The sequence below is a fragment of the Mytilus galloprovincialis genome, chromosome 6, assembly GCF_965363235.1.
Source record: "Mytilus galloprovincialis chromosome 6, xbMytGall1.hap1.1, whole genome shotgun sequence".
In the NCBI taxonomy this organism is placed as follows: Eukaryota; Metazoa; Mollusca; class Bivalvia; order Mytilida; family Mytilidae; genus Mytilus; species Mytilus galloprovincialis.
Genome location: NC_134843.1, coordinates 47,911,914 through 47,984,002, shown reverse-complemented (window position 1 = coordinate 47,984,002; position 72,089 = coordinate 47,911,914). Strand labels below are relative to the sequence as shown.

The window sequence follows — 72,089 nt, the reverse complement described above, 5'->3', positions numbered from 1 at the left end:
GAGCGAAGCGAGGCGAAGGGTCTGGAGGCCGCTCAAGGCCCCCAGAAGCTCTGAAAAAAATGACGCAAAGTCGTGCATTCTGACCGTTTCCCGGACTCTTTCTTACTCTGAAACGCAATTAATTTTTAGCTATTTTTTCGACAATATTCTGGTCTTAAAGCAAAATATATAGATTCATTGTAAATAAAAAAAACTTTTAGGTTTAAGGGACAACATCAAAAGACCGATATGTAGGATAAAGCAAAAATCGTAATTCTCATAATCATTTTAATACCAGATCTGTCTGTTCTTGTCTTGTATTGTGTTTAGACTTTGGAGAATTTTTTTTATGACTGAATTTAGATATAGTGACAGTGCAGTATTATACTTTAAGTACCGCTTAAGTCGACATTAGGGACCATCTTGACTTTGTTTTATGGTATTAATGATTCTTTCATTGCTGAAGACCCTCAGGCCAGTGACTATCAAGATGAAGAACAGGGATAAAAACCCTGATCATAGATAATTTGTATTTTTCTATGTATTGACTTTGTGTGCGATTAAGTCCCGTGCACGTTTACTCCATATTCCTTTATTTTGTATTGAAGGGTCTGAACACGACTTAATTGCAAGCGCTTCAATGTAAAAGGTCATATATGGCAATACATTGTTGTTTTTTTCAAATGATTTGATACCGCGAGATTGGTGGTCTCACTTTAATTTAACCCATGTCAGCTATCTAGTTTTATCTACAAAAAAGAGAGCCAGTTTTGTATTCTTTAATATTAAATTCAATTCTCCATGAAGAAACGACCAATTTTTCTGTGTCCAGTAGCATCGTATCTTCTAAAAATATTTTCTCGCACAATGTCTGGACATCGGTGGACATGCAACATTGCCAAAAACCACACAACCGTTCACCCGTCATCGTAGATCTAATTTCAAATATTCTTACAATTGAATGTAGTTTTTTTCAATTAGACAAAAGGTCCTTCAGAATAAGAAAACTCAAGTTTTAAACAAAATTACTAGATTTATAAAAGAAAATCAACACTTAGATTATAGTCATAAAGTAGGACAATAAATGAACAAAAGACAAACCCGGGTACAGATAAGACACATAACTACAAACAATAGACCATCAACACTGAAAACTAAAAGTAAATTAGAAACATAGATCACGAAAAACATGCAGGGGCGACATCAGAGAGTGAAGAGAACTTGCTTCTTGCAAGACACTCGCCGTGAAAACAATTTGATATGAAGACAAGCTTTTGTTTCACTTTTTTAATTTTTTTTCAAATTTCCAACATGAGGCATTTGCCTCATTTGCCTCCGTGTAGTTACGGCCCTGACTGCTATTTCACAAGTATAATAGTTTTGTTTGTGACGTTCTAAATATACTTACATATGTATAGTGTATACATTAGAAAAATGCCTGTGCCAAGTCAGGAATATGACAGTTGTTATCCGTTCGTTTGATGTGTTTGTTTAATTGCTTTTTGCTCTGTAAAGTTTTTAATTAAATATAAAGATAATGCATACAATTAAAAAAAAGAGGTATAAACTCATTTACATTCTACACGAAGTTAATGGAGAGATGTTTCCACTAGTATTTGCAATTTTACTGGGGCATTCAGAGGACATTGATATTCTCTGTATGAATACTGCTAACACCCAACGTCAGATTTACCTGAACACAACAACTTTCTTTATTGACAACGAAGCCGCTGTTTGGAATTTTGCCAGATCAGCCTGTTCAAGAAGCACTATTACGGTTGATTTTCGAATATACTCATTGTTTTTGCAATTAACAGGACACTTTACAAACTAAAAAGAAGAATCAGACTTCCATCAAAATAAGAAGATGTGATATGATTGCCAATGAAACAACTCTCTCAAAGAGACTAAATGACCCAGAAATTAACAACTGTAGGTCACAATACGGGCTTCAACAATGAACAAATCCCATACCACATAGCTTTAAAAGTCCTAAAAATGACAAATGTAAAACAATTCAAACTAGAAAACTTATTGCAACAGTAGTAGTAGAATAGGGATTATCCCTATTCTACTACTACTGGCAATATTTTCTACAAAATAATGAACGATAAATAAATATGTTACACAGCAACAAACGACAACCATTGAATTACAGGCTACTGACTTGGGACAGGCACATAAATAATGTGGCGGGGTTAAAATTATTTGAAGGAGTCAATCCTCCCAATAGCCTGGTACAGACAGGCAAATACATCTAATATGGCGGGGTTAAACTTTTTTGAAGGCGCAAATTCCCCCTCCCAATAGCCTCGGACAGTGTTGAAACAATACAACAAAAGAATAAACTATAAAATCAGTTGAAAAAGGCTTATCTCATCAAGATTCAAGATTCAAAGTTTGATTATCCTCTGAAACAACAGTGTACAAGAGGTCAATATAATACATACATAAATAGACGAAGTATCTATACAGTAATTACAATACAATTATGATAAACATGTATATATACGACAACAGGAGCTAACACACAATAAAAAACCATGCACGTGATTCTCGTGAAACTTTCATGTGTATATACAGTCAGTCTCTATCATTTGGATTTAACACAATGTCATGAATATGTGAGTTTTACATATGTATAAAAACGTGAATAATTATAGATATATTATTTGATAATGTTTTTTAAGAATCTACAAATATAACGATATAATTTTACATTGCAATTTGACAGCATTCCAATCATTTTGATCTCTGATGGATTTGTATTGTAATAATGTGGGATAAATTTTTTGCGCAGGTCCACGATTTGTGGATATGTACAAGTAAACATGTAATGATATTCGTTACCAATATTAAAGTTACATAAATGACAAATTCTATTTTGTTTAGGGATCTTTGCCCATCTTCCTGTCTCTATAGGAAATTTTAAATTTGAGCATCTTAACTTACACATATATAATTTATCAGTCCATAAAATTCCTCCCTAGATGAGCTATTAATTTGCGAGAACCAATTTTGAATAAATTGATCAGTCAAATTCTGTTTCAGAATAGACTTGAGAATATTGTTATCCATATGCATTTGATCATTCCATATAAAACTAAGCCCTGTTTCATCAAAAATGGATTTAACATAAGCAATCCATTTAAAATGTCCTTGCTTACTCTCGTGAAGTTTAAACATACTTTATTGAAAAGCACTTTACGCCCATATGGGCCAATGGCTTAAAACATGATACATAATATACAGTTTACATATATAAAGCAATGAAAATTAACAATGCAGACACTTTGAACTATAATCCTTGTCTTTCTTTAAATCAATATAATACAAGAGATTTAAATCATGTTAAGGACTCCCCGCCCTCAGTCTTAGTGACTTTTTTAAAAAGGAGCCTAATTTGCAAGTGTCCTGTTTTGTTTCAGGATTGAGGATATGTTTTAATTTATCTATATCATTTAAGTTATTATATTTATTTTCATTTAAAAATTCTTTTCTTAATTGTTCATTTATTTTACATTTAAAAAAGAAATGAAACTCATCTAGTACATCACAATGTGTACATAGTCTTAAATCTCTGGGAATTTTCCTGTATCTACCAGTTTCTGTTAATAAACAGTGGTCACTTATTCGAAATTTACAAATTAGTTGTCTATATTCAAAATTTTGAGAAAGTAGGTATGGTTCAAAGTTATAGCTTTTCTTTATTTTTTTAAAAAGTTGGAGTTTGCTATTCTCTTGTAAATTTAATATTTTATCATTATATAAATTTTCATAGAAGTTTTCTAAATTTTGTTTGTATATTAGCCTATTATTTTTATCCTTATTTTGGTTAACAATTTCTAAATCATTTTGACTTCTGACATGATTTACATATGAGTACCAAGAATAAATGCCTGCATTATGTCAAGTTTTTGCCAAATTTAGTGTCTCTTTTAGTAAGGGGCTAGTTTCTTCCCTTAATAGTCTATTATGAAAAAGAAGAGTTTGTCTTTTTATAAGCAATCAATAGGGTAGCTGCCTAATTCAGATCGAGCAGCTATATTGCAAGAGCATTTTTTTACTCCTAAAGTTAACTTATTAAATTTATTAAGTACTTTATCAGGTGGACTTTTGTCAATGAAATTAAGAGTATCTACTCTTTTATTATTTTATCTCCTTTAATTGAAGCTTTATAAAAGGATGAGTATGCATCCATATATCATATTTCACTGTTATAAGTTAATATTGGTCTAACGAGTGAGTTTAATAAATGGATTGACAAATTTACAGGAGTCTGTTGAATCGAATTACAATATGTTTTTATAGAATACATTACTTTCATAGATTTTTTGGCTAATTCTTGTGCTGAATGAATAAGATTTCCATTCTGACTAATGATATTACCAAGAAATTTAAACTTTTCCATTTGCTCTTATTTGTCACCATTATAATTAAAAGAATGGTTAAGATTTTTTCTATTGTTACTTGTGCTTAAAATCATAGTTTTATTTTTTTATAATTTACATTTAACTGCCATTTATCACAGTATTGAGACAAATGGTTTAAACTTGACTAATGACCCTCTTTAGTTTCAGACATTATCAAAATATCATCAGCAAATAGGAGGCTTCCAATATTTGTCTGTTCTATTTTCAAGAGATCACAGTCATCCTGTTTAAAAATTTGAGGTAGATCATTTATGAAAATATTGAATAGGGTGGGACTTAAAGAATCCCCTTGTCTTACCCCTCTAGTTACTTCAAACCAGTTAGTGAGTTTATCATTAATCTTAATTGAAGATTTTGTGGTTGAATACATATTTTTTATTACTTGATACATTTTACTACCAATACCCTGAGACAAAATTTTATATAATAAAGCTGTTCTCCAAATGGAGTCAAATGTTTTACGTAAGTCAACATAACAAATAATGGTTTCTTTTTTAAATTTATTAATCAAAGTTTTAAATACAAATAGACTATCTGTAGTTCTTAATTTAGGAAGAAATCCAAATTGTTCCTGGCTAAATTTGTTTTCCATATATTTAATTATTCTGTTATTTAAAATTGAACTAAATATTTTGGCAATACCATTTATAAGAGATATTCCTCTGTAGTTATTTGGGTCTTTGAAATCTCCCGACTTAAATATAAGTCTATACAAAATACTAGATATTTTGTTACTACTGGATAAAAGGTTGTTCCAAAATAACGCCATTCTCAATTTAATGACAACTTCGTCTCCATATACCATATAGCTAGGAGTATTGTTTCTTAAATTGAGAATTCTCTTACTGTATTTTTTCTATACCCTGTATATTTTCAAATCCCCATACTTCACTTGAGTAGGCAAGAATTGGAGTAATAAGTGAATCAAGCAATTTTAATTGCAAATCTAATAGAATTGACAAATTTCTTATTTTCTGCAGTAAAGCATATAATGCTTTATTTGCCTGATCCAATAATTTCTTTTATAGCAATACAAAAACTACCATTATAATTGAAAATAACACCAAGATATGAATATGAATCTTGTACATCAATATTTTCACCATAAACTGATAAATATTAAATACAATTTTTGGTTTAAATTTTATCTTGCTGAATATTACAATTTGTGTCTTGTTTGAATTAATTCGAAGTTTCCATAAATTACAATATTGCTCAAACGCTAACAAGGCCCGTTGAAGACCTTCTTCTGTTTCAGACAGTAGTACAGTATCGTCTGCATACAAGATAATTAGGAGTTTAAGTAGACAAGACAATTCTTCTTCACATTTTGCATAGACCTTTGGTAAACAATCGACATTGTTGTCTAACAAGAAACTTTCAAGGTCATTTAAAAATAATGAGAAGAGGAAAGGAGACAAATTCTCTCCCTGTTTTACTCCTACATCACAACTGAAAAACGCTGAAACTTCGTCTCCTTTCCTTATACATGTTTTAATATTTTGATACATATTATATATAACTTCGCCAGACTGTATCAAAAGCACTTTTAAAATCTAAAAACGAACAAAACAGTTTTTTTTCCTGCAGAAAAATATAATGATATAAGGGCATCAGATGGGTACGAACAGAAATACCTTGAACAAAAACAGAGTGGACATGGACGGCTACTTATACATCACAACAACGGATGCTTGAAGTATGCAGATCTGATAGTACTAGCAGTTACTGACAGCTAGTTTAAAGGCAATAAAAACTCATAAAAAAAATATGCGCTTAAGACTTATGTTGAGTTTACACGTAATTCGAATTCGATTCGCATTAACTAATTCGAATTAGTTTAACTCGCATTCGAAACGTTTTACGTCCTAACGTCAATTCTAATTCGAATTGCAATGCTCGTCAAATTAGCTTTACTGTCCTAACTTTTAATTCGTATTATCAAAAACGTATTTCTAATGCGAATTGGTTATTTCGAATTAGCCCATTCGAATCAATTCAAATTAAAAAAAAAAGAAGAATATGTGAACGCGATTAGCGAATTCAATTCGCATCCGATTCGAATTCAATTCGAATTAAATGTACGTGTACAGTCGGAAACCCGGTTGAAATAGAACAAAAGAATCGAAGCTCCTTGTTAGAGAAGGCGATAAATGTGTACTGTATTGTTTACTATAGTGACAAAAATTTTAAAAGTTAATAAAACAAACAAAATTACAATTTTCTTCTCAATTACGAGGTGTTTTATTTTAAAAACACCATCTGCATAAGTTTTCAATTTATCTAGTACATAGTAACGCAGAACAATAAGTTTTCAAGTCGACAACATGGGTATCTTTCAAGTTGGATGAAGAAAATGCATAACCTCCGATTTTTTTGAAAAAATTACCACGGACGGAAAACATATTAATCTATAAAACATATTAATCTATTAATTCAAAAATTTTCGTGTCTGCCCTTCCATTATGTGACTCAAGAAAAAAATAAAAAAAATGGGTAACAATTGTATCGAAAAGAGAAAATCGAGTGCACCTTTTTATGTTAGAGCGTGTTTGAGTTGAATATTTTGTCTTGATATCGTACAAAGCAAGAATATTTCATACATCGTCTCGCTTCAGATTCTATTATTTTTATATATCAAAGCTTCAGATTGACTTTATAATACAAAAATATAACAGTACTAAAAGATGAAATATATGGGTCAAGTGAAATACCTATCTAATGAGTCACAAAAACAGAGGTGTGTTCGAATAGCTATTTTTTTTACTGAAAGTACTTGACGACAGTCTTTCAAGTTGGATAATGAAAATGCATATCTTTGAAAAAATATATTTTTGTGTGTGTGAAAACTAGGGTGTATAGTCTTTATACACTAAAAAAAATCTAGTCTACCCTTCCACGCAATTTTTAATTAGAATTTTTTTAAATGTTTATGAATTTTCGAAAATTCCACCTGACAACCGATCAGACAATAGTTTTAAGTTGAATCAATGCAGACAAGATCATTAACTGATGCTCATTACCTAGTTGATACATTTGTCTTTTAAAATACAACTGACATATAAGGATCGTAATGGTGCAATGTGGATAAATTTATCGGTTACCATGAGCAAAATTGCTAGCGCGTCATCCCTAGGGACAATGGCTTCCATTTCTACGATTGTGAAAATGAACTGGCGTAATGGGGAGATAGTTCTGACGAAGTAGAATCCTGACTGTGTAAACGAGGCATAACATTATTTTTTTTTTATGATACTTCAATTGTACCTACTATGTGCAAAATAAAATATGTAAATATTGTTATTTGTAACAGTTTATTTTTTTTTCTTCTTCTTCATATTTTATAGGTTACATTGATGTATAGTAACCTTTAATTAACTGCAACATACTATAAAAATAAGTTCATCACTATCAAAACAATTCCCAATTGTCCCACATTTAAAATTCCCAACTGTCCCACATTTAATCTATACCACTGTCCAACAAACATATTCCCGATTTTCCCACAAAAATTTTATTACTTTTTTACCTGTAATTTAAAAAAGTGGGACAATCGGTAAGACACCCATGAACCAACGACAACCACAATGAGGGAAAAAAAGGGGGGGTAAAATAATAGAAAAAAATGTGGAAAATGATGAATAGAGAACAATGGGGTGCTAAATATAACGAAAAACTGCAAATCATAAAGAATTTGGTAAAAATATACTAATTACAGAAAAGAACAATGTCCAGAATACACTTATCAAGTAATTACGGAATAGCCATTGTTTATTTTAAGATAAAGAATAATGAGCGAAAAAAAAGAATACAGAAATGTAGGACCCCTGTACCCTTTTCTATGTTTGATTTAATTATTCAACAAACCGAGATTTATAAATATATAAAAAGATGCTCATTAACTTATAAATAAGTGTTTTAACGGACTTTGATCTTTTACAAAAAATCATCGGGTCACTAATGCTGCGTTCACACGTAATTCGAATTCGATTCGCATTAACTAATTCGAATTAGTTTAATTCGCATTCGAAACGTTTTACGTCCGAACGTATATTAAATAGAGAGGGTCTATATACTATATCAATGACCGCCGTGTATTGATAAGTAAACTGAGAATTGATAGCAAAAAGCAAATACCCTTTATTTATAGTAATCAGGAAGGTTCATATTGTAATTGATAGAAAACAAAAAAAAATGGGATTTTTCGAAAAAAGGAGGAGGACAGAAAAACAATTGTCCTGTCCCCAAGTACCTTTTCATACCTTTCCTGAAATTCTCCAGTCATTTAATCTTTTACAAAAAATCTACCTACAACACTTTACATACTTTCAACCACGCTTTGAATGCCCGCGATTTCACGGGTGTGTTCTAGTCATTCTCTAAAATTGGAGATAAGGAAATCATTTTTCCACACTCGTAACCTCTATCACACGTAAATTGTATATTTCTGACATTGATTAGGCCTGGCGCATGAATATATTTGTTGGTAAATGCAAAAATATGTATTTAGTGACATTTACAATCTGATAGAAAATATTAAAACTTCAAAAACTCTTATTATCAATCAAACGAAAGATGTGTTTATTATTCAATTTGACGATTAACGCGAAGTGAAAATAATGTTGTTAACGTCGATCCGTATTGTGTCATTACCGCCGCCATCTTGCTTTCATTGGTTACGAAAAGAAGTTCGAACAACGCCGTCTATCGAAAAATAAACAACGTCAAGAACGATCGAGAACAACTTCCGGAAGTCCTCTCAACCAATCATATCAACGTATTCCTAATATGTAAATCATATAAGAAGTATTATTGGATTACATGCCTTTTTAAAGGAATTTATGGGTGTATAAACTCGACCAATTCACTCACAAACAAAAAAACTCCAAAGGACTTGTATAATATGTTTGTGAGTGACTTAGCTTGGTACAGTTTATACACCAACAATTCTTATATGGTTTTCATATAAGGAAATACAGAATATATGAAGAATTATAAGAATTAAACGCCTTTTTAAAGAAATTTATTGGTGTATAAACTGGACCAAGTCACTCACAAATATATCATAAAAGTCCGACTTTTATTTGTTTGTTTGGGAGTGAATTGGTCGAGTTCCGATACACCAATGAATTCCTTTCGGACTTTTATTTGTTTGGGAGTGAATTTGGTCGAGTTAATACACCAATATATTCCTTTAAAAAGGCGTTTAATCCTATAATAAACCATCTATCCTTCCTTTTGAATTAATTACATTTATATTTCCAGGTGACATAATGAGAGCATTTAAAGATTTTGAAATACTGAAATGACGAGCTTCAGGTATGGGTCGGAAGAAAAGATCGATCTTCTTCATTTTTATATTTGCCTTCACTATATTTATAATGGGAATGATGAGGACAACCCCGGAATTTCATTTATACAATCACCAACTGCTCAAGAGTAGGCTAGAACTTGGCCATGTTCAAAATATTTTTGAAATTTCCCCTTTAGACGACCATCCTAACGTGAGATATAATGTTAAAGATATAAGAAATATAGTTCCTGACATCAGACCAAGAACAGTGAAAACTCCAGAGATGAAATTATTCAAAAAGGTAAACCACGACGTCATTTTTGGTTTACAGAATAAAAACTGGACTGAATGGGGCGACAGGCATTGTTCTGGAAATTTTTACAATTTCAAAGGGTCAATAATGTTGATGAATAATGTAATAATTGATCCTTCAAAGAAAAGGAGTGTTGCGAAAGGAGGTGAAGATATTCAATCAGTCATTGGCCATACGGAGAAGGATGAGGAAGTTACCGTTCAAAGTGGCTTTTTCAACATTCTTTGTAAAGAGCTTCCGAAAGTGACGTTTCGTAAACGATCTCATTTTTATAACTGGTTTTCGGGTATTTCAACACGAAAAGGTGATTACGATGGAAACTCGTACGATTCTACATTCACCGTTTTAATACGAAGAGGAGACTATGCAAATTTATACTGGACATTGATGGAACTTTTCAATACGTATTTGACTATTCGTTTATTGGGTGAAAATCCGAAAACCACTGATGTCATATTAATGGATGCACATCCCGCTGGAAAATTAGACAATTTATGGAGTATTTTATTTGGCAACGTATATAGGATAGGACATATGAAGAAAAAAAGATTCCATAAAAAGCTAGCATGGGTCCTTCCAGATGGCCCAATGTCACAGTATGTACAAAATATTCCATTTGTCGAAGAATTCAAATATGCCTTGTATCAAGGGGTTCAAAATTCTTCATCTCTATATCACAATTGTACTGAATCTCAAAAAGTAACATTTATTTTACGAAAAGACTATGTAGCGCATCCCAGAAACCCAAAGGGAAAAGTGCAACGGAAATTATCAAATGAAAAAGAGATTATGGATTATCTAGTTCAAAAATTTCCAAAGGCTCATATACATGCAATACAAATAGACCTATTGCCAATTGAAGAACAAATAAAATTAATATATGAAACTACTATATTGATCGGAATTCACGGTGCCGGTTTAGGACATACTTTATTGTTGCGTTCTGGATCTACCATGATCGAACTTTTCCCATCTTCATACAAACGCTCCCCTAACCCTCATTTTCAGCAGTTTGCATATTGGGCAGACGTGCATTATGATCGTTGGTACAGCTCTTCGCCAGCACAAAAGAGCAATGAGTGGGTATATGTACAACCAGAGGTACCATATAAAATTATAAATCACGCTATTGATAGATTTTGTAAACATTGATATGCTATGTAAATGGAAAATACGGCTACACTTGAAATATAATAAAGTGTGCAAATTGTAACATGATAAATCATGTTAATCGTATTAAGCTGTTATATTTTTTCGATGTATTAAATTTCTGAATACTAGTAATCAATTCCATTATATCATGTACATGTATGGAGAACCTAAATGATATTCATCCTATACCATGACAAAAACAATTAAAGACCCTTTTAATGTCTGGATGCTGCGTATATTATACAAATATAGCCTTTGTATGAGGTCGATACAAGGATATATTGACCTCATACAAAGGCTATATTTGTTATATTATTAATTTCTGACCATATTTGTGTCAAAATCGTCATTTAGGTTTGTTGGAATTTTATAGATATTACATTATCTCCTTGACAATAACAACATATTAGTTGCTATTTCATTTACTTTTTTTTTTTGGACATCTTATGTATTTGAAGATTTTTTTCGTCAAATAATCGATCACAGATATCATGTGTTTCAAAACGTTAAACAATATTCTGAAATTCATTACATGACGTCACAAAGTATATTGGTTTTTAGATATTCTAAAAATAACCGTGCAATATGCTTTTTGCAGGTCAATATGCGTTTTGCTATCCGCCGTTTTCTCTCTACCTTCGAAAATATAGTTTAACATGTGACTATCCCTAAACGAATGAAATTTGTTTAAATATACGAATTAATAATATTATAGACAGGGGCGTAGCTAGGTATCAAATCAACTGTAGGCACAAATCGGCAGGGGGTCTGGGGGCCGCTGAAGGCCCCCTGCAGGTCCAGGGCAGAGCCCTGGTAGGGGGTTCAGGGCGGGGGCGAAGCCCTCCGACGGAAAACGGTTTTCAGCATTTTAGTTGCATAATTTTGTGTACAAAAATATCATATTTACTTTTTTTAACATGAAAATATTAATGAAGAAAAGTTTGAAGAATTATGAATAATTTTACATTAACACCTGAATTAACGTAGTAGTGTACAATCAAAAATATGAAAGAAAAAAAAAATATTACAATATGCCCAGTGTAGATCAGACTAGTTTTAGATTAAGGCCCACAGAGGGTCAAAGGAAAAGATTGTCAACTTTTTTTAAGAATCTTTTAAAATCTCAAATTTGGGCAAAAATTGGTTAAACTTTCAGATCCAGTTTCATACACAAAGACAATGATACATTTACTCAAAGTCAAGTCGACGTTTTTTTCTGCCGATAAAATAAGTTTATACTCGCATCAACATCAACATTGAGGTGTCGGTGTATATGAAGAAGAGATAGATTTGAAAGTCGAAAGGACACCAAGAAGTCAGGTATTGTTTGTTGGTGTTGTAAAGACCCGATATCTGGGTAAGGGGGATGGTGTTGTGTACATGACGATGTATTAATTGTCCGAGAAGCTTCAGTCTTAAATGATTCTCCACTATCGTCAGTTGCAGTCCTAGTCTGACAATTTGGACCAGGGCCGTAACTAGCTTCTTTTAAAAGTGAGGCAAAATAAATTCGCCGAGCGAAGCGAGGCGAAGGGTCTGGAGGCCGCTCAAGGCCCCCAGAAGCTCTAAAAAAAATGACGCAAAATCGTGCATTCTGACCGTTTCCCGGACTCTTTCTTACTCTGAAACGCAATTAATTTTTAGCTATTTTTTCGACAATATTCTGGTCTTAAAGCAAAATATATAGATTCATTGTAAATAAAAAAACTTTTAGGTTTAAGGGACAACATCAAAAGACCGATATGTAGGATAAAGCAAAAATCGTAATTCTCATAATCATTTTAATACCAGATCTGTCTGTTCTTGTCTTGTATTGTGTTTAGACTTTGGAGAATTTTTTTTATGACTGAATTTAGATATAGTGACAGTGCAGTATTATACTTTAAGTACCGCTTAAGTCGACATTAGGGACCATCTTGACTTTGTTTTATGGTATTAATGATTCTTTCATTGCTGAAGACCCTCAGGCCAGTGACTATCAAGATGAAGAACAGGGATAAAAACCCTGATCATAGATAATTTGTATTTTTTCTATGTATTGACTTTGTGTGCGATTAAGTCCCGTGCACGTTTACTCCATATTCCTTTATTTTGTATTAAAGGGTCTGAACACGACTTAATTGCAAGCGCTTCAATGTAAAAGGTCATATATGGCAATACATTGTTGTTTTTTTCAAATGATTTGATACCGCGAGATTGGTGGTCTCACTTTAATTTAACCCATGTCAGCTATCTAGTTTTATCTACAAAAAAGAGAGCCAGTTTTGTATTCTTTAATATTAAATTCAATTCTCCATGAAGAAACGACCAATTTTTCTGTGTCCAGTAGCATCGTATCTTCTAAAAATATTTTCTCGCACAATGTCTGGACATCGGTGGACATGCAACATTGCCAAAAACCACACAACCGTTCACCCGTCATCGTAGATCTAATTTCAAATATTCTTACAATTGAATGTAGTTTTTTTCAATTAGACAAAAGGTCCTTCAGTATAAGAAAACTCAAGTTTTAAACAAAATTACTAGATTTATAAAAGAAAATCAACACTTAGATTATAGTCATAAAGTAGGACAATAAATGAACAAAAGACAAACCCGGGTACAGATAAGACACATAACTACAAACAATAGACCATCAACACTGAAAACTAAAAGTAAATTAGAAACATAGATCACGAAAAACATGCAGGGGCGACATCAGAGAGTGAAGAGAACTTGCTTCTTGCAAGACACTCGCCGTGAAAACAATTTGATATGAAGACAAGCTTTTGTTTCACTTTTTTAATTTTTTTATGAGGCATTTGCCTCATTTGCCTCCGTGTAGTTACGGCCCTGTCATTAGATTGTTTTGGGTGTTATTTGATTTGATTGCCATTAACATGAGTAAAGGCTTTTGTTAATATTTGTAAGAATACCAACCATATCTTTTTTGTCTTATCATGATTGATACCTCAGTTTTTATCTATTTTTAATGAAATATCTGTGTCGTGTGTGCCACAATCTATCAAGAAAATTTTTACCTGGAAAATTCATTATGGCAAGTGAAGAAAAAAAACATATCACGGTGTGATAAATTTGCCATGTTTAGAATCCTTTGAAGGATGCAGATTCGAGAGTGTCAACAGGTTTGTTGCAAACGGACAGACCTACGGACCGACAGCGCGATTGAAGGTAGCATTGTGTTACTATTACCCTTCGAAGCATCCCTGGTGAAAGGTAATTACTCTAGAAAAAAAGAAAGCTGTCGCGGGAAAAGAAAAAGTCGACGTTTCGAAAAAAAAATCCAAACGCGAGATACGGTATCAAATGGTGCAGAATGGATTATAAAATCTCAACCATTTATGTCAACGAAGTGTGACTTGATGCTAAGATTAGGCTAAAAATAAAATATTGTTTGTTTCCCCTCCCACTACCGACCCGCGACTCGAAAAATTTTATTGGCCATTCTTGTCAAAAAATTTTTTTTTGCTATGTTGGTTTTTGGTGATATCTTTCCGATGCTGTAGTAAACGTGCACATTCGTCTCAACTCTGCCGATTCCGTACCCTCATCTAACGGATAGAAGGAGAGTAGCGGTTTCTACCGAGGACTGCCGAATGTAAAGGTGCATTGGGTTTTTGTCATACCTTTACGATGCTGTAGTCATCAAGCGTTTTAAATCAAGGCATTTTTGCATTGAAGCGTCTATATGATTCGGAATCAAGGAAAACAAACATAATGCCTTGCCACACGATTTGTGTTGCTTGCAAATGTGATATTTGAAAATAAAAATCTGAAGCATCTTTCAACCACTGAGTGCACCTTGATTGGCTTTGTCTCTTACCTCTGTTCCTGTTTAAAGGATAAAACCTTAAAGTAAAAATGGTCTGAATCGTGCTTTGAAATCAATTTACTTTTGTCTTTGACTTCGAACAGGTTGGGCACAAGTCAGAAAATGTTGGATACGTGAATTCCCTGCTTTCAGGGAACATCCCTGATTTCTGGTGTAAACAGATCAAGTTAAATGTGTTTTTATGCCCCACCTACGATAGTAGAGGGGCATTATGTTTTCTGGTCTGCGTCCGTTCGTCCGTTCGTTCGTTCGTTCGTCCGTCTGTCCCGCTTCAGGTTAAAGTTTTTGGTCAAGGTAGTTTTTGATGAAGTTGAAGTCCAATCGACTTCAAACTTGGTACACATGTTCCCTATGATATGATCTTTCTAATTTTAATGCCAAATTAGAGATTTTACCCCAATTTCAAGGTCCACTGAACATAGAAAATGATAGTGCGAGTGGGGCATTCGTGTACTGAGGACACATTCTTGTTATTTTTCAATTTATGGCATGTCATTTACAAAAGGGCACGTTTTACATTATAACTGCATCAGCTGAATTTGTTAATACTCAAAGTATGCTAGGTCTAGGAACAACAAAACATGAATAAGTGAAGCCTTGTTTTTTCTAGAACTCGAAAAAACATACAAATCTTTTGTCAAGAAATTAATTGTCCAAGCTGCATGATCCAGGTGTAACTGAACATAACTGAATTATGTTCACTTCTACTGAAAATTTGTATTCATTGAATTTTAATTCCCAAGTCATTAACATGTATGTATCTTTTTGTCATCTCATAATTGATGATCAAGGTATGAATTGGTGAACACAGGAATTGTTTTGTTCTGAGTTATGCATCATATTAGACTTGAAATAAGCTTGATTTTTAACTAATGAAACACTTGCTTTCATTAAACATTGTTATCACATGAAGAATGTGTGCTTTTGTAGATTTCATACCATCAAATGAATAGGAAAAAGGAGGTCCCTTTATACTGCTTTTAACACCAGAAGACTGGGGTTTACACTGAATACAGGGAATACCCCACTTTTCTTGACTTATCTTAGCTGTTGAATTTTAAAAATTCAATATAGAATAAGAAAAAATATATCAAGAAATAAAATAAAATAATTTGCCTACCTACCTACCCATACCCTGATAACCCCAGTCGGGGAGGGGAAACAAAGATATTTTCAATGTTGGCCTTATTGGACCTTTTTACGACAATCAGCGTATAAACTTAATAAATTGACTGTCACAGGCAATGTTGTATTGTCTAAGCTGTCAATCAAAACCATACATTACCATAATAGGTGAATCATGCCGAGTAGGGTTTTCGGAAATAGTGATCTTTATATTTTTCCCTGTTGCATTGCCTAAGCGACAACGTAAGCTAAATGGAGCAGCATATTTGATTCGTTTAAAATTTCTGTCGTTTCAATTTGGGTAGCTATCAGACCATATCTGCTTAATGATAAAAGAGGGACGAAAGAGACAGAGGTACAGTCAACCTCATAGATTGAAAATAAACTGACAACGCCATGGCTTAAAACAAAAGGACAAAAAGACAAATAATAGTACAGAATACGTACATAACATAGAAAACTAAAGACTAAACAACACGAATCCCTTCAAAAGCTGGGGTGATCTCAGGTGCTCTGGAATGGTAAGAGATATGTTCCACATGTGGCACCCATCGTGTTGCTTATGTTATAACAAATCCGGTAAATAGTTTAATTCGGTAGTTCACATTCGTGAAACGATGACCCTGACCTTTGCCTTTTTTAGTTGGTTTTTAAGGTTGATTTTCTTTTCTGAGTCATAATCTATTTTTTTTTTTATTTCTAATATATCATTATTGTTCAGTATAACATGTTTTTTTTCAAATTAAACTTGATGCACACAAATGTTTTCGAAGTGACGACGTAAAACTTGCCACTAGATACCAATAATCAGACTGAAAAGTCCGAAACATTTTAAATGACTGAGAAACAAAAAAAGAATTTTCAGTTTTTACAATCCGATTTTCAGATCACAGCCCGTTCTGTAATGTATATCAGTTGGGTCTGTTTAAATCTCACTCACCTACACGAGTTTGTATAAAAAATGAAAAGGAATCGTACTTTCTTAATTTACCGCAAGGACTGTAATTTGAATAATTGACTGAAACGGTGTTTAAATATTGACAATTTTATTTTGTAAGAACGAAATAAAAACAAATCTTGCATGGCCTTATACTGCAACCGTAGGAGCAGCTTGTTCTTCATCAAGATCATTTATAAATTCAGCCCTTCTCTTTGCAAGTCCAACACATCATTCAACAATACACGAGAGTTAACCTTTACACTTGTCAACCTGTCGACCTATGCATTTATCGATTTTCAACCTGTTGACCTGTCAATCTGTTAACCTTGAGCCTTCACACTTGTCAACCTGTCGATCTATGCATTTATCGACTTTTCAACATGTCGACCTGTCAACCTTTTAACCTTTACACTGGTCAACTGGTCAACCTATCATGCATTTATCGTCTTTTCAACAGGTCGACCTGTCAACCTGTCTACCTTAACACTTGTCAACCTTGGAGACCTTTCTAGGGTCAACTTGTCAACCTTTCTAGTGCAAACATGTCGACATGTTACTCTGTCAACTTATGTACAAACATGACTAAACCTATTTACTTCCTTAATTAAACCAATGGAACTACAGTACCGTTTATCTTAATTGACTCGACCTTCAATGATGAGGTATTATAGTCAGATAGTTGAACTTCTTTCTGTCATTTCGATAGAATGCCGACCATGCAGACTTATTTATGTTCTGGTATAGTGAGGTCGATAATTCGCTCAGTCTTGAGAAGAAGGCAGACGGATAAAAAGGAATGGAAAATATTGACATGCAAATACCAAAAACGTTTGTGGTAAATTATTTTTCTGTAAATGTGTTATTTTTTATTTTTTGAACACCTTTTACTTTCGTCCATTGTTTTTGATAAGGATGCAACCCGGCCCTTTATTTTTAGGGGAGGGGTGCATGGATAAACTTTTTAGACGAAATTTTTATTGAGCCTATTTTGTCCAAGATTGCCAACCTATGATTTTTTTCTATATTCCAATCATCTTGTTTTGCGGCCATTTTTTGGTTCTGCCCTTCGATTTTGTAAATACTTTTCCATACTTGGTTTCATCCAAAATTCGAGGGTCCTGCCTATTTATTTCAAATTTGATCTAGCCCCTACCAAATAGATATGATTGTATAAAAAAGAACCTTATGTTTAACGCATAAATATAGAACAACCATACATTGTCTCGAAGTACCAATGCTTAGAAACAGCCTCGCTTTCTACCTATTTCTAAGCCTGTACAAATAACATTGATATTTCAAGACAATGTATGGTTATTATGTATTTAATTTGTAATTAAGTCATCGATCATTTAGATATTTTTTATGGGGGTGGGGGAGACTCTGTCTGACGTGGAAATTTTGTTTTGAATATTATCTAATGGGCAGAGATATCTTCATTTTAAATATCAGCAACCCCCACCCCTCCCCCGCCGGTTCCACTCCAAAAACAATCGAAGGGTCCGTGCCTGTTACATGAATGATATTTTAGAATTAAAACAAAATTATACCTATCCGACTGTTCAAAATCTGAAATACAGAACCGGCGAAGGGAGACAACCACAATTTATATTATGTCTTATAAGTCCGTATAATTGTTAGCCTAAGTTTCTTGCGTTAACGTACGTAAGTTTCGTTTGAAACGTAAAATTCTCTATTGAAAGCATAATCGAGTACACGTAATATCGTTTGTTATACGAAAAGGTAACATATCGACATAAAAATTATACCAAGTTGTAGCTAAACATCATCCAAATATTTTTTATAATGATTCATAAAAAATACATTGACAATAAGGGCACATATGAAGTACTTTCAAAAGTTCAATGACGGCTCCCAGTTCGTACTACGGTTGGTACGGTAGCAAATCGGGAAACCTCTATTTGTAGTATTGTAAAAACGATGGTCTTTAAACTCTGATCTTTTTTTCAGATAATGACCATATACGATTAATCATTTTGACAGAAATCAAGTTTTTTTCCCTTCAATGTTTGTCTTTATATATAAATTGATAAATTTGATTATCTATAGACTTTGCATGTGTTTTTTCGATTTGATTTCATTCATGTTCCTTTGTTACTGATTTCACGATTCAATCATATTTGCTTGACCAACTTTACTTATTTTTCACTATTTATACCGAATGACACCCGCGTAAAATCTAAACAAGAAATTTTACACAATTCATGAATTATTGTTTTGTTTTATCCTTTTATATAATGTAATTGATAACGAATCTTTAATCGAATTTTCTAACATTTGTTATTTTTAAACAACATCCTGTTACAACATGTGCACACCGATATAAAAATATAAACACTTATAATAGAATCTATACTATTAAACGAGAAGACCTCATTTTGGGTGTCGCATCTCTTCCTTTCAATATAAATCAATCATCTTGCCTCTGTGTCATATAGGTAACATGCATAGTCGCATTTGTCATCCATTCTTATCATTAATAAAATTGAGTTATTTTGGGAGAAAAACGACAAAAAAGGAGTCCGGATATGATTCCGTCATCAGACTGACTTTTATTCATAGATAAGACTTCCGGTTTGAAACATGCACAAATACAACCAATCGTATGATAGATAACAAAAATGAAACAAAAAAATAAGCCAATCAGAGCGTTCTCCATATCATGGTGTTTAGGTCGCAAGAACCACAACTATTATACCTCCTTATAGAGGACAATTATTTTTCGCGTTTATCTACATGTAAACTACGATTATACTACTTTAATATATAGAGACTCTCTGTATTCTGTCTACTGTTTTCTTTGAAATGTTTAATATTTAAGGGGTCATACCAGTTGCATATACATTAAAATAAGTAAAACATGTGACACAAGTACAACCAATCGTATGATAGATAACAAAAATGAAAAATAAATAAGCCAATCAGAGCGTTCTCCATAACATGGTGATTAGATCGCAAGAATCACCATTTTGCACAACTATTATACTTCCTTAGAGAGGACAATTATTGTTTGCGTTTCATATCATGGTGTTTAGATCGCAAGAACCACAACTATTATACTTAGAGAGGACAATTATTTTTCGCGTTTATCTACATGTAAACTATACGATTATACTGCTTTAATATATAGAGACTCTCCAGTGGCGGATCCAGAAATTTTCATAAGTGGGGGCCCACTGACTGACCTAAGAGGAGGCCCGCTCCAGTCACGCTTCAGTGATTCCCTATATAAGCAACCAATTTTTTTCCCAAAAAGGGGGGGCCCGGGCCCCCTGCCCCCCCCCCTTAATCCGCCTCTGCTCTCTGTATTATGTCAGGGACTTTCTATGTTAGTATAGAAAGTCCCTGATTTTGTCTACTGTTTTCTTTGAAATGTTTACTATTTAAGGGGTCATACCACTTGCATATATATTAAAATAAGTAAAACATGCTCAACTTCACCTAAACTACCTCGACCAAAAACGACCGAACGAACGAACGCACGGATGCACAGACTAGAAAACATAATGCCCATAAATGGGGCATAAAAATTTATTGTTGAAAGGGAAAATAGTGATTTGGCAAAAATGAAAGTAGGGTAGAGATTACAGGGAGGCAGGACCTTTTTCGGGGCGTCGGGATCGGGTGTTTTTAAGCTCAGGATTTGGGGATTGATCCTTACGGGATCCAGGAATATATTTTTCGATTTCGGGATTTCGGGATATGAATTTCTTTAAATTCTGCATCTCGGGATTTCATGGTTTTAAGCCCGGGATTTCGGGATAAGGACCCCTCTGACCACCCCTCAAAAAAGCCTTAGTCGGCCATAGTCATTTATACAAGAACCATATTCTACCATTGGCATGTTAATAAGGCTCTCAAAAGAAAAAGCACTGATGGATTGTTTTAGAAGCATATTTTATTAGACTAATAATCGTCTATATAAAAGCAGATCCATTTATTTCATGTTTGAAACGGTTCAAATTTTTAATTTGATTTGACTTTTACCAAAAGAAGCATTGTAGCAAAGGAAGAAAATAATTGTGGTCTGAGGCCAGAAACACGAAAATAATTGAATTTAAGGTGGTACCTAACACAACAGGGAGATAACTCTGTAAAATCAGCAGAACGTTTTAATGACGTTGTGTTCATAAGGGAATATTTAGCTTCTCAATGATCAAAAAAGGTGTATGTCAAACTGCTATGTCACCAGTGTATTTTTTCTGATTAAACGGTTGGTTCAAATTTTTTGAAATTCTTATATTTTTGTCAAAGGGTCAAAGTAAATACTTCGTCAAAATTTTAAGAAAATTAAACGAGCCAAATTAATTTTAGTTAAAGTGTTAGGTACCACCTGAACAGAAAGGAAACAAATATCGGACTGTGGAAAAAAGGGGAAAGCTTTTGATACCTTTTATGAAATTCTCCATACATATAATATCTTTTACAAAACATCATCCTGCAACAGTTCACAAGCTGTATATGCCCGCGATTTCGCGGGTGTGTTCTAGTAATAATTTATTTTAAAAATCTAGTAGTCTTTGATATGCATCTGGGACCAAAAGTAGATTGTATTAGTCATGACAAAAAGATGAATGGATTGAAAATATATACCGAATATTACTTTTTATTGAACAGGGAATTGTGATAAAGTGTGAGGGTCATGTTGTTTTATGAACTGTGCTGAAAAAAACACATATTACATAATAGAGCGCACTGGTTCCCGAAAGTTGGATAATATAAAAACAGGTACTTCCGATCTGGGCAACAAGGCAAATATGACCCCAGTCATCATTTCATATCTATAATACTAAAATTACGAGGTCCAATTTGTCAGCCGTCATCACGTAAAAACGATGAATCAAAGAATTCAACTTTATATATAACTTATATAGTACAAAGGTGTAGATTAAAAATTACACAACTGCAGGCCCTTTTGTTTTCCACGTAATTAATATTGCCAATAATTAAGAAGTTCCGGGTCGAGTCCGATACCGATACCAATAGTATATTCACCTGTTACCTATTACCTTATCTGTACGTTCCGCATCTGACAGGCGCACCAACAAACGGTGTATTCAGGATTAATATGCTATATACACGGGTCATAATCACAGGGTTGACACTACTAAATTGTCAAATTGTTACCTATTGTAGTATTTTAATCAGTAAGACTTTCTAAGATAACAATACGAATACTAAAAATCTGGACTAAAAATAAGGCGTATAGGTACAGTTTTCAATTTGTTGGCGGGCATGACGTAAAACAGCGAATCAAAGAATTCAATTTTATTTATAACTAATATAGGACAATGCTGTTGATTAAAACATACTCCATTCCAGGACCTTTTGTTTTCCAAATAATTAATATTACCAATAATTGATAAGTTCCAGTTCAACGGGTTCAAACAGAAAGATTTGAAAGCAGAGAAAACTGTGTATCTTATAATCGGCATGACTTTATCAGATGACAATACTGATACTAAAATAAGGCTTGCGCATCAATAATACTAAAATAACGAGGTCCTATTTATCAGCCGGCATCGGGTAAAAACGACAAATCAAAGAATTCAACTTTATATATAGCTAATATAGGACAATGGTGTAGATTAAAAATTACACCACTCCAGACCCATTGTTTTCCACATAATTGATATTGCCAATAATTAACAAGTTCCGGGTCGAATTCGATACCGATACCAATAGTATATTCACCTGTTACCTATTACCTTATCTGTACGTTCCGCATCTGACAGGCACACCACCAAACGGTGTATTTGATTTTGCTATATACACGGGTCATAATCACAGGGTCGACACAACTAAATTTAATCATTGTGAAATTGTTCCCTATTGTAGTTTTTTTAATTAGTAAGACTTTCTAAGATAACAATACGAATACTAAAAATTTGGACTTAAAATAAGGCGTATAGGTACAGTTTTCAATTTGTTAGCGGGCATGACGTAAAACAGCGAATCAAAGAATTCAACTTTATTGGACAATGCTGTTGATTAAAAAATACTCAATTCCAGGACCTGGATATTACCAATAATTGAAAAGTTCCAGGTCGACGGGTTCAAACAGAAAGATTTGAAAGCAGAGAAAACTGTGTATCTTATAATCGGCACGACTTTATCAGATGACAATACCAATACTAAAATAAGGCTTACGCATAGTTATATACTTTAATTCAGTCACGGACCCGCGATATCACGGGTGTGTTCTAGTGTATATATAATATTATATCTATTTTATTATTCTTAAGAAACTTCCATAATAGGTCCTAAGACGTGGAGCTTTTCATTTGACATCAATTGATTACCCATTTTCTTTTACTTTTGGACAAAACTATACAGCTACGCGTTGGAACTATTGTGTTTAACATGTGTAACACTTTCTTGTATGTTCTTTGCTTGTGAACGGGTCCGAATTATAAATCTTCTTGGTGTCAAGCGAAACACATAGGAATTAACTCACACATAATTTTGTGAAATTAGCGCACCTCTACGTAAGTCTTACCTTTTCTGTGGAGACAAATACAGATAAGCAAAAACTAAACGAAGAGGAAAATGACCAGACAGGAAAACGAATCTCATTGTTTCTTGATTATTTCTTTTCTCATATCATCAATAGTCCGATTCTTTTTTAAACTCCACCCCTTGCACGTGGAAGATGGTGATAAGTGGTGTATATTTTAATCGTTACCATCGCGAAGTTATAAAAAAAAAAAACCAACAGCGAATTCCATTTCGTAACATTTTGTGGTGTTGGCTAGCTGTTTTATTGATGTATACCTTGCATCTCCTTTCATTCAAATGAATGTCAAACAAGTTGTTGCCTATTTACTTAACAATGAAAGTATTTCGCATTGTATAGCTTAATATGTTTATCATTTGATTTTTTTTCCCCAAGGCATCCTCCTTTTTTGAAAAAAACAACACTGAACACTAAAACACAAACAGACATAATACGTAACAAAAGAAGCTTGTCTTTCAGAGGTTAGCATACGATGTATTAGGTTTAAAACCCTCATATAGTACACAATTTGCAAAATTTCCTCAGAGAAGGTATTGGCAAAAAAAAAATGATATATAAACTGTTTTCATATAAGTTTACACTGCATGTTTTGTAATAAACCCTCAGTTTAGTAACTATTAGCTAGATTGTTGGGAACATATATATATAGCTCTCGACGAGATGGAGTGAAACCCGTACGTACGTTGTGGCAACATATTTCAATCTTAGCTGCAACTAGCCGTATTTCTTTCCTAATAATGGTCTAGACAAAAAGGGGGTGGTAGATATTTCAAATGACTCATTTAGTACATTATCCCATTTACATTTTCTTAAACGTGTGTCTTCAAGTAAACGTCAGATACGCCGTCGTTAACAGAGGGCCAAGTGAGCTTTTCTCATCACTTGGCGTCCGTCGTCGTCCGTTAACTTTTAGAAAAATCTTCTCCTCTGAAACAACTGGGCCAAATGAAACCAAACTTAGCCTAAATCATCCTTACAGTGGTATCTAGTTTTAAAAATATATCCAATGACCCCGCCCATCAACCAAGATGGCCGCCATGGCTCAAAATAGAACATAGGGTTAAACTGCAGTTTTTGGCTTATACCCTTGAAACTAAAGGATTTAGAGCAAATCTGACGCGAGGTAAAAAAAAAACATCAGAATAAGATCTGCCCTGAAATTTTCACTCATCAGACAACCCGTTGTTGGGTTGCTGCTCCTAAATTGGTAATTTTAAGGAAATTTTGCAGTTTTTAGTTATTACTGTATCTTGAATATTTTCATAGAAACTGTAAACGGCAAAATTGTTCAGCAAAATAAAATCTACAGATAAGTCAACATGACAAAAATGGTCAATTGATCCCATTAAGAGTTATTGCCCTTTAAAGTCAACTTTTCACACTTTTCTTAATTTTTTGCAAGTTTTTACAAAAATCTTCTCCTCTGAAACTACTGGGCCAAATGAAACCAAACTTGACCTAAATCATCCTTATGGTATCTAGTTTAAAAATGTATCCGATGACCCCGCCTATCAATCAAGTAACTGACATGGCTAAAAATAGAACATAGGGGGAAAATGCAGTTTTTGGCTTATATCTCTGAAACTAAAGCATGTCAAGCAAATCTGACAAGTAATGAATATGTCCATCAGGTCAAGACCTATCTGTCCTGAAATTTTTAGACGCATCAGTTAACCTGTTGATGGGTTGCTGTCTTATAATAAGTAATTTTAAAGAAATTTTTCAGTTTTTTATTATTATCTTGAATATTGTAATAGATAGAGATAAACTATAAACAGAAAAATTGTTCAACAGTGTAAGATCTATAAAAAATTCAACATCAAAATGGTTATTTGACCCCTTTAGGAGTTATTGTCCTTCATAGTAAATTTTTGACAATCAGTTTTGTAATCGTTTACAAAATTCTTCTCTTGAAACTACTGAGACAAATTTAACCAAACTTGGCCAAGTCAAAGAAACTAAACAGACTAAAAGATCAGAAATACAATATCTTCTACAGTGTTGGGGAGTGTTTTTTGTTTGATATGCCCATAGACCAAGGTGAGCAACACAGGCTCTTGAGAGCCTCTAGTTTGGAGAATTGAAAATGACTCAATGTTAATAGGAGTTCTTTTATTGTTTCTGTTGAATTTATATCTAAATCTTGCATGAACTCTAGATAATTTATATTGAATTCCTCTACAGAATCAGCATGCACTACCTTCTATGGCAGCTGATTGATTCTACAAAGAATGAGTGTTTTTATTGTGGCTGTCTGGCATAACGGGCAATAAGATTAAAACTGATTTAATTTGAAAAAGTGTACATGGACCCCTCTTTTTAAAATTGGCTTTAGTTTTTATTACGTATGTAGATTATTTGTACCAATTCTAATGAAAAAGTCAACTTTGAAAAAATAATAAAACTGCTATAATGTTCAGCAAAAAATGCCGGTTCAGTTTCCTATTATCCTGAAAATTGTTAAAAATCAAGGCACTTAATTATCCGTCAAAGAACTGAAGAGCAAGTTTATTTAAAAAGATTTTGGCATGATAGTGTTTCTACAAAATTCCGCTTGTGTTTATCTGTCGCCGAGAAATAAAAAAATCAGGTGTGTCTATCCTAAGAATAGAAATATAAACACATATTTTTTAGAGTAAATGTCTAAAATTTCGACCCCTTAGTTTATCTCTTGAAGTTGTACATTGAGGTATATATATTTTTTTATTACAAATCTGAATTGCTAAGGTGAAAAATAGCTTGTATGGGATCGAAACTGTATCGTATGCCCTTAAAGCCCTCTTTTGTTTTACTTGCCGTTCAATATTATATTGTTTGTTTCACAATAAGCAAATGTTTTTGGCTTTGGTTGTCCTTTTCGGTCTTCATGATGGAGTAACAAAGTTGTTGTCGGCTGGTAGAGTCGACACCAGACCCTCAACCACCTTGTCATATACCTTGTCATGTATATCAGGATCAGACGGAGGCTGTGTCTTCTTAACTTTCTTCTATTTAGCGTTCGTCAATTTCTAGCTGACGTCTCATGTTGTTGGTTATGGATCCTGTTTCTGGTCTCTTGTAGTTCCTTATGATGACTCGTATGCCTTTAAAAAATAAGCTGCTTCTCGACTGACTACTAAACTATACTTTGTTCAAGTGTAGCGTAAATTACAAGCGGATTCCAGTTTATCTGAAAAATAGGTTCACGTACTGCTTTACTTTTATTCACCCTGAGCTAAGTGGCGAAAGGGTCGATAAAAACAATTTTATAAATAAAAATTCATCAATTTACTCATGATGCAAAAAATACCAGTAATCAATCATGATTATACACAGAAAATAAGGCACATATTTTTTTTTTATTAATAATTCATTTATGTTATATCTTATTCACGTCGTTCCTGCTTTGTTTGAAAATGGCGGTGTACGAAGTATTTTCTCATCCAGAACTTCGACGTTACAAAACCCATATCTGTTCAAAGGCATCTATAATTCTAGTTGTGGTGTTGTTTGTTACAGTAATCCCTCCACTTTTCGTTGTTTATAGGAGTTATGGTAAGTGCGATGTAAGAAAAATAAAAAAAACCAAGATTTTTCACCGGTCATATCAAGTTGAAGCACGTTGACAAAAACAAATTTATACAGATTCATGTATATATTTGTAAATAAAAAAAAATGTTGACCAGCTTTCCGTATTGAGAGCGGAAATGGGATCGGTGATAATTAGAAAACTGATGAAACATCAATTTTTTTATTGATATATAAAGAAATTCAGACATAAGGCCACACCAATTTAATTTCTTGTTCTACGGATTTTTGGACTCCAAAATTTGGGGCGAGCGAGCGATTTGAAAATTTTAATGAAAAAATATTTAATTTGCAAATTTTTGAGGCGAAGCTTGAAAAGTAAAGGCGAGCGATTATAATTTTTTTTTGTAAACATAAAATAGTAGGTTTTGACAACATTAAAACTTGATTTATCACTTGTACTTTGACATTTCTTTAATTTCAGAAGTATTTTTTTCCTTGTTTACCAAGAAATAATTAAATCTGGTCTATGTATGTAATAATAAATAATAAATTAGCTTTATTTAGAGTCGGCAAGGTATACAAACATAGACAAAATGTGTGACTGAAATGAGACAATTCTCCATCCAAGTCATAATCAGTTTGGGGGCAACCCCTTAATGTTATAAATATCCCTTTTACATGTTTTATGAGGGATCAATATAAGTTATAATATATTTGTTTGTACAAAAGGGCTCATATTTTCTCAAAGAACTATATATCTATCTGGTATTAAATGGTCAAAACATGTCCAGGAATTTTGTAATATTCCTGGACTTTAACCATGTTAAATTAACACATTTACTTTATTACAGTTTAATATTATTCAAAATAAGTGGACCCCTCTTTTAGGTTTTGTATAGAAGAACTATACATATCCTTGGTATTTCTAATTTTTTTTCTTCATCAGTAAAACAGTAAAATGACCCCTTGTCTGAGGGAGGGTTGTTCTCAACCTGATAATAACAAACACAGGTCAAAGTACGGCCTTTTTAACAGGGCTTTGATACAGACCAAACAGAGCTATAAAGGACCCCAAAATTATTAGCGTACACAATTCGAACAGGAAAACCAACGATCTAATTCATCCAAACGGGAAAATACCAATGAACACCATCAACAAACATGAAACGATAACTGCTGAACGACAGGCCCCTGAATCAATCAGGACAGGTGCATAAACATGCTGCGGCTATGGATAGTTTTGTTTTGCCAGCATACAATATAATTGCAGTTGAAGGCAAATCCTTCAGAAGTTCTTCGTACTTTATTCTAACAATGAACATTTTTTGATAGGGAATATAAGTAAGGGGGAAAGAAACCAATTTTTTGTACTTTACAGGTATTTCTGCTGTTAATTTATAAATTTATATCGGAGCTGAAACAAATATTCTCACAGATATTTACACAGTGAGGTGGGGTGCTTTTATGTTTAAAATCGTTATATACAGGTTAGACTGTGATTTTAAAAACAAATGTTGATATCTTTTTATAATATTTACAACAAAAACAGTGCGGGAAATGGACATGATTGCATTTCCAGATGCGGGAAGCGGGAATATAAAAAAAATAAAAAAATTCTGTTTTGAAAAAAATAGGTGCGGGCGGGTCCGTCGAACAAGGAATCAAATTGGTGTGGCCTAAAAGATTCATTTTCTAAGAAAAAAGGTTGAGGTATTGTCCTTTACAGTGTGTAGCAGATTATTTAATAAAAAGACAACTTTGTTATCCCTTCATACTCCTCTGGTACTTGTGACCTACATGTACAATGAACTCGAGAACTTACATCAATCTAACTATCGGCAGCAAAATAAGTGTGTTACTTCATTTAAACGTGATAAAAGTTGCCTCCAGTAAATGTTTACCGGTAATCCATTTATTGCATTAAAAAAGTTTTATTCCTTTCCAAATAGCTCGTCAAACATCTTTTATTTTTGTAAATTTTCTTTCATTCATCCGTTATTGACCGTTTACTAACTACGGTCAATGTTACTTCATTTAATCGTGATAAAAGTTGCCTCCAGTAAATGTTTAATCCATTTATTGCATTAAAAAAGTCATATTCCTTTCCAAATAGCTTGTCAAACATCCTTTTTTTTTGTAAATTTTCTTTCATTCGTCTGCCATTGACCGTTTACTTACTACGGATCGGAACCAGACCAGCTATGACCAAAATCCGTACTTTTACAATAATAACTACAGACGCATGCAGTGTTCCAGCTAGGCTGTTTTCAGAGGGCGAAGCGCCCGCCCTATGCCCTTTTTACGGTTTCCAGGGCACCCTGCCCTTTTTGAAGATCGATTGTATATTATTTTGTTCGTATTGATATGATCCGCTAATTACTAAATTTTACCTGGCTAAAAGTTTATGACTTTGTTTACGACCCAAAGCTAATCAACGGTTACAGCTGGTGTCATAATCTGTTGTTATACATGTAGGTAATCTGTTAATCGGATGGGTCATAAATGATCATCAACATTAATTCATTCAAATAGAATCAGTCAGTCGGCAATTATCTTCGAAGAAATGTGCGTACGACAACTTGGGCACAATTCGCAATGTTTACCGTAGTTTCATGGAGAAAACGTAATGACAGAAAGTTGAAAACCACAAACAACTTGTGGAAGACATCGTTTTACTTGTTCTCCATGAAATAAATAGCAAATTCAGACGTATTTGTCATTGACTGCCCTCATATTTGATACAAAAATAACAAAATCGGCCGCCGTATTGTTGATTATATTTACATCTTCTACGTACTGTTTATAATCCTCCAAAGAAAGAGCCCACCCAAATAAAGAAAGATAACTCAATCTGATTTTTTTCCTAGCATTGAGTAACCCACTTTAATAATATATTCTAAAATATGTCTACATACTTCTTGCTTTAAAAGCAATATACAATGTTACGATATAGCAACAGTGAAAATTTGTATTAAAAATAAATAAAACAGAAAAAGATGACCAAGGCACCCTTCCAACACTGCTACTAAGACCCTCTTTAACTTTTCCCGTTACTCAAAATACCTAAACATATATATGTTTAGGTATTTTGCATGTACAATATATATACATGTACAACCTAGGCTTAAATTAAAATATTGTTTGTTTGCAGTTTACCGACCGACCCTTGAAAATCCTCCCGACTGTGAAAATTTTATTGCTTTAAATTTGAAGAAATTTTTTTTAATACTTCTATTAACGCGATCCGGAATTTTGGGTCCTTTCCGGAAATGATTTAAAGTCTGGGTCAATTACGCATTTCATGTTCGGTTTTTCTTAGCTTCCCATCAAGCGTTCATGTGACCATTTAATGATAAAGCACATGGAAATTGTTTACAGGTATCCATGAAGTCACGGAGGAGTACTTTACGCTGTCGTCTCGTGTCAATTTTAAGACAAATAACAAACAAAAAAGTTTATTAGTAAACTGTTTATACAGATTCAGGCACATGTAATGATGTGTGATGATATCATTGACGATGATGCAACGGATATTCATAACTGACACGATAACCATTCTGTCTCAAACAAATCGGGTACAGAATCTGTGGAGCCTGACTTTATGGAACCAATTTCAGTGGTTAAATAATTCGACAGCAGCTTGAAGTATGGCATATTTTCTACAAATCGTTGTGAAGACAACAAAGATGAAACCACTCCTCCGTGACTTAAATCTTCATGGATATCTGTAAACACGCCTGTACGGAGAAATGGGCTCATTTGAAATGTTTATGGATATAGATCATGCCAAATCAATAAGAAGCAACCCTAACTACACAAAGGTGTAGAGAAAATGAATGGTTAGCTTGAAAAATAAATATACTCTCTCTATATTAAATCTATCTTCGATTGCAATGAGTATGCTCCTTTAGGATAAGGGGGGCTGCCCCACTCATTGCAATTATTCTCTTTCTTACAATATTAAATATACCCAAACTGAGTGTGTGGCCTGTGTGAATTCAATTAAAACATGTCCTTAGGACCTATGCTGCCAATTTTTTTATGCATTAAAAACATTTCAGTACAGACCATTTACTTTTAATGGGGTGCTATGGATTTCACCCCAAACTTTAGATTTCTTTGGTTTTCATTAAAGCTTGGCAAAAATAGAACCTTATCACATATAATTAAATATTGTTAGAAATATGAAAACAGTCGAATGTCTTAATACTTTTTTTTCAAGTTGCCTTTTTTTCAATTGAGGAAGATTCAATGGTTATTTTTTTTTTTTTTATTAAAAATACACTCTTTAATACATTGTCTTATAAATCTTTAATATCTACATTTTTCTGATGAAAATACTCTACTCATGAAAACATTCTAGTCAAGAAGCATACATGTCTGAATATATTTCTTTAAAACAGTTCTAGTCATAATGACATTCCTTGTTTATAAGTGTTCCAGTATTTAATAATTATACCATATTTTATGTCATAAATTGGATAATGACACTATGTTAAAGTTTCAGTTTTGCATGTTTTGGTTAAAAAGTTTTTTATCTGAAAATGCCTGTTCATTTGATGTTGGTTTTCAGCATGTCCAGTGTTTGTTGTTTTAAAATGGGTTTTTTTCTTCACAAGAAACTTGGTTTAGTGTAACTGCTTGTTTAAACTGTATTTTGGCTGATAAAATAAAATATTTTTCCTACCTACCGACCCTTCAGGCTGAAGGTACAGTCGGAAAACTGCAAACAAACATATTTTTAAGGTTGGCCTTAGAGAGACACATTTTAAAACAGATACAAGTCTTTCTGTCATATCATTCTGTTGCAGACTTTGATTCTTATTCCCACTTATTTGCTCAGGTGGAAAAGCTTGTATCATATGCATTACTGGAATTGAAAAAAGTTTCATTATGTTTTATAGGCGTTATAACATATATGTAAGGATGACAACATTACTTGTAATATGCACCAGACTTCTATTTTGTACTTTTAGAATTCACACTGACATGACTGAAGTGATGTGGCAATTATGAATACTGTGATGCAATGTACAATACTTCTAGTCCTTATCATATCACTGTGCTTAAACGGCTGTGGGTAATTTAAGTTACCCACAGCCCAAGATGGAGCCGCCTTGCGTCGGTTAGAGACTTCTTTTCTATAGAATAACAATACCATGAATGCATCAATTAAAGTCATAAGAAACCTCAAATAAAAAAAAATAATCCATACGTTTTTTTATAACTCAATGGATAGTTTTCATTGTAAAACTTATGTACATATACTTTTTTCTGAAGAATATTCTTTAATTTATTCATATTTAAGGATGTACTTAGGTGAGGTTTTGGAATTTGTGTTAAATGTTTGGACTCCTTGGTGTTTTTCCATACAATACAATGTAAAATATTTTGCCCCATAACACCCATTTATCTTTTTATATAAGACTTAATAGCTCATGAAAGGTCATTTACCAAAATTTTAAAAGATTCTTAATTTTTTTTCTTTTGTTTTGAGACCTAATGATACCAATGCAAATATAAGGTAAAAGTCCGAGTCAGCCTTTTCCCGCCATATTTTAAATCTCAAATATCTCGAAAAGGAGGTCCATGACCTGTCAATATTTTTAGCTTATTTTTATCCTTGATTGATGCTCTACCAGCTTATAGTATCAATTTTAACTTCTTAATTTATTAATTTTCACCTAACCTCACCTAAGTACATCCTTACTTTAATTGCTTCCTTCCAGGAAGCAATTCCCCCGACATATTTTACGTATGCAAAGAGACCTCAGGGTGACCCATCTTGTAAAAATCTGGTGATTACAATACGCATGGATGTCCTTAAAATAAACTATTATGTGAATTTACTTGTTAAACACGTGCTCAATTTCCATGCTTTTTTGTTGATTTTTTGTCGATTGTTGACAATCTTTAAACTTCGGCTTCAAAACACGAACTTTGATTACAACACTGACCGATTGAAAAAAAAATTAACGATTATACGAAATTTACACGAAAAAAATGATAAATTCGTGCACAGAAGACTAAGTTTATATGATGTTTGTATGCATTGGTTCATTTCAAGAATTGGAAGAACATTAATTTTCACCGGTCACTCGTTTCTTATGACTTTAAACCACTGAATTGAAAAGGTGTATTAATCGTTTAGGGAAGCCCCTAAACTTAACAGGTGATAAAATTCTACAAAATAAACAATCACAGCACGATTTGAAAAAACACTTAGGCTGTCCGTCACTTAAAAGCAACTTGTCCGTAACTTTTTTAACCGGATTTTTGTGACAAAAATGTCTGTTATTGATTTGGGGATGTACGGCGGGCGGTCGGGCGGCCGGGCGGGCGGCAACCAAATGTTGTCCGTACATTTACTCATGAACCGTTCAACCAAAGCTTTTCAAATTTTAATATGTTGTTACAGACAACAAAATGAAGGTCAAGTTCAATAATGACGATTTTGACTTTTACCGTTCAGGAGTTATGGTTCTTGAAAGATTGAAGAATGGCATTTCCAGTCGTGTCCGTGCATTTACGCATGAACTGTTCAACCAAAGCTTCCCAAATTTTAATATGTTGTTACTGATGACAAAATGGAGGTCAAGTTCAATAATGACGATTTTGACTTTTACCGTTCAGGAGTTATGGTTCTTGAAAGATTGAAAAATGGCTTTTCCAGTCGTGTCCGTGCATTTACTCCTGAACTGTTCAACCAAAGCTTTTCAAATTTTAATATGTTGTTACTGATGACAAAATGGAGGTCAAGTTCAATAATGACGATTTTGACTTTTACCGTTCAGGAGTTATGGTTCTTAAAAGATTGAAAAATGGCATTTCCAGTCGTGTCCGTGCATTTACGCATGAACTATTCAACCAAAGCTTCCCAAATTTTAATATGTTGTTACTGATGACAAAATGGAGGTCAAGTTCAATAATGACGATTTTGACTATTACAATTCAGGAGTTATGGTTCTTGAAAGATTGAAAAATGGCTTTTCCAGTCGTGTCCGTGCATTTACTCATGAACCATTCAACCTAAGCTTTTCAAATTTTAATATGTTGATACTGATGACAAAATGGAGGTCAAATTTGATATTGACGATTTTCACTTTCACCATTCATCAGTTATGGTTCTTGTGATATTGGCAGGATACAAATAAATATTAATAAATCCGGTTTGCTGTCGTTGTGATGTCCGACCTCTTGTTCATTATACCAATAGGGTATAACTCTCATTGAATCGACATACGTGGATGTAATGTTTAAACTTATGATAGAGATTGCATCGAATACATAATACGAAATTAAGTAGATTTCTATTATGATATAATTCATTGTATCAATGGAAGACAAAATAGGGAATAATATGAAAAAAATAACGATGAATCCATAAAACTCGGGTCTGATTTTGTATGACGTTGGTGTACCCTAATTGCCCAGTTCAGAGGGTGGTTTCCAACCATTAAAGATAAACTGTTGAAACATCATTGTTGATTTTTGTTTTTGAAAAAGTTTTTTTACACATACATGTTCATGTGGCATGTATACACTTACTGAATTTTTGCCAGCAACGACAAGGGTAGCTATAGCATGAATCGGGGATTTTGTAGGGAAACCCAAATTGCCCAGGCAGTGGATAGACTATACAAGACTTCAGTGCACAAACTTCTTTCTGTCTTTTAAAGCCAAAAAACTTTTCTCTCATCCCTCCAAAAAAAAATCTCATCAGCATTGACAGTAAAATAAAAGGGGGCTGGCAATCTGAGCACACTGGGACGCTGCGCACGATATTGCGACACGCTGCTACGTCTGGGTGATTTAGGTTCTGAGTCTCTTATCTGTGTTATTTTGACGCATATCGATATATTGTATAAAAAATCACATGACAATTATCAAAGGTTCAGCAAAAAACGAGTATATTCAAAAGACATTCATTTCCATTAATTAAAAATAAAATCACTTAATTTTTAAGTCCAATGACATTACGATTCGATTATAATTAAGTGGACTGTTACAATCGATGCTTGAACATTTAAGATTTGCAGTAAATGAAAAAACTTGAAGAAAGGACATTTTGTAAAAATGGATACACTGGTCTAGTTTTACAGCTAGTTGCATATTTTACATGTATGCAAGTTGCAGTAAATTTCATTAAATTGAACGAAACTAAAAGACACAATAGGTAAAAGTCAGTGACAATAAAAGGAATAGAGCAGTCAACATAGTGTAAATGAAAATATAAATAACTAAGACAACAGGTATAACAATCCCTGATAACATACAAAGAGAGAAAAAAAAACATACTAGGAAACATTCAAAAAACCATAACACTATAACTAACTGGTGGGATGTATAAATACTGAGCCGCATCAAAGAGTATTCATCAAAATACACATAAAAAAATAAAAAAGAGACAGAGGTGAAAGTAACCCGACAGATAATTAAACTAAAAAATTTAAAGAGAATTACAAAGCCATGGCCGAAGCGAAAAACGTCGATATTAAAGATACACATTAGTTAATAAAAGTTCAAACCATAACCAGGATCGAGTACTATAAACGCCACTTAAAACTTCTGTTGTGTAAGTATGATGCGTTCATAAAATCACATTTTGTGCTGAAAGAGCAGTATAAACGGCCTTGTAGGTTACAAATAAGGGGTTTCATGATGTTAATTGTCCTTTATATATAATTAATTGTTGAAATTATAACTCTTAAAATTTTAAATCAAAAGTTTTTTACCCACATCTGAAAATAAAGTTACGGACAGTCTGCTTAGTTTCGATCAAAAAGTTACGGACGTCTTATGCTTTTTTTTGAAGTTTGCCTTGCGCTTTAGTGAACTTATGGTTTTCAGTGATATTGTTGGCTTTTTTCAAACCTACATCTACCCTTTTTTATTGGGAAAATATGCGTCATTTTTATCAAATTGGGAAATTAATAATAAACCATGAATTTGAATGGAACTTCAATTTGCAGACCCCCTTTCAAGAGGTAAACCCTCATTTGAAATAAGACCCCTTATTGTCAGTGATGTCCATGATGATACATCAAATATACCCTCTAATCTGCACATATAGTCATTTTAGGCATGAAAAATGTTTAAATGAGTGTTTTTTTAGTTTGTATTCATGCACAATTACTACTGAGACTGCACTGTTTGGGGAAAAAGCCTTTATCCTCCAGTAATTTAAGACAAACAATAGTACTGGTTTTACTCTAGAAATTTTTTGGTACCCTTTATAGCTTGCTGTTCTGTGTGAGCCAAGGCTCTGTATTGAAGATCTAGACCGTACCTTGACCTACATTGTATGATTGTTTACTTTTATAAATTGTAACTTAGATGGAGAGTTGTCTCATTGGCACTCATACCACATCTTCCTATATCTATTGTTAACCTTTTTGACAAACTTTGATTATTCTAATGTATATTTTCAGGCTTTTGGTTAAAGGAAGGTTTTTATGAGGAAACACCTGACATAGAGTTTAAGAGGCAGCTACTCCTGGTTTTAGAGCTAGAAAATGAAGGCGATTTTATTACCTATAGTACTTACCAAAGATATAACCAACTTCAACAACAAAATCTACGAGTACCACTGATTCAAGTAAGACAACCAACAGGGTAATACAGAACACACAGATATATTGGGAAGAGGTTTCTGAAGTTATAAAATTCAGCTGTTAAATTTTTGTACAGTTTTAAGAGTCTAGCAAGTTTGTAGGTCACTTCTTTCACTAAATCAAATTTGTCAATATGTAACTAACTCTCATAAGTCATGTTGCTACATACATGTATACAGCTGTTGTTTTTTTTATTAGTTTATACTTTTATATTCTCTGTAAAGTTTTTTTTTTCTCAATAGACATTTATTTTTATATAATGGCCAATAACCCTATCACTTTCTAAAATAAAACCCATCAAATTCTGTTCTTACTGGTCAAAAAAAGTTATGATCATGAATATATATCCTGCATGATGGAAAATGGCAGATCTGAATAAAAGTTCCTATAAATAAATCATTCCATGAAACTTGAGCCTATTCTACACACAATAATAAGGCTTTTAATTATGTATTTCACTTACAAATTAACAATTAAAGCGGCATTCAAAAATGCATTCCTTTCACAATAATAGGGGTATTAAAACATTTTCCACTCAACAAACAAGTATTGAAAACTTGCGCATGTACATTCAAACATATTCCTTGGGCCTCAGTCAGGGTTGGCAAAAACCTGGGTTTTATGAGTATTGCCAAGCCCAGTGGTAAATACTGGGAAAACATGGGTTTTACTGGATAATACTGGGTAATCGAAGATACTGGCCTGAATTTTAAAGAGAAAGAGGATTCAGTAATCAAACACAAATGCAATACATTTTAGATATTTATAAACATATTTTTGATTTAAAAAAAGGTTTACTTGTTTGAGACACTTTAAATACATACATGTACAAGTGTATACATTTGAGAAAGTATTATTCTAGCGACTCTTAGACAAGTGTACATGAAGACACATTAGACAAATAGCAATGGTAAAAGCTTTTCTCAATAATTCTCCTAAAAATCTGTAAAATCACACTTCAGTCTAGATTGGTCAAACTGTTAACAGACTCTCTTTAGAGAGGTCTTATTCTTGCTACTACATGTAGCACATTCTTTTCCCAATCCAAAATATAATCAGAACCCAAATGCTTGGAAGAGTACACATCATAAAAAATGCTACACCAAGAAGAAATGGCCTTCTAGACGAGATCATTCATAAGCTTTTGGGTTTTGTGGCAGTTATTTTCTTGTGTGTTGTGAAGGTTTTCTCACTGTAGATCTGGAATCTGACACAGTCACAGATCTGTTCTCATTTGAATTTTTGAGCTGTTTTTGTTCGATTCTAAGTCCTTATTCAACCCAACTTCTTTTTCATCTTTCTTCCTTTTTTCTACTGTTTCTCTGCCACTGCCTTTGTTTTTCTTTATATTGTTTATAAAATTTGGAATTCAAAAGTTCTTCTTTCTTTAAGCCTTTTTTTGTTAGCTTGGTTTTATAGGTTTTTATTTTGTTAAAGATGGTCCAACTTCCTGTGATCATTTTTTAATTTCAGATTCAGCCAGTATTTGCGGGTTCTCTCTTTCGATGTCTCTTTCTTTGATTGATTTCTTCTAGAGAATTTTGCCCTGCTTATTTCAGCAAATCTAGTAGATGTTTTAAGGAGTGGAAGTTTTACCAAAAGTTTCTTCATTTTACTAGCTGTCTTTCAACTATCTGTCCTAAAAATAAAGCTAATTTTCATATTTTTCTTAAATTGTTAAATTCATGTCAGGAGTGTGACGAATTACATCTGAATGGTTAATCCTTGAAACATCTTTAAATATACCATTTTAAATCAAAATAATTGTTCTATTTTGTACAAAATTCATTTCCTCACTTTCCTATATGATATTATAGTTGTACACACTTATTTTCTTTGATAAATTTGCATTACTGTGCACAACAAATAGAAAAATAACTAATTAAAACTCATTGTGCCAAAACAATCATGATAAATAACACATTTAAGAGGTAAATGATAGGAATATAACTTGGTTTCAACATTTCTAACACAAAGAAACTTGTGGGACTTGTCCTTGTGAAATTATGAATTGACAGAAAATGTCTTAAAAAAAGCGTCACACTCCTGACATATATAATGCACTCCCACATCTATGATATAAACATATCACAGTTGTAATAAATTTTTTTCTTCTCTTTGGAATAGCTACTTCTGAAAAATAAAGAAGAAGAAAACATTTTAGTCCTATCTATTCTTTGGTAGATGTTTAAAGACAGTTGTCACACTCCTGACATTTTTGGGTGCCTCTCTTTGTATTTTTATACGCCCGGGACGGGACGTATTATGGTATACCGTTGTCCGTCCGTCCGTCTGTCCGTCCGTCGTCCACACTTCGGACAATAACTCAAAAACACCTACACCAATTTCCATGAAACTTAAGTGAATTGTTTATATCTATTGACGTAAGCTCCCTTTCGTTTTTTTTTAATTTCAGATTTTAAGTTTTGGATTTATGGGGCTTTATTCATAAAAAAGGGGGGATTTTCAACACTTCGGACAATAACTCAAAAAGGCTTTCACCAATGTCCATGAAACTTTGGTGAATTGTTTATATCTATTGATGTAAGCTCCCTTTCGTTTTTTTTAATTTCAGATTTTAAGTTTTGGATTTATGGGGCTTTATTCATAAAAAAGGGGGGATTTTCAACACTTCGGACAATAACTCAAAAATGCTTTCACCAATGTCCATGAAACTTTGGTGAATTGTTTATATCTATTGATGTAAGCTCCCTTTCGTTTTTTTTTAATTTCAGATTTTAAGTTTTGGATTTATGGGGCTTTATTCATAAAAAAAAAGGGTCATTTTTAACACTTCGGACAATAACTCAAAAAGGCTTTCACCAATGTCCATGAAACTTTGGTGAATTGTTTATATCTATTGATGTAAGCTCCCTTTCAATTTTTATAAATTTCAGATTTTAAGTTTTGGATTTATGGGGCTTTATTCATAAAAAAAAGGGTGATTTTTAACACTTCGGACAATAACTCAAAAAGGCTTTCACCAATGTCCATGAAACTTTGGTGAATTGTTTATATCTATTGATGTAAGCTCCCTTTCAATTTTTATAAATTTCAGATTTTAAGTTTTGGATTTATGGGGCTTTATTCATAAAAAAAGGGTGATTTTTAACACTTCGGACAATAACTCAAAAAGGCTTTCACCAATGTCCATGAAACTTTGGTGAATTGTTTATATCTATTGATGTAAGCTCCCTTTCAATTTTTTTAAATTTCAGATTTTAAGTTTTGGATTTATGGGGCTTTATTCATTAAAAAAAGGGTGATTTTTAACACTTCGGACAATAACTCAAAAAGGCTTTCACCAATGTCCATGAAACTTTGGTGAATTGTTTATATCTATTGATGTAAGCTCCCTTTCAATTTTTATAAATTTCAGATTTTACATTTCCGTGGTATGAATTTTTATGCTTAAAAAAGGGGGGATTTTTCCAATTTTGGGACAATAACTAACACTTTCACAAAATTTTATGTATGGATGAAAAATTAAAGACAACAAACTTAGTTAAATTTGAGGTAGCCTTAATAGTGCCAATTTTTTTGTGCATTTTTATTTATTATTTGGGGGGGGGGGGGGGTATTTGACAGGGCTCACACTATTTCTAGTTGATCATATAAATTCATTTAAAGCATAAAAGACAAGTTAAAAGAGCAACGGGCGTATCATGCGCTAAAGCGCAGCCCTTTATTTTTAAATGGCCCTAAAAAGAAAGTCCTGTTCTATGGCAAAAGATATCAGTATTTGAAATCAATGATATAGCAATGTGTTAAGTGAATTTTTGTGAAAGTTTAAAGCATTTTTCAATCTTTGTAACATATGTCAGGAGTGTGACAAAATACTGAAAATAGAAGGCTTTTTCTACATACAATTACATAAAAACAGTACAATGAAATGACATTTTTTTTTTGCAAATGATCACAAAAACTCAGGGCTTTCAAAGTTTACTATTTTAACTGAAATATATTAAGATTCTTTTTATTGGCAAAAACTTCAATCACTAGTTATTATTATTTTTTTTCAAATTAAGCTATTCAATTTGATTGTTATTATATGATTTAGCAGAAAAGATGGAAATTTTGGTTTTAAAATTTTTCTTTTTCTATTGACTTTCATTTGGAAAAGGTTTGAGCAATGTTTTTTTAACTGTTTTATTACCAAACTTGTTTATAAGTAGTATGGTTTCTGTTCAAATTTTTTGAGATGTATGTTATTAAAATTTAAGATTATTCAATGTGTCTGTTTCATTCTGCCTGAAACTTTGGAATTATAAAATTTAAAGTATCGGTAATAGGGTAAGACAAAAAAAAATACAAAATATTGAGTTTGAAATTGGACCCCCCATGTCACACACAGATTATCAAATAATGCATACCGTATGTAAATGTATTTATCTTAATTTTGATGAGTTATGAAAACTGACAAACCTATTTATTTTCAGTCGAGAGAAGAGGATTGGAATAGAGACGGTAAAGCTGATGGATTAGATTTACATTTAGAAATGCCACTTCAGGACCCAGAAAAGGTCACCGGAGTGAAACTGATTCTTATTTTCCAATACAAGTTATTTGTAAGTTCCCAGAGGAATATAGCATTGTTTAGGTTTCTGTAAATTATTAAACAAGACAAGATTTTTAACTATGGATCTACTTTTAATAAGCCATATAATTTAAAAGCTTGCATGGCCATTTTGAGCTTTTTGGCATCTCATTGAGATCTCTTTGAGTCCAGAGTAGTTATGTTAGGTAGAATCGTCCTCTGAAACCAGTTGGCAAATTAGGGTTCCACTAGCTTCGTCAACATCATCTTAATACTGGTTACTTTTAATGTTCTTTACCTGTCAGAATGACCAAAATGGCAGCTTTTTCTTAAAAGTTCAGCACAGTGGTAAAATCAACAAATTTTAAAAAAGCCTTTAAAAACCAATTTGTATCAAGCTGAAAATAAATGACACATACGAAATTTTCATTAGACAAAAAGCAATGAAATTGTTAATAAGTTACAGGTTATGTAAAAAACATTTCATGAGTTTTTGTAATGGAGGTGTTCTTTATATTTGATAGTAAGCGAAAAACATCACATTGTAGAATACCCATTAATGGATAAAGCCTGGAACAGGAGAGATGATTGCTGTTGACTTTCTGTTAACCTTATTATGTAAATTGGACTTTCATTTTTAAAAGAGACAGACTTTTCACTTTTACTTTATAATATACAATTATGGCCCACTCAGGAGGTGTATATCCAAAATTGTCAACCTAAGTAAGGGTTATTCCAAGAGAGCTGTGTTTGATCTTGTGGAATTCTAGATTTAAAATGCTGATAACATTTATAAAAAATGCATTGGGTCCTCTTTTAAATCCACTAGATCTTTAACTTTGAAATCCAACTCAGTGATTTTGAGTTAACAGCTGGCAAGACATTTTTAGGTACTTTGGTATGTAATAAAAGGATGAAATGCAAATACTTAAAACACCTTAAATCTATAAGTATTACAAATATTGAGCTGTATATCAACATATTTATCAAATCAAGAAAAAATATAAGTTTTGCTCAAATAAAAAAAAGAAAGAATGCATATTTTATTTCTTCAAAAACTTGTTATACTGTATCACAAATAAATTACAGTCAAACCTGAGTTAACTGGACCCTGAATAAACCGGTTTCTGTCCATTCAAGCCAAAAATAAAATTCCAATTTTTTTCCCTTTAAAGTCTTTGTTAAAATACCCTTTGTAGACCCGACCCTGTGTTTTCCGAATTCTGGTCTTATGATGCAGTCCCAATACTCTTAATTACATCAATTATTACCTGTCAAATCCGGTTTGTCTGATTAATTTCAAATCATTGATACTCAATCAAAACATATTTGTTTATACAATATGGCTTTTCAAGATAACAATTAGCCAGGTTTTACAATCTTACGGTGGTGAGCTGTATTAATCATTAAAACACAATAAACATGTTCATTAAACTAAAAGACATGCCAAATATATCTCGGATTGAACTAATGTTGTAACTTGGATATATATTTTAAAATCGGGGAGTAAGAAATTGACATTGTGTTTTCAAAATCCTGTGTTCCCTGTTGTGAACCCCTAAACCAATGACCCTGATAATGAAGAACACCCGGATGACAACAATCAATGGGCATTGAACACTGAACTGCTGAATAACAATGTTTCAATCGTGATGAAATTTCGTTTGATAATACCTTTGCTTTTTAATCAGCCATACCAACGTTGGAAATTAACGATCATGGAAGTAAAACGAAACTCTTGTGTCTCAATCCAAACAATGCATAATGATGCAAATGAAAACATTGAAAAAAAATTACATGAAATTGATAAGATGGAGACTGATGCTACTCAGGTCTATTTCACATATGAGGATATGTAAAACACGGTTAAAATTAAAAAGAATTAATTCGAGGAATAACCAGTCTCTTAAATTTCTATAGATAATGAATATGAAGATTCAAAACAACAATCATACGAAGTTGTTACGTTATTGCATTCTGTAATTTAATTTATCAGTTTTTAGCTCACCTGTCCCGAAGGGACAAGTGAGCTTATGCCATCACTTGGCGTCCGTCGTCGTCCGTCGTCTGTCGTCGTCGTAAACTATTTCAAGAATCTTCTCCTCTGAAACTACTGGGCCAAATACTTTCAAACTTTAACTGAATGTTCCTTAGAGTATCTAATTTATAAATTGTATTTGAAGTTTTGATCTATCAACAAACATGGTCGCCATTGCTAAAAATAGAACATAGGGGTCAAATGCAGTTTTTGGCTTATAACTCAAAAACCAAAGCATTTAGAGCAAATCTGACAAGGGGTAATATTGTTTATCAGGTCAAGATCTATCTGCCCTGAAATTTTCAGATGAATCAGACAACCTGTTGTTGGGTTGCTGCCCCTGAATTGGTAATTTTAAGGAAATTTTGCTGTTTTTGGTTATTATCTTGAATATTATTATAGATAGAGATAAACTGTAAACAGGAATAATGTTCAGCAAAGTAAGATTTACAAATAAGTCAACATGACGGAAATGGTCAGTTGACCCCTTTAGGAGTTATTGCCCTTTATAGTCAATTTTTAACCATTTTTCGTAAATCTTAGTAATCTTTTACAAAAATCTTCTCCTCTGAAACTACTGGGCCAAATACTTCCAAACTTTAATTGAATGTTCCTTAGGGTATCTAGTTTGTAAATTGTATCCGAAGTTATGATCTATCAACAAACATGGTCGCCATTGCTAAAAATAGAACATAGGGGTCAAATGCAGTTTTTGGCTTATAACTCAAAAACCAAAGCATTTAGAGCAAATCTGACAGGAGTAATATTGTTTATCAGGTCAAGATCTATCTGCCCTGAAATTTTCAGATGAATCAGACAACCTGTTGTTGGGTTGCTGCCCCTGAATTGGTAATTTTAAGGAAATTTTGCTGTTTTTGGTTATTATCTTGAATATTATTATAGATAGAGATAAACTGTAAACAGGAATAATGTTCAGCAAAGTAAGATTTACAAATAAGTCAACATGACGGAAATGGTCAGTTGACCCCTTTAGGAGTTATTGCCCTTTATAGTCAATTTTTAACCATTTTTCGTAAATCTTAGTAATCTTTTACAAAAATCTTCTCCTCTGAAACTACTGGGCCAAATACTTCCAAACTTTAACTGAATGTTCCTTAGGGTATCTAGTTTGTAAATTGTATCCGAAGTTATGATCTATCTACAAACATGGTCGCCATTACTAAAAATAGAACATAGGGGGCAAATGCAGTTTTTGGCTTATAACTCAAAAACCAAAGCATTTAGAGCAAATCTGACGTTGGGTAATATTGTTTATCAGGTCAATTTCTATCTGCCCTGAAATTTTCAGATGAATCAGACAACCTGTTGTTGGATTGCTGCCCCTGAATTGATAATTTTAAGGAAATTTTGCTGTTTTTGTTTATTATCTTGAATATAATTATAGATAGAAATAAACTGTAAACAGCAATAATGTTCAGCAAAGTAAGATCTTCAATTAAGTCAATTTTACCAAAATTGTCAATTGACCCCTTAAGGAGTTATTGTCCTTTAAAGACTTTTTTCACAATTTGTTCATCATGTTGACTTACTTTAAAAAATCTTCTCCTTTGAAACTGCTGTATCAATTTCAGCCAAACTTAGGCTAAATGAGTTTCAGAGTATCTAGTATAAATTTTATATTTTATTTCCTTGTATGTCAAGAAACATAGCTCCTATGGCTAAAATAGAACATAGGAGAAAATGATTATTTTTTTTGGCTTTTGAAGAAAATAGGACGATCCAAAAAACATTTAAATAAATTGAAAAGCCAAAATAATCATTGATGAGAGATTTAACCAAAAGAATTAAGGTGAGCGATTCAGGCTCTTGAGAGCCTCTTGTTTATAGTCCCGTAGCAGCCGGTTTATACAGGTTTTACTGTAACTATATTTTTAAATGATATGTTTATACAGTTTTCCTTAGGATAACTTTTTATTTTAACTGCAAAGTAGAAGTGAATGTCAGTGATGCAGCAACTCAACAACACAAATTAACCAAATAGGCATGTAAATACAACATCTTTATATTGGATAAACAAATGTTTTATTTTTCAGAGGTATTCCACTTTCACCATGGAATGCATGGCATATATATATCATGATTCTGCCAAAGCTGGATCTAAATATGAAGTTTTTGGAGATCTAAAAATGAGTCAAAGAACACCATTAGCTCACAGAGGAACTGATGACAGATTTGATGTAGGTTTTCTGTATAATATCATTTTTATATCAGATTTAAAATGTGTAAATGTAAAGGCTTTGCCTTACTCTATCACTTTATAAGGTTTATTTTAAAACCAGAATAGTTAATTTCCAAGGAGGATCTTAATAGCTCTTTAGGTTATTTTTTAACATTACAGACTCATTACAAGCATAAATTGAAATAAACAGAGATATGGTTGTGCAACAGTAAAAAAAGAAAGCCCACATTTAGAAATATGACAGGTGGCTGAAAGATGTAACCACTGTATTTCAGAATCATTTCTTGGCCCAGTTGAAGGTTGTGAAAACACTGCAATCAAATTTAAAATACTTAAAAGCTGCATTTTGGTGATGAATCTCCTTCGTCATTCTGATCTGCTATACTGGATGCCAAGTTTCTTCATAAACCACACAAACCACATGGCACAGTGTGACAGTACAAGAAGTGTAATAAGGGAACTTTTGTGATTTTACTTTTTCATAGTGAGACACATAATTGTCATTAGCCTGACACCCCCAGCAGTGTAACAAGGAAATGACACTAGCTTTTCGATAAAATAATTTCTTTCAGATAAACTTTAAATACCTTATTTAGTCTCAAAAACATGTTTTAAAGTAATATAGCCTGTAATAAATATAATTTTCAACCTGGTAGATTTATAATGAAGTATGAGTGAATACATTTTAATAACTGACTAAGTGTTAATGTGATTTTATTACAATAAAACTTTTAATCTTTTAGGACTTGAGATTAAACAAAAATTTATTACAAAAAAAATGTAGCAATGTGATATGTGTGCACGTGCCAAATTAATAATAAAATACACTTTTTTTCAGACTCCAGTTGTTAATTCTGCAAGTGTTTATGCTAAAGATTATGAATTTTCCAAAATATTTAAAGAATACACAGCAAGGAATGGTAAATATTAGCATTTTGCAAAATGGAACATAATATTAAGCACAAAAGTTCAAGATTTTGATAGTTTCAGAATATAAAAAAAGTTTATTATTTTTGTCAAGCCTGTCGCAGAAAGCTCGACATATGGATAGTGATCAGACAGCGGCAACGGCGTTAGCTAACTTCTTCAAAGCTTTATTTTTTAGTAGGTGGAAGACTTGGATGTTTCATACTTTGTATATGGATGCCTCATGTTATGAAGTTTTTGTCAGTCACATGTCCAATGACCTTGACCTCATTTTCATGGTTCAGTGACTACTTGAAAAAAAGTTACGATTTTTTGTAATGTTAAATTCTCTCTTATTATAAGTAATAGGATAACTATATTTGGTATGTGCGTACCTTGCAAGGTCCTCATGCCCGTTAGACAGTTTTCACTTGACCTCGACCTCATTTCATGGATCAGTGAACAAGGTTAAGTTTTGGTGGTCAAGTCCATATCTCAGATACTATAAGCAATAGGTCTAGTATATTCAGTGTATGGAAGGACTGTGAGGTGTACATGTCCAACTGGCAGGCAGGGTTTCCCCTGGGTCAAATATTTTTTCGCCACTTCTTTCGCCAAAACAATATATTTTTCGCCACTTTATTATTTTTTTCGCCAAGTAACATAAATATATTTTTCGTTTAAAATTTACCTTTTTTCTAATCCCTCCCCCCCCCCCCCCCCCCCCCCATTTCCTTTAAATAAGATGATTTTGCCCCATTGTGTCTATGATTATTCTCTCAAACTTATTTTACAGTCTTCATTTTAATGAATAAACATTTACTTTAAAACAACAGAATTTTTTTTAACTTAAAGAAAAATATTCATTGTATTTTAAACAACTTTTCTAAATGAGGGGGCCACTATACTTTTGATAATAAAGAAGATATAAGTCCTGGAATATAACAAAATTAATGGACATGTTTTCATCATATAATACCAGTATAGTTCGTAGGGAAAGTTTCTTTAAAAGAAAAATACTGATCTGCCCTTATGTACTACATGAAATTGATCCCTCATTTCATGTGTAGTCATTACATTTGTACATTGAAGGTTTACTCTCATTCGAGGGGTTGTTTCCAACCCATTTGATAGATTTCTTCATAACGACAGTTTTCTTTTCTTGACCATCGTAAATGAAAAAGTTGAGACGTAAAACTATGCTTGAAACACGTGTGTCACTCAAACGACTTTAAAGTAATCTCCCTTATTAATTACCTACATTAAAGTCAAAGGATAATTTAAGTTTTAAATCGGAGATTTTTCTTGCTTTTGAACATTTTTCGTCACAACACCAGCTTTCTTTTCTAAACTATCTTTAAAAGGAGAGGAGACGTCAAAAATTTGCTTCAAACACGTGGGTCGCAAAGTGGTAAATAAATTCTGTATGTGACATTTAGCGGAAGCCATTTAACCATATCATTTTGTCAAACAATTCAATCAACACCTTTATTAATTGGTCCTTTGTTGTCGATAGCTATAAAATGCAATCAGCTGATAATTGATTTTCTGTCCAAATCTTAATGAGGTCAAGGTGAATTCCGAGTATTGTCTGATCGGGTAAAGTCCGAGAAACTTGAAAAAAGTAAATAAACAAGATGGAGGAAAATAAATAGTTATATATATTTCTTTCATCAAATTCTTTCGCAAATGACGAATTTTTATCACCACACTTATTATTTTTTCGCAATTTGCGAAAATGGCGACCGCCAGCGGAAACTGTCATCTGACCTTGACCCTATTTTCATGGTTCAGTGGTTATAGTTAAGTTTTTGTGTTTTGGTTTGTTTTTCTTACACTGTATGCAATAAGTCTACTATATTTGGTGTATGGAATGATTGTAAGGTGTCCATGTCTAGCTGGCAGGTGTCATCTGACCTTGACCTCATTTTCATGGTTCAGTGGTCAAGGTTAAGTTTTTGAGATTTGGTCTTTTTTTCTAAAACTGTATGCAATAGGTCAACTATATTTTATGTATGGAAATATTTTATGATCTATATGTCAGTCACACAGGTTTTATTTGACCTTGACCTCATTTTCATGGTTCATTGCTCAGTGTTTAGTTTTTGTGTTTTGGTTTGTTTTTCTTAAACTATTGGCAATAGGTCAACTATATTTGTTTGCTGTACATTCCTGCCTGGCGTGGTTCATCTGACCTTGACTTTATTTTCATGGTTCATTGGTCAATGTTTAGTTTTCTTCTTTAATGTAAAGTTTATGTGACAGTTGTATTAAAGCTTTATATTTTGGACTATCAACATAATATCAATGATTAGTAAAGAAGGCGAGATATTTTAGCGTGTGCACTCTTGTTATTTTGAGTTTTATATTATGCAGAACAAACAATCATTGTTTGTAATCAACAGCAGTGATCAAAGTAAAACTGAAAAAAAATGATTCCTAACTACAAACTTAAAAATTGACTGGTTTTACACTATTCTGGCACAAAGAGCCAAGTGAACTTTTCTCATCACTTGGCGTCCCTTGTTGTCATTCGCTAGCTTTAAAGAGTCTTCTCTAAAAATGCTTGGCCAAATTTAACGAAACTTGGCAATGATCATCATGGTGATATTTAGTTTTAAAGTGTGTTCAATAACACTACGTGCACTTGTCAACCACAACATGGCAGACATGGCTAAAAATAGAATATGCAATGAAGGGGTAAAATGAAAGTTTTGTCTATTATCTTGAAAACCACTATAAATATAGAAAAAAATGATAGAGGAAAAATGTTCACAATGTTGAGATATACCTATTGTCATTTACCTCATAACCTGCAGAACATTTCTTATAGGAGTTATTGCCCTTAAGTGATGAATTTTACTCTTTTTTTCATTTTCGTCTCTATTATCTTTGCAAACTATATATTAATATATATAGGGTGAAACTAAAGTAGCAAAAATTATCAACTAGACAAGATCTACAAATAAAATTAACATGGCATTAATTGTCAGACAACTACTTAATAAGTTATTACCCTTTAATGGAGTTTTTTCCATTTTATGGCATTTTTGCCTAATATCTTAAAAACTATAATATATTGTAGATAGATAGAAAGAAACTTAAATAAGCAAACATGATCAGCAAGACAAGTTCTGGGATACTGTAAATTCAGTAATTATTGCAATGTTTTTATCATTGCGAAAAATGCAACAGTGTTATAATACATGCAGCAATAATTTCAACTCGATTTTGAAATTATTTATATGAATGAAACAGGATTTTTCTCAATATTGCAAAAATTAAAATTGCATTTAAGTCAAAAATGACAAAATCGAAATACTGTATAATAAATGCAGGCAATAATTTCTGAATTTTACAGTAAGTCAATGAGGCTGAAATTGTCTCTGACTACTTCAAATTGGAGTTATTGCTCTTTAATGACAATTTTACCCATTTTTGCTCTTGTTTGTTACCTGTTATTGAGCTAAAGTTATAATTTGCCTTGTCTCTTCCAAATTTGTTGACATTTTTTCAGTAACAACATATCTGCAGGCTCCATACACATCTTGGATTACAGGACGAGGTGCTGGCCAACCCTTTGTCATCAGTGCCAATATTACTTATCCAGAAGAGAGATATCTGTATCCTTTTATTTATTTACAAATTATTATACATTCTTTTCCCATTTACTATAGTGGTGAAACATTTATTTCTATGTGGTCCTTATCTGCTGCTAGCAGGAAAGAAGTGGAGACAATTCCCCTGCTTCTGTCTATTTACCTTAATCTATTTTCACTGGGTAACTTTAAAAGGCATTCATTAGCTGCAAAGATTACAAAAAATCTAAATATATAATTTCATTGTTTCAATCATTTATAAAAGTGGAAATGTGAAATTACATTTCGCTATTAAAAATCTATTTGGTTCAATTTTGTCAAAATAAGCTGAAAATGTTGATGGTTTATTGACTTCACTTTGTTGCAAGTCAATAATTCAACTCCTTTGAATCTGTTTTCAGTCAACCAGAACCAGTCCTTACCAGTGTGCTCATTTGAAACGTAATATAGTTGAAAAACTGCATTGAAGGTACTACTGGTATGCCTACATTTCTTGGATCATTTGTTTGAACCATTTTAATCCTACCCGACAACCATCTAGGTCATTAATAACTGGCAAAATAATATTTTTTTGTTAGCAGGATAGTTCCAGCAAACTTTGCTATGACTTATGATTATATATTGTTTTTCTTAAAAAGGAAAACAACAACAAATCAAACACAGAATTTTTCTTTTATTTATAATCAGGTATTTAGAAAATTTGAATATCTCAATATCCGTTATCTGTGAGAGAGATGATCTATCTTAAAAGATTTGATACATAATGCTCATTCATTTTTTCCAGAATATGCATCAAACAATTTCTTCTAGATTTGGAGCACATTCATTCAGAAAGCAAAAACTAAATTAATCCATTGATTGTACTTTTATAAACATCAGCAGTATTGTGAATTACTATTGTTGTTTGTAATGTGTTATCCATTTAGATATTTGTTTTCCTTAACATGACAATAGGTACACAACAGGATTCTGGTATATGATAAAGTGGGGCTGGATCCAGTATGTCTCAGTTCTACTCATATTCCTCTTCCTCTTCGATAGAGTCAAAGTATTTATCTATCAAAACCAACTGGTACAAACTATTGTTGAAACTCCTTTCCGCAAAGAGAAAATGCAGTGATGAATGTTTTACTTAGATTTAAAGACAATTTTAAGAATGGTGATAACTGAAAGGAAAAAATGATCTGGAAAATTCAATTTGTTTACAATTATGGCAGCAAGAAAATGCAGAATTGACTGGTGATTTTAGCTTTTACAACAATATCTATTCCAATGATGAGTGACTACTGAAATGAAAAAAGTAAAGAATCAGAATAATTATTAAACATTTGGACTGTTATGTATTAGAGGTTCATTCATCACATTGAATGATTTGAAAACTAAGGGGTTGACGAAACAGAAGACTGATGTCTTAGTTATACAGATTTTGTATGGTGCGTCCAAACAGTAGTCTGTCAGCATAAAAGGAGCTATCAAGAAACTATTTAGCCTTGCAAAATTTTTCATCAACTAAATCTATCAGATTTTATAATGAAAAAAAACTCTAAATTTAATTGGATTTAATTTAAAAAATTAATAGATGAAAATTAAGATGCACAAACTGTAACTATGATTATTCAATACGAATGAAAAATGAAAATGAGTATGTTGGAAAGACTTATATTTATTGTTTGTCAGAAGATATGGGTCATTTTCAAAAAATGTCGAATTTTCAGTACACCCATGCTAAAATTTTTATTTCTGATGGAAATTTCAGTTGTAATGGTTTAAATGAAAGCTTGTCGGATTTGTGATTCAGAACATTAATAATAAACACACCTTACATCTATTTTGATAAGATTAAACTGCATTTAAGTCCGATTTTGGGGGTATTTGTGTGCGTACATTGTCAGAAAAACACATTTCAAATGATTTTTTTCCGATTTTCTGATCGCCTTGATATCTGCAAAAGGGACTTTTTAAGAACGTTAATTATAATTCTAACGAAAAAAGGTAGCTTCTTTATCATTGTATGTAACAGATTATGTACAAACTAAATTCAATCAGCGTACAGGAGGTTCATGTCTATCCTGTTACCGCTACTTAAATCAGTCGTTAAATTATTCTCCCTATGAATATTGAATCAGTCAGTGTTGATTTCAAAAATGCAAAGTAATCTTTACATTTAAAACGCCTCGTTTCTTGAACGACAGTGTAGAGAAAAGAAATTTCAAGACATTTAGTGAAAAAAATAGAGCGTACTTTTTTTCATGTCTATGCTGTTATCAACCGTTTTGATTAATTACACTAACAGTATGGTTGTAAAAAGTTCAATAAGGTGTTGGAAACCAAATTGACAATAGAAAACCATAATCACTTCACCAAAGGGAGTAGTTATTTCACAACAGCAATCAAAAACGAAGAAATTTGTCTATCCTGTTATGTCTATCCTGTTACTATGGTTGCTATGGTTACAATAACAGGATAGACAATTATAGACAAAAACGTCGTTAATTTTTTTTTTCTTAACATGTAGGTGGAAAACGAATGAAATATTTCATTGTTTGAACTCATCTTAAGGTTATAACATCTTAATCTTCCCAATTAAGCATTTGCAGGTGCAATACTGATATCGGTAACAGGATAGACAAAAAGGTAACAGGATAGACTTTTATATAGTGATATATCAGAAACGTATGTTCCTGTTACCAACGAAATAAAGAGAAAAGTAAATTAACTTATGAGGGATTTACTTGATGTTGGGTTTATTTGAAAGGGTGAAAAAGGCCGAACAATATAAATTGCTATCTTAGACTTGCATTACTGGTGGTAATTTTTACAACCTTTGAAAACTAATTTTTAGAGCCATTTTTCAGTACAACCTAGAAAATTGGCAAATAATCTATTATTTTACAGAATGAATATATTTATTCTCTTGAAAACCATCTAATTGGTAACGTAAAACAAGCTTAACATTTTATCTAAACCTTTTCTTAATAACCCAAAATTTCTTTTAAAAATGGTAACAGGATAGACAAAATATTGTACCACCGAACAAAAAATGTTTCAAGACATTCTTGTATGACATCATTAAGATTGCATCTTTTAATATGTTGTTCTTAAAGTACTGTTTGTTTTGATTTGCTTATGTAGAGGGTTGTTTGAATAAGTAACTTTTAATAAATTTTTCAATTTCAAAATTCGACATTTTTTGAAAATTACCCATATAGGGACTTTTGCATTTTCTATGATTTGACGATATTGTTATTTGGTAAATCTGTGTTTAATCATGAAATCACTGATGGAATCAAAAAAATTAAAGAATAATGTAAAAGTGATTTTTAAATGCAAAAGTGATATTTTTATGTTACAATTTCTTTCTTTCTGAATGATAACTGGTGTTTGCTGAGACTGTTCTAAGCATAGGCTATATAAGTGCCATTGGTGATAAAGGTTTATTTCAATTTTAGCATCTACTCCTGTTTGGGAATTATGCTTATGAAAATGGAAAAATCAGCAAATCCTTTTTTAGCTCACCTGGCCGAAAGACCAAGTGAGCTTTTCTCATCACTTGGCGTCCGGCGTCCGGCGTCGTCGTCCGTCGTCGTCGTCCTGCGTTAACTTTTACAAAAATCTTCTCAACAGCATTTAGTGCAATAAAGATGATTTAATTGTTTCAAAAAAAACAAAAAAAAACAAAAATCTTCTCCTCTGAAACTACTGGGCCAAATTTAACCAAACTTGGCCACAATCATCATTGGGGTATCTAGTTTAAAAAATGTGTCCGGTGACCCGGCCAACCAACCAAGATGGCATGGCGGCCAAAAATAGAACATAGGGGTAAAATGCAGTTTTTGGCTTGTAACTCAAAAACCAAAGCATTTAGAGCAAATCTGACAGGGGTAATATTGTTCATCAGGTCAAGATCTATCTGCCCTGAAATTTTCAGATGAATCGGACATTTCGTTGTTGGGTTGCTGCCCCTGAAATGGTAATTTTAAGGAAATTTTGCTGTTTTTGGTTATTATCTTGAACATAATTATAGATAGAGATAAACTGTAAAGAGCAATAATGTTCAGCAAAGTAAGATCTACAAATAAGTCAACATGACCAAAATGGTCAGTTGACCACTTTAGGAGTTATTGCCCTTTATAGTCAATTTTTAACCATTTTTCGTAAATCTTAGTAATCTTTTAGAAAAATCTTCTCCTCTGAAACTACTAGGCCATAAACCAAACTTAGCCATAATCATCATTGGGGTATCTAGTTAAAAAAATGTGTCCGGTAACTCGGCCAACAAACCAAGATTGCCACCATGGCTAAAAATAGAACATGGGGGTAAAATGCAGTTTTTGGCTTATAACTCAAAAACCAAAGCATTAAGAGCAAATCTGACAGGAAGTAAAATTGTTGATCAGGTCACGATCTATCTGCCCTGGAATTTTCAGATGAATCGGATAATCGGTTGTTAGGTTGCTGCCCCTGAATTGGTAATTTTGAGGAAATTTTGCTGTTTTTTTGTTATTATCTTGAATATTATTATAGATAGAGATAAACTGTAAACAGCAATAATGTACAGCAAAGTAAGAACTAAAAATAAGTCAGTATGACCAAAATAGTCAATTGACCCCCTAAGGAGTTATTTCCCTTCATAGTCAATTTTTAACAATTTTCTTAAAATTTGAAGATTTTCAATAACATTTTCCACAGAAAGTACTGTTATAGATAGAGATAATTGTAAGCAGCAAGAATGTTTAGTAAAGTAAGATCTACAAACACATCACCATCACCAAAACACAATTTTGTCATGAATCCATCTGTGTCCATTGTTTAATATTCACATAGACCAAGGTGAGCGACACAGGCTCTTTAGAGCCTCTAGTTTAACATTATAACAACAGTTTGGTACTTTCTGCATATATCGATTACTAAAGGTATATTGTATGTAATTTAGAATGTAGAGATATTATTTAAATCGGCTAGAGTTATTTCTCTTACAACAATTTGCTGTCTAATAATTAATAAATGAGTTTAGTGAAATCTATATGTTTATTTTAGATATTTTGACACAATTGTAAGTGTTATGTTTTGTTGTTATAAATGTTTTACAAATATTGAATGAATGTAATATATTGTTTTGTGAAAAATGGAATGTTTGTGAAAAAACAAAGAAGAATGAAAATGTCAATGTATGCTTGTTAATGGTATGAAACAATGAGTTTATAACATATTTGTACATGGAGTCAGTAATTTATATTCATATTTTTAATAGTATTTTTGTAGGCAAGTAATAAAAATATATTTAAAACAAATTAATGATGTGCTTGTGTTAATGTTACAGGGGTAAATTCAGTAAATAAATATACTCATCAGGGACCGCCCATTTGGGGGAGCGCTTTCTGTCTAAAACTGAAGTCATGTGATCTTCTGATTGGTAGATAATGTTTGTAATAAATATTTTTTGGTAGATGGATCAAAACTAGAGTTGAAAAAAAATAAAAAATAAATGCTGAATGTACTAATTTTTTTCCCTACAGGGTTGAAAAGTAATGGGGGTCAGTATAGGAATTCAGTGCGAATCTACATTGTTTGTAAACAAGGCCATGTGAATGCTCAAAAATGCCGCATGACCCTATCTTTTTATTGTTGCAAAAGATGGGGCTACATCTGTACTTTCATGAATGATATATGAAAGATTTTAATTTCTAAAGGTAAATCAGGTATAAATTTATTTTCTCACATAGATTAGCATTGAGTCAATGGGAGATTTTTTACTGGCTGCATTTACCCCTACAAAGGACATCTTTATTATTATATGATAATGAGTTCTTTGACCTATAATGGTTTACTTTAACGAATTGTGTCTTTGATGGGAGGTGTCTCATTGGCACTCATACCACATAATTTTATTTATAACTAACACCTCAAACTTTGTTCCATTAATTTTTGTTTGTTAAAGGTTAAGCAAAGTAGACTTATGGAAATTAAATATGACAGGTGTAATATGTGTAGCTGGATCTGCTTATCCTTTGAGAAATCCTTAGATTCTCCTGTTAGTTGCGGTTTGATGTTGCTAAGTTGTGTTTTTATGTTGTGTTATATTTACTGTTGTTTGTTGTTTGTTTTGTTTTTTGTCTAGCCTGCGACTTTTGTTGCAGACTTTTGGCGCGGCGACCGCGTTAGCTCACTTCTTAAAAGCCTTATATTTTAGAAGGTAAAAGACCTGGATGCTTCTTACTTTGTATATGGATGCATCATGTTATGAAGTTTCCATCAGTCATATGTCCAATGTCCTTGACCTCATTTTCATGGTTCAGTGACTACTTGAAAATAAAGTTAAGATTTTTTGTAATGTTAAATTCTCTCTTATTATAAGTAATAGGATAACTATATTTTGTATGTGCGTACCTTGCAAGGTCTTCATGCCCGACAGACAGCTTTCACTTGACCTCAACCTCAATTCATGGATCAGTGAACACGGTTAAGTTTTGGTGGTCAAGTCCATATCTCAGATACTATAACAATAGGTCTAGTATATTTGGTGTATGGAAGGACTGTAAGGTGTACATGTCCAACTGGCAGGTGTCATCTGACCTTGACCTCATTTTCATGGTTCAGTGGTTATAGTTAAGTTTTTGTGTTTTGGTCTGTTTTTACATGACTGCAAATATTGCGGTCGTATATTGGTATCATGTTGTCGTCAGTGTTGTCCGAAGACAGATGGTTTCCATATAATAACTTTAGTATAAGTAAATAGAAATGAATTAAATTTAAAACAATGTTTATAACCACAAAAGGAAGCTTGGGATTGATTTTGGGGGTTATGGTCCCTAAGGTTTAGGAATTAGGGGCCCAAAACAAACATTTATCTAGTTTCAGGACAATAAGTTGTGTATAAGTATTTCAATTCGTCTGAAATTGAAACACAATGTTAAATACCATAAGTAGAAGGTTGGGATTTATTTTAAGGGTCATGGGGCAAACAGTCTAGGAATAAAGGGCCAAAAGCAAGCATTTTTGTAGTTTCAAGACAATTACTTGTGTGAAAGTGTATAAATCTTTCTAAAATTATACCACAAAATTCCATACTATTAAGGGATGGTTAGGATTGACTTAAGGGGGTTATGGCTCAAACCATTTATGAATTAGGGACAAAAATGGGGAAAAACAAGGTTTTTTTCTGGTTAAAGGACAGTTAAGACAATTTGAAAGCAGTGTAAGAGAGGTAATCCAAAAGTAATGTTAGAACTACTTCACATAATGTGTATTTGAAAGGAGTAGGGGCATTAAGGCCTGGTTTTGGCCCAAGAAAATAAAATGTTTGATAACTTTTTCAAATTTGCACATAATCTTAAGAAATGCATAGGGTCAAGAAATATAAATGAAAAACATTAAGATTCTTATGTGATGACGTCACAATTACGTCATAATATGTACTGTTTTCACAAAAGCGATGAAAATTCAGAATTTATGCAGTTTTCTATGTATTTCTGTTGTGGAAACATCGTGTGCAGCCAAGAAACAACAAAGTATACATGTACTTAAAAATTTGATGAAAAACAAGGAAAATCACAAAATTTTACAAAATATGCAAATTAAGGCATGATTTGTGCCATGGTAACTTGTTCAATGTCCAAAAGTATTTTGTTTTTCTTAATACCTTCTACCTTTTTAGCTCACCTGGCCCAAAGGGCCAAGTGAGCTTTTCCCATCACTTGGCGTCCGGTGTCCGTCGTCGTCTTCCTTTCTTCTCTGAAACCAAAGCATTTAGAGCAAATCTGACAGGAGTAAAATTGTTCATCAAGTGAAAATCTATCCTCCCTGAAACTTTCAAATGAATCGGACAACAGGTTGTTGGGTTGCTGCCCCAAAATCAGTAATTTGAAGGAAATTTTGCAGATTTTGGTTATTATCTTGAATATTATTATAGAAAGAGATAAAATGTAATCAGCAATAAGGTTCAGCAAAGTAAGATCTACAAATAAGTTAATATGACTAAAATGGTCAGTTGACCCCTTAAGGAGTTATTGCCCTTTATAGTCAATTTTGACCAATTTTTCGTAAATTTTTGTAATCTTTTACAAAAATTTTCTCCTCTGAAACTACTGGGCCAAATTAAACCAAACTTGGCCACAATCATCATTGGGGTATATTGTTCAAAAAATATGTGGCGTGACCCCGCCAACCAACCAAGATGGCTACCATGGCTAAAAATAGAACATAGGGGTAAAATGAAGTTTTTGGCTTATAACTCAAAAACCAAGGCATTTTGAGCAAATCTGACGGGATCAAATTAATTATCAGGTCAAGATCTATCTGCACTGAAATTTTCAGACAAATCGGACAACCCGTTGTTGGGTTGCTGCCCCCGAATTAGTGATTTTAAGGAAATTTTGCAGATTTTGGTTATTATCTTGAATATTATTATAGATAGAGGTAAACTGTAAACATCAATAATGTTAAGCAAAGTAAGATTTACAAATAAGTCAACATGACGGAAATGGTCAATTGACCCCTAAGGAGTTATTGTCCTTTATAGTCAATTTTCATAAAATTTGTAAATTTTAACTAACATTTTCCACTGAAACTACTTGGCCAAGTTCATTATAGATAGAGATAATTGTAAGCAGCAAGAATGTTCAGCAAAGTAAGATGTACAAACATATCACCATCACCAAAACACAATTTTGTCATGAATCCATCTGCTTCCTTTGTTTAATATTCACATAGACCAAGGTGAGCGACACAGGCTCTTTTGAGCCTCTAGTTGTAGTTTCTGGACAATAACTTATGTGTACGTGTATGGATCTCTCTGACATTGTACCACAAGGTTGCATATCACAAAAGGAAGGATTGGATTGATTTTGGGGGTATTGCCCGTTTCATGCAGGAATTAGGGGCCAAAAACTAGCATTTTTCTAGTTTTCAGACAATAACTTGTGTTTAAGTGTATGGATCTCTCTGAAATTGTACTACAAGGTTCCAAATACTAAAGAAAGGCTGGGATAGAGTGTGGGAGTAATTGCTCCAAGGGGGGGGGGGGGGGGGCAAAAACTTGAGGGGTTCCAATTTTTGAGCTCACCTGGCCCACAGGGCCAAGTGAGCTTTTCTCATCACTTTGCGTCCGTCGTCGTTAACTTTTTACATTTTGAACTTCTTCTAGAGAACCACTGAATAGAATGAAACCAAACATGGCATGAATGTTTCTTATGAGGTGCTGACCAAGTGTTGTTAATTTGTAGCCGATCCATCATCCAAGATGGCCGCCAGCGGGGGACTTAGTTTAACATAGGACCCTATGGGAAATGCATACAAATCACTTCTTCTAGAGAACCACAGAATGGAATGAAACCAAACATGGCATGAATTTTCCTTATGAGGTGCTGATCAAGTGTTGTTACTTTGTAGTCGATCCATCATCCAAGATGGCCGCCAGCAGGGGACTTAGTTTAACATAGGACCCTATGGGAAATGCATACAAATGACTTCTTCTAGAGAACCACTGAATGGAATGAAACCAAACATGGCATGAATGTTCCTTATGAGGTGCTGACCAAGTGTTGTTACTTTGTAGCCGATCCATCATCCAAGATGGCCGCCAGCGGGGGACTTAGTTTAACATAGGACCCTATGGGAAATGCATTCAAATCACTTCTTCTAGAGAACCACCGAATGGAATGAAACCAAACATGGCATGAATGTTCCTTATGAGATCATCAAGTGAAAATCTATATGCCCTGAAATTTTCAGATGAATCGGACAACCGGTTGTTGGGTTGCTGCTCCTGAATTGGTAATTTTAAGGAAATTTTGCTGTTTTTGGTTATTATCTTGAATATTATTACAGATAGAGATTAAATGTAATCAGCAATAAGGTTCAGCAAAGTAAGATCTACAAATTAGTTAATATGACTAAAATGGTCAGTTGACCCCTTAAGGAGTTATTGTCCTTAATAGTCAATTTTGACCAATTTTTCGTAAATTTTTGTAATCTTTTACAAAAATCTTCTCCTCTGAAACTACTGGGCCAAATTAAACCAAACTTGGCCACAATCATCATTGGGGTATATTGTTAAAAAAAAATTGTGGCGTGACCCCGCCAACCAACCAAGATGGCTGCCATGGCTAAAAATAGAACATAGGGGTAAAATGCAGTTTTTGGCTTATAACTCAAAAACAAAAGCATTTAGAGCAAATCTGACAAGGGATAACATTAATTATCAGGTCAAGATCTATCTGCCCTGAAATTTTCAGACAAATCGGACAACCTGTTGTTGGGTTGCTGCCCACGAATTAGTAATTTTATGGAAATTTTGCAGATTTTGGTTATTATCTTGAATATTATTATAGATAGAGATAAACTGTAAACAGCAATAATGTTCAGCAAAATAAGATCTACAAATAAGTCAACAAGACCAAAATTGTCAATTGACCCCTTAAGGAGTTATTGCTCTTTATAGTCAATTGTTAACAATTTTCATAAATTTTTAGGAAATATTTTCCACTGTAATTACTGGGCCAAGTTCATTATAGATAGAGATAACTGTAGCAACAAGAATATTCAGTAAAGAAAGATCTACAAACACATCACCATCACCAAAACTCAATTTTGTCATGAATTTATCTGTGTTTATTGTTAATATGCACATAGACCAAGGTGAGCGACACAGGCTCTTGAGAGCCTCTAGTTTCATTTTTGCTCTTTCGTGATATTTAAAGATAAACAATCGTATTGTATGTTCAATTTCATACAAATGCATTTTTTTTTAGCTAGGCACCAGTCACAGGACATTTTACCACCACTCCCTTAATGTTCACAAGAATTAGACTGAATATTTGATATACCTTACAAGATTGTTATTTTATGCCTCACCATAGCGGAGAGGGTATTGAGTTGTACCCTTGTCTGTAGATACGACCATGTGTCTAAAAGTTGTTTTCTGTTCTTTCACTGTAGTTGCCTCAAACAAATGTTATGAAACTTATACACAATGGTTATTAACACAAAATACAGATCATGTTTTGACATATGTTGAAGTCACTTTCACCGTTCTAGAGTTGGGGCCCCTTTACAAATGGAAAAATTTTGGAACTTTTAGTTTCGTTCTCTTACTTTAATTTGCCTCAACCAAATTTTATGAAACTTGTACACAAAACTTATTACCACATAACTCAGATCAAGTACAAATTAAGGTCGCATCACTTTTATTCAACTGTTCTTCAGTTATGTCCCTTTATAACTTTATGTAATAATATGCAAGCGGCGGCATCATCTGTGTCCATGATCTGTGTTCCATGGACACATTCCCCAGTTGTTTTGTTATGAGTTGTTAATTCACTGTATAATTTATGCCCCCTTAATTTATTGGAACTCCCAAATGTGTTCCAAGTTGTGATTCAGAACTACACTATTTCCATAGAATAAATTTATAGTTTCCGTTTAAGTTGGAACTTGGAATCATTAGAAAGTATCGACATATTCCTGAAAGGACCGAAAAACTAATAACCAATGACATTAACCTCCTAAATTGTTCATGGGAATGTGACCCTGTTTCAATTTCATATCATAAACAGACGGGTAAGGGAGATACTATTTGATTAAAATGGGGGGGGGGGGGCGAAAATTTGAAAAAAAGGCAGGACAGGAGTTAACTGAAATCAGTAACGTGTTTTTATGCTTGTCTAAGACGGGACGTATTATGGTATACCAAAGAGGTTATATATAACCTCCTTTACCAATGACTGTCCCACAACACTTTGTTCAAAAACTCAAATTCACTGTAACCACTTCTCATATAACTTTACATGTTTAATACAACATTCGGATTGGCGGTAGAACTCTCCTTTTCGGTTTTTTGTCGAGCCTTCGACTTCTGTCGAAAAAGCGAGACATGGCGATCCTACATTCCTTCGTCACACGTCGTCACGCAATACATTCCGTTGTCACGCAATACATTTCGTTGTCACGCGTCGTCGTCGTTGTTGTGTCGGCGACGTCCACACATATTTACTCTGTTGTTAAAGTTGTTTTTAAATTTTAATAACTTTCTTAAACTATCCTTGATGTCTACCAAATTTGGACAGAAGCTTGTTTATGATCATAAGATAGTATCCAGAATTAATTTTGTAAAAACAAAGTCAATTTTTTCCTTATTCTACTTATAAATGGACTGAATTTTTTCTGCCAGGAAATATAACATTCACTCTATGGTTAAAGTTTTACAAATTTTGATAACTTTTTAAAACTATCCTGGATTTTTATCCAACTTGAACAGAACCCAGAAGCTTGTTTATGATCAAAAGCTAGTATCTAGAAGGAATTTTTGATAAAATAATTTTCTTGTTTTTCCGTATTTTACTATATATAAATGGACTTAGTTTTTCTTCCAGTTAACATAACATACAGTCTGCAGTTAAATTTTATAAAATATTTATTAGATCAAGGATTTGTATAGTAACAATACTATACAAATCCTTGATTAGATTCATAAACTATCCTGGATTTTTTTAACAAACTTGGACAGAAGCTTCTTACAATCAAAAGTTTTTTACTCATTTTTGTTGACCCTACGATTAACAGCAAAAGTAGGCGAGACACTGGGTTCCTCGGAACCCTTACGATATTTACTATTTGACCAATTTTTCCAGAGTAACGGATTTTTTTAAACTGTGGCGATATAAGCAATATTTTTTCTCCTCAATTTCTCACTTTCAGATAAATTTCAGGCTAAACTGAATATTAATCGTGAAAGGTTCTTTAAATATTTACTTTTGTAAATAGTTGAAACAAACAATAATAATATTTTACTTCCATTTTTTCTTAATCATAGTTGGTTTCCCTTTTATATAATGTATTATTGATGTATTGTCCATTGGGGTGGGGGTCAAAATACCATGAATTATTTGATTTGTTCTTCGCCGATATAAATTATTTCAACTATTTTGAACTTGTTGCGTGATTACACCGAGTCCATTTTGTTTTCCTCTTCGAGACAGAAACCAGATAATATTCGTATGTCAATTTAAATTAACATGAATGACTGCCCATGGGGAAGGAAGACAGATTTTCCTTTGAAAAACAAAGGTAAACATATCCTTTAACTTTTTGATCTATGTGCGCTGTTCCCAACAATATTCAAATCTATTTATTTCTTACAGAGGTGAGCTATGAGCGATATTTCCATAGCAGTGAGGGGGTAATTATTTTGTCTATTTCTAAATGCTTTATTGCAACAGTAAGGATGAATTGTAAAGATGTTGTTTTGTTTATTAATATCATTAATAAAACTGATCGAACGGTGGGAATAGGAATGACAGAGTTTTGTATTCGATTTAACAAAGTAGTGACGTCTAGTAGAAATACACAACATATCGTTTTCTTTATTTCATAATAGTACCTGTAATCTGGGAGTATTACCTCTTAATGAATTGTTGCCCTCTAAAGTCAATGACAACTTTTCTTAAATTTTTGTAATATTTTACAAAATTCTTCTCCTGAAACTACCAAGGAAAATGAACCAAACTTGGCCACAATCATCATTAGGGTAACTAGACTTAGTGTAAACAATGAGTACTGTTATAGTCCCAGATGTCATCATACATGTATATATATAGTAGTATATACAATCAATGCATTGCAAGAAGAACTGTATATCAATAGAATTTTATATAAAAACTTGATTATAAAATGCAAAATTAGAGACCCAAACCAGATACATAGATGTCTGCTCAAACTATGTTAACTTTATGCATCTCACTTATTTCAGAAATTGATGTCCTTAAATTACGTTTGTTTTTACAGCTATTCTTATAACAGAATTGTATAAATGACTTCCGATATACTAAAAGTACTTAAACTATTCCCATTTAAAAAAAAAATTATGATGAAAATATGAAAAAACATGTGTTTTATAAAGGTTTTATTTAAGTCAATAGTTTTCCAGTTCTCAGACACCCAAATAACTTATGGTTTCTCAGTTGACTTGGTGCACACGCTTTCTGGTCACAATTTGTTTCATGCATGGTTTAAAGCAATTAATCCCAGGTTGATGAGAAGCAGAACAAAACATCTCCCTTCTCGTGCCACGAAGACTCGACAGAAGAACCGAGTTTTTCTTTCTAATGGGCTTATCTGTTTTTAATTAGGACAATTTTGTGATAATTAATTTTTACAGCCTGACCCGCGACTGGAACAGATGGTTTTACCCCCTACCCTTGTTATACATAATAATGAACTTATATCTATGTAAACTGGACCCTTGTTGTGTTCACTTATCGCTACACTGACACGAAGCTATAGATAGAACGGCAGACCAGTTTAATATCTATGGTCTTCGCAGAACTTGAAAATGTTCTTCAGTAAAAATAATTATGAATATATAAAGTCACTCAGTAAATGCAAAATGCATCCTTTTATTGATAAACAATTTGATACATAATGTCTTTTGCAAGAGGATTAAAACTATTAATTCGGCACAGAGAACTGCTAGTATTTTAAAAGTTGGTCTTTCCAAAATGTAACTTATCATTCAATCAAAAAAGAGGCTGGAGTGAATTCATAACAATAATTGATTAAGTGAAGATAATTATATCATCTCTTATAATCTGCCTGATAAGTTTTGACGGCCTGCAATTATTCAGTCTCAAAACGATTTTGATTTGAATGAAGCTTTGATGTTCAATGTAAGAAAAACATGTCCATTATTTTTTTGGTATATGTTCCGCTGCACTACGATAGCTATATTGCATTATGAGAGAGGTAGATATCGATTACGGAGAGGAACTAAATTATTCTGGTTATACCAGAAATTCACTTTTGATACCAGGAAAGCAAATGCATGAATGGACTGAATGTCATTCTTTTACTGATTAATCTTTTAAGCCTTTATTCAGAAATGTTTGAATATCCAAAGATATCGAAATAACAAAACAAAATGCATTTTTAGTGAAGTTTTCTATCTTTGAACTGCAATATAGATAGTTTCGCATGAAAATCGGACATGCTCCGATAAGAACTAGCCTCTGGGAAATCTCTCATCATAATAAAAACATTAAAATATACTTAAAATGTAAACAAGTCCATGAGAAAGGTGTTAAAATCTTCATCATCATCTATTGATTTTGACACAGATGTGATTTTAAAAGTGCGAAAACAGTTTTATTGAAGAAGAGGGAAAGTATAATATGAGTACTATCTGTGTCTTAATGAGTGGTAACACATGTTCTGGATTTACCTCTAGCGCGTATGCACAACAATAAGTTAACTCTGGTTTGAATATATGTAACAATATGTTTTATCAATTTATTTTGTTATAAATATATACAAAAACTACAATAAAAGTTTATTTACAGCGTCAAAAATGTATTTTTTTTCTTCACTTTTATTTTTCAAAGGTTAACTGAATACATTTTTGGACGAAAAATGTATATACATAAATATCACGAAACCCGGATTAGCTTTAATTTCTAGCGTTTCATGGTAAACTTGTATCAGTAGAACAGGTTGACTTATATTGAAGCCATTTGCAGTGTGCAGTTTAAATTTTTCTCAGAATGAAGTTTTCAAATGATTTGGACCATCTTAAATCAACCTCTAGAAGAGTATACCATATTGCTGAATACAATGTATTTCAGCGATGATCAACGTTTGTAACCCGTGGTATTTTTAATGATTTTTTTTTTTTTGGGGGGGGGGGGGGGGGGGTAATTTACGGAACCAACTGCACGCCTTTAACCACTTGGGTTGTTTATAATAAATCAAACATATATTGTAACATATATTGTTACTGTCAAGTAAGTGTCGGACAGAAGACACATTTGATCGGCTACTGTTACCATATAATGAGTCTGTAATAACGGAGGCATCACTCAAAGATGATCATATCATAAATGTAGAATTTACCGATGATTGCCGTATCGTCTGTTATGACAAGGTGTTGCCGTAATAGATATATACAAAATAAATAAAGACCAGAATTCTCGTGGGAATACGTGTATGATGCTACAGATTGATAGATATTTTAATTTTAAAATATAACTTAGTACATGTACATGAAATACAATATATAACAATTTTAAACATGCATAGTCAAAACATGTTTATATATCAACCATCCTTTAGAGGCTTATGATGCACGGTCATGTCATATATGTCCGAATTATTACTATGAATAAATTTCAAAATCATATAAATCCTTATTATATTACAGCAAGGAATTGTATATTTAAAAGGAATGGAAACGCGGCCGACTTCAAAGAAAATATTATGATGCATCTCTTGCTTTGACCGGGTGTTAATTACACCCCATCGCTCTAACTGGCTCATTACTTATCTGGTAGAAGTTATCGAACGTGGTCATTTAATCTGACACTAGTTATCTAACTTGACAATGATATTTTTTTCTTCTTAGGCATGTTTCTGTAATAAAAAATAATGACTAAAACATCATTCTAAGGGGCGTTCTGTTTCAATTTGCTTGGCGTAAAATAAATCATATTATTGTTATTTTTGAAGATAATTCGAAATACACATTCTATTGTAGAGTAACGGTACTTACATTGTGTAGTACGAACGTGGTAAAGTAGCTAAGTGATAAATCATGAAACGAAAAATAAATTAATCCAAGAAAAAAAAATATAACAATACAACCACATGCAAAGTTAGTAATAAAAAACTTATTATTCAATTTTTTTTATCGTATTATTTCATGAAGGTATGTCATAATCAGATGATATCGGACATTTAAAGAGTGTTAAAAAGTTTTCATGCAAAATAAAGAACATTTTAAAAATGTAACTAAATGACTGTTAAAGAAAGAAGTTAATAAATTATTATGAAGGAAGGAAAATTTTAACAACTGCAGTATATTATCTAGATAAAAGAACTCAGATTACAGGTGTTATAATAAACAACGGCATGCAGGATGTTCCAATTTGCAGGTATAATATATCATGTATCAATGATAAGCTAATTTGTCTCTGGTCTTACATACTTTTAAGATGTTAAAAATTAATAATGTCGAGCTCACCTGTAATTAATGCTAAATTATGCAGAGATGCATTAATTTTCTAATTAGAAACAGTTCAAACTTTCCCACATTCGCATTTTATTTATTTTAACACCAAAGGAATACTTTTGCGGCCTATAGACTACTGCTCTGGGAGAAAAAGGAAGGAACAGTTTTGCTGTTTCGTATGGTAATTTGCGGCAACGCTTTATAATGGCAAACTGCATTCTAAACAACGATTTAGTATCTAAAGCAGCATTTGACAAAAAAACTTGAAATGCATAACATCGTACATGGTATATTAAGGCACAATAAATCCCAATCGTGTGTCTTTTATATATATCTTGTCTGTTATTTCAAACAAAATGGCGTCAATGTGAAATATAAACATGGGATTTTGAAAAATCATAGCTAATTCGTTTTTATCACCATTTTCATAAAACCAACACTATGCGATAGAAAAAAGACTAAGCTTTTAAATTATATGTCAATGTCACATCTATTTCAAGTAGTTATTTAACTTATACCAAAATACAAAGTGTCTATGTATTTGTTGACGCACAACTTCAAATTTTCAACATGTTTCGAAATAAAATCATATATATTGTACCAATTACATTTAGCATTCGTAATTTAGATCAAACTGTAGAAAAATATTCCTTCTTTAAAATGATATCTCATTTTCTCACTTTTTTCTTTCTACTTTCCAATATAATAAAGAAATCGTAGTGCACTCCCAGATTGATAGACATATTTTGACAGAATATTGAAACTCAAAACTGAAATTTCGAAAAATCGTAGAAAATTCTTAAAAGTTACAAGAAACTTCAAAAAGAGCCTAAGTGATAGAATAAGGTTTCAGCTTCATAATGATATCAACTGTTTTGTTTTGCACTTCGCAGTTTTCAAGTTTTTAGAAAAAAATCAAAACACAGTATTTTTTGTTTAGTAATCCGGATGAAACTCCCTCAATTTTCAAGACCGAGGTCTATTCTAATGAGAATTTACTCAATACAATATTACAAACGTATGTTTGATGAGGCATTAAAATGATACCTAAGGCCTTACTTTTTGCTAGGAATAAAAGTTTATTCTTGATTTCGGGTTTCTCTCTCATTTATATCGTCTCAAGCAAGATGACCCCGTGAATTAAAAGACCGATTTATATGACAGGAAATGGAACTCCGTCATGATTTTTTATATTATTCATCATACTTCCGCCTGAGCCAGACATGGTTTATAACTCTGCGGGTGCGCTGTTGGTATCCCGATTGATCTCGAGCCGCGTTTCCATTCCTTTTAAATATACAATTCCTTGATTACAGGAATAAATCTATTAAGATAGTTTCAATATATACACGTATCAGTTGTGTTTAATAATGTAAAAAATAAAGATGAAAGTATATAAATAATGTATATGAGTCAGGCAAAACGCTGAATATCATTTCTAGATTGCATAAGATAAGATAAGATAAGATAAAAAAATTATTAATCTAATCAAGAACCCATAAAGGGCATCATTTTACAACACAATATGATTGGAAAAAGCAAAACAGAAAACAAATACCATACTATAACGTTATGGACAGGATCAGAGCCTAACACAACATGTGTTTTATCATGGAAGTATTATATTATAATACTCCCATGGTTTTATATAACTATTATATTAAAATGTTATAACAATAAAATATTATATTATTTCATATATTTTGTTTACATCTGGATCTGTATATCATAGTCTCAAATAATATGCTCATATAAATTCACTACCAACTATAGTTTTGCATGTCTGATACATGTAGCAGATATAAAGGGGGTATTATCATAACATGATAAGGTATATGTATGTAACAAGAATGGTTCAAAACTTAAGAATAAAAATGACGATTTGTGGAATACAATAGGCATGTTGAATAATAACCAAAATATTCACCAACAATAGAATGAGAGCCAAAGATAACAATTACGGCGAGATTTAAAGGTTTGAAAGCTAATTGCCGAAAATTGGTTTTGACTTATCTGACTAGATGATTTATTGTCTTATATCACTCCTTCGTGCTTAGTATGTTGCCCGTATATTTTGGACATGTGGAGTTAATTATTGACCGCAAATCAATAATTTGCATTGGTATTATGTTGTCTTGTTTTAATAAGTGCAGTACATCGTAGAAACACGACTGATAGAAGAAGGTTAGTGTGAAATAAGACCAGGATGTCAGGACCTTAAACAATACGCTAATACAACATGTACAAGTCAGATACATAACCAAAACCATATTCTGTACACACAGATGAAATCTAAAAACCGGTTAAACTGACTGCAGAGAAATACACCGAACTACTTAAAAAGGCAAAACTTCCTTTCGAACCCTTCCCTTTACTTATGTTCTTTGTTATTCCTTCAATCAGAAGGGAAGGGTTCTAATTATTGCAACAACAAAAAATGGAAGAAAGTTACCAACAAGAGTTTAAAAATCGAAATTCACAATCGATTTAATCGATGGCGTCGATAGGACAAAAAACAAACCAGTGACAAAAATTAAAAAGGAAAAAAAAATCAAGAACGCAAAAACGCGCAAATGTGAAATCGAGAAATCTATTTCATTTCCCGTTTTGGCCTTCGTCTTTTCGCGTTTTTTGCTTTCCTGATTTCTCGATTTCGCGTGAAAGTGAAAGTAAAAAACGCGAACAGGCGAAATGACCGCATCCGGCAACCATAATGACACATGCTTCTTTGGATGTTTCTTAATGCTTCAAGATATTTCCCGAACTATTTACGATTCATGGTTTATTTTGTCTTGTCTAAATAATAAGGAAACAGAAAGAGATGCAGGACAAGCAGGAATTAATGTTGGTGCTTAAACAGCCTCTCGGTTAGCGGATCATATGTGTACTTAATTTTTATGAAATTTTTAATTGTTATTTTCGTATTTCGTTTCACTTTTGTTCTGCACCAGATGCGCATTTCGACATTCAATATCTCTTCGGTCATGCTCGAGGCCAAAATATTCGAAAATCAAAAGCTTATTAAAAAAAAGAAAAGCTATAAATCAAAAAGGACACAAATTATAGCCAAAGCTGCATGGGCAAGATTTGTATGTTTACTAGCAACGTGTAATTTGTTATCCGTATCCATTATACTGAAGACAAATCCAACCTAATCGTGCTCCTCGGCGGGAACAGACAAAGCAAAACAGAAGAGATATCTGGCTGCTGATTGAACTCCAGTTCATAGTCGGTGTTCACTTGTACAAACCGTAAGAGTAATAATACAGTTACTCGCAAGTCATTAACATTTCCGTTTCGCGTTCATTGGATAGATATAAAAAAAAAATCATGTGACAAGAGTAGCTTCAGAAGCCAAAGCGGCATCACATATCCTCACAAAGGAGTTGTAACGTACTTAACAAACGGATATGAAAATATGGAGATTTGGTATGATTGACAAAGTGACAACTATCCATTAGAGTTTTTTTTTTTAAGAAATTAGAGAGGATGGGAATGCGCTCAGTTTTGTAGGAGTTCTTGCCACTTTAATATTTCAAAGGTCAAAACTTTCACCCACGAATCCACAGATTAAACAGTATGACAACAAACTTAACTGAAAGATTACTAATGTAAGTCATTGTTATGGAAATCACACTTCTACATGATAAAGCTGTGATCTCAGCTGGTTTTATATATATGGCTATACAAGATTACCTTAACTGAATACGTGTGAAAGTTATATATTAGTCTTATCAAAGATGTCCTGCTGAGTAAATAATCACATGTTAACCAAGGACGTTATTTTATCTAACATGTTAATACAACCTCCTTGTGTTAGCCGAATCTCAGTATGACAATGTTATTCCTTTTGATCCACCGTGACCATATGCACTTTAGCTTTTAATCCCTTGTGTCCATGTCAAATTCATAAGTGGATATAATTCATAATCTTATTCGCCAAGAATAAATCAATTGTGTTTTTTTACATGTTCTTACTATTTTACATGTTCTTATTACTATCGTTGATAAACAGCATAGTTGGAAGTACATGTTAATATCCTCATTACAAACAAAGGTTGCACATTTCTTTTGCATTAAAGCAATTTTGTTTGCATTGCCATTGAAAGTAGCAAACTAAGTAATTAATTAATTTAGATTTTTTATATTTCTTTTAAATAAGCCAAAAACCCTTGTCACACAAAAATAATAAAGACAATACTGTAATCAATTATGGTTTATTAAATATGATTGGTCAATACCCATGTAGCCTAGGTACATGTATTATGCGAAGTGACTTAACACTAATAAAAGTTCTTTAGTACTACGTTTGTATTTTAGCGTGATTTGTTTAAAAATAATTTGATATTATAAATTTCAGAACTTGCTATCCATGTTAACAGGCGAAGCTATACCCCAAATATCAAATCAGCATGGTGCAAAAGTATGATATTACGATTAAATTATGTAATTGTCAAATTTGGCGTCAGAAGCAGTCAAATAATGACAAACTATTTCATTTTACAACAATAAACATTTACATTGATATAATCATACTGTTTTCCAGCCAAAATTTCCCGAAGACTTCTGTTTCTTATTATGCCCGGTGCGAGGGGGCGTGGAACTGATATCAACTTATAAGACTTATAAAAATATACATCTTATTTGACATAAACATCTATTATCACTAAAATATCATGATTAACATAAAGTAACATTTTACGGCGATTGCTGTGTTGAACAGCAGTAGGTCTGAGAGTTTCAATCAGTACTCGATTAGGAATGCAACCTTTTTATTAGAAAATGCACAGGTTGTTGAGTAGTGAAAAACTTTTTTGTTTGCTTGTTATTTTATATCGGGAAGCAAGGCAAACTATTTTTCATTATTGTGTGTATTATTCCACCTCGTTTCAAACATACAATCAGTTATACTATACAGTGTGGTGTTTCTCATTGTTGAAGGCCTTACGCTTGCCTTTTATTGCTTACATCAACTTTATTTGAACTTTAATGGACATTTGTTTTCTTTGAGATTAACACGGAGACAAATACGGTCATACTCAGATACTCAGATAAGGATGAGTTTAAACGATATTATTTTCAAATTTGTG

General features: G+C 32.7%; 1 protein-coding gene and 1 long non-coding RNA gene across 4 annotated transcripts in view; both read left to right on the top strand.

The window, feature by feature from the left end:
* LOC143079740 (uncharacterized) overlaps positions 1-11,302 on the top strand; it is a 12,607-nt gene extending 1,305 nt beyond the window's left edge. Inside the window, exon 2 of the long non-coding RNA XR_012979472.1 lies at positions 9,678-11,302. This is a non-coding gene — a long non-coding RNA (uncharacterized LOC143079740). The remainder of the gene's footprint in view (positions 1-9,677) is intronic.
* Positions 11,303-26,987: 15,685 nt separating this feature from the next.
* On the top strand, positions 26,988-55,297 carry LOC143079738 (transmembrane protein 231-like). Of its 3 annotated transcripts, XR_012979471.1 has the most exons (8): positions 26,988-27,136; positions 36,544-36,710; positions 41,166-41,294; positions 45,356-45,499; positions 46,340-46,421; positions 49,925-50,030; positions 50,961-51,692; positions 53,216-55,297. XR_012979471.1 is itself a non-coding variant. In XM_076255291.1 (7 exons), exons 1-7 carry the CDS (start codon positions 26,998-27,000, stop codon positions 51,124-51,126), a joined length of 933 nt encoding a protein of 310 aa, XP_076111406.1. In that variant the 5' UTR covers positions 26,988-26,997; the 3' UTR covers positions 51,127-55,297. The 3 variants fall into 3 exon arrangements, 2 of the variants coding, with proteins under 2 accessions (XP_076111406.1, XP_076111407.1); XM_076255291.1 differs by having other exon boundaries at positions 50,961-55,297; XM_076255292.1 differs by lacking the exon at positions 26,988-27,136 and adding an exon at positions 32,204-32,237 and having other exon boundaries at positions 50,961-55,297.
* The last annotated feature ends 16,792 nt before the right edge of the window (positions 55,298-72,089 follow it).

Coding starts and splice junctions, on each gene's coding strand:
- LOC143079738 (XM_076255291.1), top strand. CDS start 26,998: ATGGCGGTGTACGAAGTATTTTCTCATCCAGAACTTCGACGTTACAAA. Junction 45,500..46,339: donor GAACTGATGACAGATTTGAT/GTAGGTTTTCTG, acceptor ACTTTTTTTCAG/ACTCCAGTTGTTAATTCTGC. Junction 46,422..49,924: donor AGAATACACAGCAAGGAATG/GTAAATATTAGC, acceptor ACATTTTTTCAG/TAACAACATATCTGCAGGCT.